General features: G+C 36.5%; 1 non-coding gene across 1 annotated transcript; it reads left to right on the top strand.

Annotated features, from left to right (window-relative positions):
• The first annotated feature begins 27,212 nt into the window (after positions 1-27,212).
• Positions 27,213-27,282, top strand: LOC113919094. The gene has a single exon (XR_003518825.1). It is a non-coding gene; the product is annotated as a small nucleolar RNA SNORD58 (small nucleolar RNA).
• Positions 27,283-72,089: the final 44,807 nt, after the last annotated feature.

Consider the following 72,089-nt stretch of genomic DNA (forward strand, 5'->3'; position numbering starts at 1 on the left):
TAGCAGGGCACCTTTTGTGCAGAGTACATCTTGCATCACTGTGTTTGTAAATACTGAATTGAATGTTATAAAAGAGGATGCACTTTACTTTTGGATATGCTATCACAGAAAAAGATTTAATAAAAATTGATTTCTAGAAATTTGGGGGATGGAAAGGATTACTGCTATTATCAAATATACTCAGAGGCAAGATATTTCAGTTAAAGAGAATATGTAATATCTGTGCATGATCCTAAGAAGAATAAACCATGGGGGAAGAAGGCACTTATTTTTTAATTAATTTTTAAATAAAAATTGTATATATTTGAGCTGTGCAAATGATGATTTGATATACATACACATAGTAAAATGATTACTATAGCCAAGCTATTTAACATATCATCTCCTCACATAGTTACCTTTCCTTTGTGTGTGATGAGAACACCTGAAATCTACTCTCTTAGCAAATTTTCAGTATTTGATAGAGGATTATTAACTATAGCACTTACGCTGTACGTTAGATATCTAGACTTACTCATCTTACATGACTACATCTTTGTACACTTTGGCCAACATTTCTCCATTTCCCCCACTTCCGCATCCGTGATAACCACCATTCTATTCTCTGTCTCTATATATTTGACTTTTTTACATTTCACATGTTAGTGAGATCGTGAAGTTTTTTTTTTTTCTTTCTGTTTCTGGCTTATATCAATAGGATAATGTCATTTAAAATACAGCTCCCAGGGATGTCTTTGATGATTCCAGGTAAAGGACATATGGATAAGTGTAAGAAGGAACACATAAAAAGGAGAGAGAAAAAAACCCATGATAGAGATGTTGAAATGTATAGAAAGGACAGTTGTGAACAAGTTTTAGGACAAACAACAATGTAAAGGGTATTTACCAGTATGGTTAAAGCTAGACAAAGGAGGAAGAAAAGGACATTCTCCCGTATTGTAATATTATGCCTCTATTAGTTTTGCACAGTCATCTATGTCCACTGATGGAATTAGGAAACATCTGTGGGAGAGAGGAAATAAGCATTAACCTGAATCTTATTTCTCCATTAAGAAGAATGGCCTTAAAACCAAACCTACCACGGCCAACTGCATTAATGAGAGACAGAATTTCAAGTTGAGTAGAGCCAGAGTTGTAACTTGATATAACTTGATATAATATATATATATTTATATATAATATAAATTTTAGGCTTAAATACTGATACTGATACTCACAACTTATGAGTTGTGAGCTCTTCAATAACTCATTGGAACCCTCTGTTCAGCAGCTTCTTCTTCTATAAAATGAATGGTATCAGTCCCATAATACTGTGAGGAAAAAATGAGCATTAGGGAGCAAATATCTGATAGGTAGTCCTTCTACACAGGCAACACTCAATCTCTTTAACTCTTACTATGATGATACCTGAAGTCTTAGAGAGCAAAATCTGTTTCTAGTTACTATAGCTCCATCCCCAACTCCTAACCCAATCATGTTGGGCTTAAATAAATGCTTGGTGAACAAACAAACAAAAATCAAAATAACACAAGACCATGGAGCTGTTTAGATGACTTCCAGATCCTGGGTTCTGACTAATCATATCCCAGGAAACAAAATCTACAGATATGATCACAGAACCAACTGTTAGTGATTATCGAAGAATTGTAACAAATATGACAAATCCCAGAAACATAGAATAAAGAAATATTCTAATTTTTAACATGAGAATAAAAGGATAGATTCCAGAAATTACAGACTAGCAATTTGGAGATTGATTCACTGCATAATCACAGAGTGAAGCATAGAATACAAGGCTGTGAACTCTTCAGGAAATTGTGTTCTCTAAAGGAAGCTAAACACTTGAAGCAAACAGAAGAAATATCATATAATTGAATTTTAGTTAAAAAAAAGTGATACTATCTCAAGATATCTTTATAAATATAAGAAACCCGAGGCAGGGTAATAGAAGTAATGGTGACTCACGGGTGTTTGAATGATAAAAAACAGACAGGATTCATCATTGTTCTTATCAGGAGGAAGTTCTCACATGCTTGCACACTACTGATGCTGCTTCTGATTCTCTGCCTTTTTAAAAAAGCTTTATTGACGATTAAAGCCATACAAAGATAGAAACCATGTACATGAGAGACCCAATTACCTTTCTTATCAGACCCAGCCCTATTGGTGTGGAATCCTCCATGTCATACATACAATTTCACTGTCTCTGGCCATGGTGTTATGAAACTCATAGATCAAGAGGCACCAATGAGACATTTAGGGTACTACCTAGTCCCTGGCTTTCCTGTTTTCAAAACTTTGTATCCTTTTTCAACTACAAGGCATAGCTGAGCTGCCAGTACAAAAAAGGTCCAGATGGGAGGGGTTTTATTCATAAGCTATGTCGTCAGTCTTACATAGTGGTCACATTCTGCAGACCCTAAGGCCAGATATAGCATGCAGATATATATGTGGTTTGCCTATTAGTGTTAATTTGCTTTGATCTCAATTGAAACCCATTTCTCCAATTGAGGGTAAATAAGCCTATGGGCAAGGTAAAAGAGCAACTTCCTGGATTATACAGTTTGGAGCTGAGGAAAAATTTCCTCCTTTAGAGAGGATATGTGTTGTTCAATTTGCCAGACAAATTCTCTTTACTAGTGCCATATTCTAAATCTCCAAACTCAGGTAAGAGCCAAAAGACAGACATTATGAGGAGACAAATCTCAATTTGTTACAAAGAAGTATTAACAACAGAGATCCAAAATATATAGGACTTAAGGTTCAATGGGATTTGATCCCACATGTTTACCTTGATCCTTTCAAGGCGTCATTGAAATAACCATATCTATGTAAAACTAAATATCAATGAATTCTGTTGTGAGGTACTAAGCTCCTTGTTAAGCAGTTTTTAAAGAAAGAATACCAAACCCTTGTCTGGATGAAACAAAATTGTTTCAGAATTGGATAAAAGATTGAATTAGATGACCTCTATTTCTTCAAAATAAAAATTATATCATATTTTCAATGAAAAAAATGATTTTATATTTCAATCTGTCTATAAATACTTGTATATGTTACATCCTTAGCAATAGGCATTAGTGCGGAATGTTAATTTTTCACAAAAATTGTCCGCTTTTCACCCTATGAATACTACATTTGGCCATGTGAATTACTTCAGCCAATGACCTTTGAGTATAATTAATGTGTGGCACTTTTGAGCAGAAGCTTTAAGAGCCAGCACAAGGCTTACCATGTCTTTTTACCTCTCCCATAAAAGTGGCAATGTCTGAATTAGAAGCCAGCATGGGTACTAGAGTGAAGATGACACACAATGGACTTGTAACACGAGCAAGAAATAAACCTTTGTTACTATAAACTATTGAGATTTGGGAGTTGTTTGTTACTGTCACATAACTTATCCTATCCCGATTGATACAAATGGGAAAAGTCAAAGGAATTGAGAAGGACAAGAACCTAAGATGCCAGTGTGGTGACTATGTTTTCTAGACAGGGAGAGTGAAGTCACTCTGCCAGAACTTGGGATGGAAACAATCCATGAGAGTAGCTGCTGAGGTCTTCGATGGAAGAGGGAGTGAGTGAGGTCAAGAGATGGCAGTGGTGGAAAATGGTTTAGGCAAATGCCCTCACCCTTTAAAGTCATTTGAGGAAGTTTATCCACTACTCTGGCTGATATCCCATTAACCAGAACTTAGTCACATGCCACCCAACTGTAAGGGATTCTGGGAAATATCCTTATTCAAGCCAACTATGACTTAGCTATAAATTGGAATTTCCATTACAATAAAAGAAAGTAGAATGAATAACCAGGGACAACCGGCAGCCTCTGGCCATGGATTCAAACCCAGACCAAAATACAAACAGGGTTTTGGAGAATGAAAGCCTTCCTTCCACTGCAAGCTGAGGAAAGCTACAAGGAAGATGATTTCCTCAAGGAAGAGCCAGTGCTCACTTAAGGACAGGCATTATCAGGATGGATCAGTGAGGTGATTAAGGATGAATAAGAGTCTAATCATCAAAGAACAGAAGTTTCTCAGCACACCTGATATTTTGGGAGTTGCCCAGAGAGAACAGTAGTGGGCTGAGAAAATGAAAGAGAAAATGCATGATCTAAGGGGCTTAACCTCTTTAATGATGGTTGGAGAAAATAAGGCCATGGTTGGATCAGCTTGCTGCAAGTGTGTCAAGATAAGAACTGACCTATACCTCAGCTCATCAGGACACAGCTGCATCTTGAAAAGACCCTTAGAATGTGAGATGTGAGAGTGCGTGCATATTTGACAACAGCTCTGCATGGAAAATCTACTAGCAGTACAGGAATGAGGAAGAGACTGCCCAGTTTATGACACAAAGGTAGAGAGCAATGTTTCAAGAAAAGTTGACATGATTGAGAGCCTCTAACAGATTCTGCAAAATCTAGTCCCTAACTCTCAAACTGACTTGTCCTACCTCCTGTTAACAGAAATGTCCTCTAACAGGAAAGCAAACAAATAACATTCAACGTGAATGCAGAACCTCTGATGGTGAGAAGTATAAGCAGATCCAGACACAATCATGCGGGTGCCCCAAGACTAACAACTTGCTGCCTCTTTTAACAATTGTGGTGTAAATTTCAAATATTTATATACAGAGGACACTGAGTATCTCATTTCAGAAAGACCAAAGGACAACTACTGGTGGCAGAGCTCAAACTCCTCTTTTATCTTGCTTCTTGCTCTTCTGTCACTAGGCTCTTTGAAGAGCTTGTACTTTCCACTGGAGAACTCTTAAAGTCCTACAATCAAAAAAAAAAAAAAAAAAAAAAAAAAAATCCATGCTCCTTAGAAGGCAATTTACTAGTCATCTATTATTGCTGGAACATACTCATTAAGGTCTAACTTGCCAAATGTAAGGACATATCAAAGAATCCTTTCTAACAGAATGCAATGGTCTTCCTAAGAGGAAGCCAGGAAAATACTCCCCCCACCCCATCCTACTGCATTTCCAGTGATATCTGAGCATCCCTATAGATTGGTGCTATGTAGAAAGATTTTTGGTTGATATCTGTATTTAGAGTTCAACTCAGGTCCTAGAAACACAAAGAAGAATAATACATAGCCCTTGTTCTCAGAAAAATTACCGGGATTCCAAAATAGACTTCGCAACTTTTTCCTTATAGAAATAAAAAGCAATACACAAATTTACTTCTTTTGTTTGTTTTGTAAATAATCTAAATTTGCCTGCTTTGGAAAAATGTTGTTCTTAATGCTAATGCTTTAAAATACCTACTTATAGACATCATGCTAAATTCTATGTGGACAGTTTTACTATTCAAGCCGACTATTTCTGACTACTTGCTCATCTGTCTTCGGGTTGAACATATTTTTCCTTCTCTAAATTTCAATCCAGCAGTGCTAGCTGCTTTTCTCCTCCAAGAGAAAGGATTCTATTTTTCTCTTCAGAATATCATTTTCAGATTTTTCTATCAGCTATTCTAATGTTTTACCTTCCCCTTAGGTCCTGATGGCATTTTGTCCCTTATGAACCTCTGTAGACTCAAGAGAAAAATTTTCCTGTTTGGAAAATAGAGCTTTCCAATGAGTAAAAATGATAGTAGCAACAATTTTCCAGAAAATACTGTACCTCTGAAAGGTAGCACTTGCAGAATTCATATCCAGCAAAATCTTGTTATATACTTAAAGGCAACTTTCCTAGAATGAATTCATTTATTTCTAAAAGTGTGTGTGAAACAAAAATAATGCCATCTCCAGTCTACTTGGCAAGAAAGAGAGAGAAAGTCTTGTTTACAGTTATAATGAGTTGGAACTAATTCTGTTTCTTTGTTTCTAGTTTGCCATGCCCAGTGTAATTGTTAGGGTATGTGTACCCTTCTAAATATACTGCTTTGAATAAGATCTGAGTGGGAAAGAGTCTCAGTTCACAGCCTATAGAATCTATTTGCATCTCCAAGGAAATAGTTGTTTACTACCCTGTTGTCATTTGTTCAGAGCACAACACAGAAGTGAATTGCCATCAATATTCATAGTCCTTGTAGCCTCCAGAGGCTCCCTGTGTGATTGTGCTCCATTTAGCTCTAAATCTGTATTCCCATATAGATTTAAACAAGCGAGCTAGGGAAATTTTGAAGTCTTTTGTTCTCAGTCACAATATTTAAATAGTCCACTGGGTATGCAAGTATTGCCGATTCCTTTATTGCTTTGTTATAGTCTACCACAAAAAGATCCACCTTAGGGAAACATAACCATTTTTTGTTTTTTGTTTTTTTCATTATAGATTCTGAAAAATCCTACCTCCACCCTAACTAGCTTAGTTATAAATCAATTTTGTTTCTTAAATTCACACAAGGTCAGGCACATAGAATTCTTTTCAATGCTAAGGTCATGTCCTGCACTTCTATTCCCACTCCAGTGATCTTACTCAACAGCTTAAATATGTACTTCCTTAGATTCTTCTTCTTATGAAACACTACCAAATATTTAGTACATCTGTAATTATTCAGTAAAAAATATATAATGAGCTGTGATGACCATAAGATTAGAGAGAAAATCTTCTAGGTTATACTTCAATTCGCCTAAAAATCAGCATTCTATATCTGTATTTATTTTGAAGCAAATATTCAGCAAACTCTCTGAATTGTGTATGTATATCCGACAGGTGAGATTTACTCTGTTCCTGCAATGGGAGGGAGACTTACTGAAATTTTCCTTTCTTTCCTTTCACTGTTCTTAAATATGCATACATACCTATAAGAACTTTTATTTAAATAGATATATTTAATTAAAATTCCAAATTCCTCTAAGTATTTATCTAACATCTTCTTACATAGAAAATGATATGATGTACCACAGGTACAACTATAGAAAGTGAATTTAAAATTAGTGGGATAATATAAAGACATAATTCTTGGTGATAAGGTAATAAAAACACAGCTCTAAATACCAATGGGAGGTCTAGAATATTGTTCTATAGGTTTTTTCAAAAAGAATTTGTGCCATTTGCTTAGAGTGGTTTAGAAAATACAAACCTAAAGGGAAAACAAATAAATGAGATAGACAGAAATAAGGAATAATCTATTTTAATATAATCTTTTCAATATGCATTTAAGGTTCTGGTGCCAGTTCAGATAAAAGCAAACATACTTCATCCTGTCTCTCCTACTGAATACAACTAAAAACTTAGACAGGTGCATTGAGCAGCTACCTAAAGACTCTGAAAAGTTAACTGGTAACAGATAGAATGATAAAGGAAACCAGAACTCAAAGTCAGACCAATATAAAGGCGAATTTCTTTTATCTTTCCCTCCAGAATCTCCCAGACTCAATGGAAAAGCAGTGCGAAGGCCAAAATTACACTCTGGTTGTAGGCTAAAAGAGTTCCACGAGAAGACCTTTATTTCTGGTCTGAAAAACAGGGAAGAGATCCCCAGGGTCAGAGAGTGGGAAAATTCACTTTTTCCCCCCATTTTCTCCATTCTAGTCCCAGGCAAACCTATGGGAGTGGTGGCAGGCTAAGCAGTGGCAGCTGAGCAGGCACTCCAACTTTGAGGGAAAAGAACCCTTTTCTCTAATGAGATAAACTGTGGTCCTGTGAATGTGAAGAAGGATCGATAATTCTTTTTTCTTTCTCAATTGTCCTGCTGCTGCCGGAACGCAAAGGCAGACACATTGGTGGGAGGTACACAACCAGGTGGGGAAATGAAAACCCTAGCTTTCTAGTAAGAAGAGAAGAATGGAAGCTTCTGGCAGCCAGAGAGTCGAGACTGCAAAGATGAAGAAATTCAAGAAAGTGATCCCATAAAATTGTGTATAACCTGAGCTACAGATGCATGAATGTGACCCTAACAGCACACCAAAGTCTCTGAAAATGAACTGTCATTGGTAGACCACCCTGAAGGTCTCACACTGGCCTCTGGATGGCATACAGATGGGCAGAGCCAGTTAACACTGCAAACTCCTTTAAAAATGAACCAACTTAGAACCATAACTCACAGAAGGTAGTTTCGAACTTTCGGCCTAAACCTAGTCAGGTCTATTAAATGATAAAACAGGTTTATTAACTGATAAAGCATACTATACCCCCCCACACACACACACAAAACACACAATTGACCTCTAAGAATTAAATAGGACCCAGAATTTCATGACACAATGTACCAAATGTCCAGGATACAATCCAAAATTAGTCAGGATATGAAAAACCAGGAAAAAATCAATAACCTAAAAAGAACAGAAAAGCAACAGATGTCAATTCTGAGATTATGCAGATATTGAATTACCTGACAAAGACTTTAAAGCAGCTATTATAATCAAGTGTCAAAAAGTACAAGTGAACATTTTTGAAAAGAATGGAAATAGATAATGAAATAAATGATATAAAAGGAACAAAATAAAAATTTTAAAATGAAAATGTACAATAAATAAAACAAACAAAAATTCCCTGGAAGGACTCAATAGTCAAATAGAGAAGACAGAGGAGAGAGTCAGTAAATTGAAGATAGTTCAATAGTAATTATCCAATCAGAACAAGAAGAAGAAAAGACTGACAAAATTAAACAGAGCTTTATGGATCTGTCAGACAGCATCAACAGGTCTAATATTTGTGTGGCCAAGGCTCCAGAGCAAAGGATAAAACAGTGTGCCAGAAAAAATTTTTGAAGAAATAATGACTGGAAACTTAACAAATTGGTTAAATACATAAGCATCCAGATTCAAGAAGCTCAGCTAATCCCAATTAGAATAAACACAAAGAAATCCATGCTTTGAATTATCATAGTTGAATTTCTGAAAATTTACAGATAAAAAAATCTTAAAAGCAAACAGAGAAATGAATGATGTATTATCTTCAGAAGATCACGGTCTCAATGATAATGGAATTGATTCCTCATCAGAAACCATTGGTACTGGAACAACATTTTTAAAGTGCTGAGAGGGAAGAACTGTCAAACCAGAATTCAATATACAGAAAAAATATCATTCTGGAATGAAAGTTAGATAAGCTTATTCTCATGTGAAGGAACCTAAGAGAATTTATTACCAGCAAAACTGTTCTAAAGGAAATGCTGAAGGAAATTCTTCAGACACAAGAGACATAATAATAGAGGGAAAGTGGTAATTCAGAAATGAAAGAACAACAGAAATGGTAAATATCTGTGTAATATAATAGGCAATTTTTCTTCCCTAAGTTCTTTAAAATATGTGATTGTTGAAAGCAAATATTATAACATTACTAGAAATAGAAGGGAAGTTCTTCAACATGATAAAGAGCTTGTATGAAAAACCCACAGCTAACATCATACTCAGTGGTGAAAAGACTGAAAACTCCCACCTTAAGATCAAGAACAAGATAAGGGGTCCTGGGATGGAACTCTACATCGGGAGTCTGTTTGTCCCTCTGTGTCTCCCTGACTGTGTGTCCTCTCTCTCTCTCAAATAAATAAATAAAAATCCTTAATTTTTTAAAAAAAAAAAGAATGCCTACTTTTACCACAGTTATTCAACATTGTACTGGAAGTTCTAGCCAGAGCAATTAGACAATAAGTAAAATTACTCCTATTCACAGATGAAATGATCCTATGTGTGGAAAATCCCAGAGGCTCCATAAAAAAGCTACCAGAAGTGATAAATGAATTCTTCAAAGTCCAGGACATAGAGTCAACACATAGAAATCAGTTGCATTCCTATACACAATCACTGAACAATTTGAAAAGTAAATTAAGAAAGCAATTCCATTCACAAAAATATCTAAAAGAATAAAATACCTAGGAGGAGGAAAAAATTTTGTACACCAAAAGCCACAAAATATTGCTGAAAGAAATTAAATAAATGGAAAAATATCCCAAGTTCATAGATAGGAACATTTAATATTGTTAAGATTTCAATACGACACAAAACAATCAACAGATTCAATGCACTTCCTATTAAAATTCCAACAGACGTTTTTGAAAAAATAGAAAAACTGACCCTAAAATTCACATGAAATGCAAGTGGTCCAAACTACAAAAGATACAGTATTCAAAAGAGGCTAGTACTGGCATACAGATAAACATGTAGACCAACGGAATAAAATCATGAGTCCAGAAATAAAACCAAACATCTATGGCTAATTGATTTTTGACAAGAACACTAGGCATTCAATAGGAAAAGAATGATCTCTTCAACAGGTAGTACTGAAACAACTGGATTTCTCCATGTAAAAGAATGATTTTGGACCCCTTCCCCACACTACATACAAAAATTAACTCAAAATGGACCAATGACCTAAATATAAAAACTAAAACCATAAAACTCTTAGAATAAATCGTGTTATTCTATCATCTATCTATCTACTTATCATTTATTCTAAAACTCTTAGAATAAATCTTCATGAACTTGGATTTGACAGGAATTCTTAGCTATATGACACTAAAAGCACAAGCAACAAAAGACAAAATAGATAAGTTGGATTTCATTAAAATTAAAAAGTCTTGTTCATCAAAGAGCATTATTAAGTGAAAATACAGCCTACAAACTGAAAGAAACTTTTTTATAAACCATATATCTGATAGGGATTTGATAGGTAGAATATATAAAGAACTCCTAACTCAACAATAAAAAAACCAAACAACCTAACCCAAAAATTGGCAAAAGACTTGAATAGACATTTCTCTTAAAAAAGATATACTAATGGCCAATGAGCACATGAAAAGATGCTCAACATCATTAGTCACTAGGGAAATGCAAATTAAAGCCACAAAGAGATATCACCTCATACCCACTGAATGTCTATATCAAAAATATAATAACAAGTGTTGGTGAAAGTGTGGAGAAATTCAAACCCTCATGCACTGTTGGTGGGAATGTAAAATTGTGCAGCATTTTTGAAAAACAGTTGACTCTTACTCAAAATGCTAAACATAGAGTTAGCATATGATACAATGATTATGCTCTCAGATATATATCCAAGAGAAATGAAAACACATGTTCCTACAAAAAGTTGCAAACAAATGTTCCTAGCAGCATTTCCTAGCAGTAAAAAAAAAAAAAAAGATAGCAACCAAAATGTTGAACCAACTGATGAACATATAAATAAAAGGTGATATATCCAAATAATGTATATTTGGAAATAAAAAGAAATGAAGTACTGACACATGCTACCGGCTGGTGACCCTTGAAGGTATTTTGCTAAGGAAAAGAATCAAATAACAAAATACACATATTGTGTGATTTGATTTCCTTGAAATATCCAGAATAATTAAATCTATAGAGGTGGCAAGTAAATTAATGGTTGCTTAGAAGTGGAGGTAGAAGGGGTAAGGGAGATAGGGATTGATTGCTTAGGATTGATGATACGAGGTTTCTTTCTTTTAGGAGGGGTAAAAATGTTCTAAAATCAGATTGTAGTGACTGCTGAGCAAGCTTGTGAATATATTTTAAAACATTGAATTGTACAATTTATTTTTTTTAATATTTTATTTATTTGTTTGACAGAGAGACACAGCTAGAGAGGGAACACAAGCAGGGGGAGTGGGAGAGGGAGAAGCAGGCTTCCCGCGGAGCAGGGAGCCCGATGCGGGGCTCGATCCCACGACCCTGGGATCATGACCTGAGCCGAAGGCAGACGCTTAACGACTGAGCCACCCAGGTGCCCCTGAATTGTATATTTTAAATGGGTGAATTTTCTATATTGATTTTATCTCAATGAAACTGTTTAAGTACATATCTGTTTTTAATATATAGACTAAAATATATAAACATAAATAGACTAAATAATTAAAATAATATATGATAGAATATAGATGTAGATATAGAATATATATGTGTGTGTGTATATATATATATATACATATACACTAAATAATTTCTATGTCTTCTGCAAACTTTAAAAACTATAAGCCCTTTATAAGTTATGCCCTTTACTTGGGACTTCTAATTCTAACAGAGCCTGTTTACTGTCAGAATCACCTCAAATTCTAAATTATAGAAGTCAAACTTGATGTGTTGTTAGTAGAAGATATCCCTGTTAATTTAAAAATTAACATAAATTGTTTAATATTCAAGTCACAAAGACAGAATGGGAAATGTACTTAACACAAAAATATTTTAAGTGATATGTTCATAAAGTCACTTTATGAAATCCAGGCAACAAATATTTTGCATTAGAACTGCTCATGTGAAAATTACTTATGATGCAAACTTTCAGGAAGGGGAAAAATATAAAAGAAATCTAGAGTAGAGAATGAAAGCCTAACATCATGATTCAGTCTTGCACAATACTATAGCTAGACACCCAACGTATATCAATGACTTTGGTTTTGGGGATGAATTTAATCTCATAAATGACACACAGCCTTTCTTTGATTCTGTAAACAACACTAGTACCATTTTCACAAAATGTTAGTGAATGAAAGAAATATTGACCATGCAGCGACAATGTTTATCATAAGAAAATGGTCACTTACCTACTAAAGATTAAGAAATCTGTAAAATTCATAGAGCTAGATCTTGAAAAAGAGGAGAATCAAGGATTCCTGATTACTTGTCTGATTTTCTTTCAACCAGTCTCATGCCACCTAATTTGTTAAGTCCACTGGGTGAAAAAGGAATGTAACTAAACCTTAGTATAACTTTAGAATTGACCCTGTCAGCTATTTTTTCATTGTGTGCAGCTGCTTAAATGTATTGTCTTCAGCAAAAAGCAGTGTAAGTAATTGCATGGCATAAAAGTAAATGTTAAATTATAATTAAATTATTCTGGAAGCCTATCACACTAAGTTTATGGCCATTTCATCATATTGTAGCAGCACACAGAACAACAATTAGAGAGAAAGAAATGTTCTAAATTGAGATCTCAACTTTCTGAGAACTCGTCTCCTTGAAGGCATCTCCTAACATTGTTTATGTCGTTACTTTTCATTTTAGTTTTTCAACTGTCAGCTCTTCTTTTATATATACATTTCTTGTGATCCTTTTTCCTTCAGCAGATAGCCAAACACTGGAAGTTTCCAAATTAAATGCCTCCTAGTTTGACTTCGTACAGAAAAGTCCTGATTTATTATTCAAGATTTACCTGGTGCTTTTCCTTCTCTCAGATTTTTGCAATCATTTATTAGCTTTTCCTGAGGACTGTCCTGTGAAGGTCATTTTTAGCACATTTATTTGACAGATGAGAACACAGACCTTAATTGAGAAAATTATTTTGACTGAGGTGGCAGAATAAGGTTAGCTCAGAGTCCAGAACAATGTCCAAGGTCATGTTAGCACACTTAGCTCTGCTTTCTTTTTTCATCACTCCTACTTTTAACAGAGAAGCATAACCTATTCATTTTGAAAACCCCTTTTCTCCTGACTGTTCTCAGAGCTCCAACTTTCCATAGGGGCCAACGCTTCTCATGCAGTATCTTTTACTTAGCCCAAATGAATCTTTGCAAGATACAAATACCCTTAAAATACACATCTTAACACAATTGTGACAGCCATATCATCTAGCAAATATTCGTGTGTGTGTGCGTGTGTGTGTGTGTGTGTACATGTGCCAAGTCAAGGGGGGCTGATTTATTTGAAATGTATTCACTCAACAAGAATTTAGGGGAGCTTACCATGTGGCAGATATCAGGTTCTGGGGTTTTTAAGGCAAGTAAGAACAAGTTCCTGCCTTTAAGAAGTTAAAAACCCACTGGGAAAACAGAAGAATATGACAATAAGAAGGCAATTATATAAAACACACACAACCACCACAAACATCACCGACAATGTGAGGTCTCAGTGACATTAAATATACAGGATATTTATTGGAGTTCAAAGAAGAGGATGGCCAAGAAATCAGTGACACATTTGAGAAGAAAGGGACATATCTGTGTAGCTTTGGACAGGCATATTTTGTGGGCAGAAACTGCAGGAGAGGAGCAACTCAGAGTCAACTTCTCCTCATGTAGCCCCTCTCTTCGTACTGTGCACTACCACTATGAAAAGGTGAGAGAATACAAAAGTATTAGGCATACACTGTGCCCACCTGAAATATCAAGATAACTGAGGAGATTCTGTCTTGTCTTTCTCTGTCACCCCAGACTGCAGGAAAAGCAAGTGAATTCATCCTCCATAACACCGAATGTCATGAATAAAATGATAAAAATAAGGGCTAGGAATATTGTACATATAAACTAGTTAGCACAATATCAGACACAGAGTAATTGCTTAATAAATGTTAGCTATTTTCAGCTGCTATTGATGTCTCAACTACTGTATAAATAGCTCTTTTCAAATGTACTTCCTGCTGCCATCTTGGTAGAATGAGTAGAAGGAAGAGAAAAGGAGGGAAACAATTAGAAAATGTTGGCATTGGTGTTTTAAGTGGAAAAAAATTTCATGAGATAGAATCCATTCTTGATATTACCCTATTTTTGTGCTATTCATTGTGCTAATTATACATGGTTTTATTGCTTCTTACACCAAGGAGATAGGTAGGTAGACTTAACTCCATTTTACAATTAAGAAAAATAATGATTGAATAAGTTTAAATAATTTTACAAGGTCATATAGCTAGTAAAAGGTGGCACCAGGAACTGAATCATTTCTCCAAACTCCGATCTTGCTAGTTTTATACATTCTCTTCTGAAACTCATAAAATAGCAAAACCATGGTTTAATTTAACAAATATTTTCTGAGTTCCCACTATGTGTCAGGATCTATATACAAGGTACTGTAAAAACAAAAGTGTCCCTTCACCTATGGTATCTGACCTTATTAGGCTAAAAATACAGAGGGAGAGGAACAGATAACGAGGTAATTGTAAAGCAGACACAGAGGAGCACAGGGAGGAGTATTTAACCCGTGGAAGGTTAGGGAAGATTCTCAGAAGGAGTGATATCTAAGCTGAGACATGAAGCCTGAGTATAAAATTAGCATGATGAAGCATAAGGAGGTGCGTGATGCAGATATAGAGAAGACCCTGTGTGAAGGCTCAGAGAGAAAACCAGGAATGTTGATTTTGAGAATAAGACTCTCCACCGTAGGATAGGGCTATGGAGTAGACAAGTGATGACGCTGAAGGGTCCAAGTCATGGAGTCACACTTGAGAGCCACAGCTGAAAATAATAGTCTTACCCTAACTTAGGATATGGGGCCTTATGACACATTTTAAGCAAGGGAATGAAGTAATCAGACACGTTTTAGAATGAAACTTTTTAGTAAAGCAATAAATTAGAAAAAAGAAAAGAAGAAAAGGAAATGACAGTCACATCTTGTCCTGAACTTAGCTTTTATAAAAACTATGAGGCTTGTGTAAATAATTAGTAGGTGAACAGCCCTGCAGTGAAATACAGTCAGGCCAGTGAAAACTTACGCCATCTTCAAAGCTAAACAGGCTTGGCCTGACAAGATGTTCTGGTGAAGTTAACTGTGGAAGGCCATCTGTTTAGTGATCGTTGAGGACGTTTTAAAGAAAAACATGCATTTAGCACTCAGTTGGAACTCTGTGACAGGTTGCTTGCCATGGCTTTCTACTTGTAAGAAAAAATTTACAACAGAGAAGGCAGTTCAGGTAGTTAAGAGATGTGGCCATTTGCTAAGCGTCCTGAAGCTGGTTCCATTCGAATAAAGAGGAAATGCCATTTTTTTTTCAATTTCAGACTTTTATTTCTGCCTGGTCCTCATATGACACCTTACCTTCAGCAGATAATTCTGCTTTTGGATTCACAGAGAAATAAAGGCAATTCCACCCTATGAATTCCCTCAATTTCTATCCCTACCACACACAAATGTTCCATTCTTCTCCCTCTCCCAATTTATCCTCTTTATTACACTTGAAGTTGATAATAATCCTGTTCTTGGCAGGTCTACTCTTTATTCTTAATTCTCCCTCCATTCCTTCCCTAATGAATTAGAACCTCACTAAACCAGTTTTCTCCCTCTTTCTCCTGTCTTCTGCCTCTCCTTTTTTGCTTGATCTCTCCCTAAAGCCTACTAATACACTCAAGTCTTTCTCATCTAACAAATTTGAGAAAAAAGTTTTCTTACATAAAGATAGAAATGTTGGCTAGATTACAATTTTACGTAATTCACAACTGTACCGGAATTGGGGTAAGAGAGGGAGAGTGATGAAGAGGAAGGGAGAAACTTGTTTTCTTGATCTCATACTTTCCTATTACTACTCTCTCTTTTTCATTCTCTCTTAAACATCTTGGCTGTGGTCCAAACTTGCTATTGACATCGCCCCATCTTCCACCATTTAATTTATCCCACTGAAATCCAGACTCTACCCATCATAGTTGCTTCTCTTGCAAAGATTATGGCAGATTGCCCATCTGATGGACCTTTTTGAATCTTAGATGGAAGAGAATCCCTAAAGTGGGCTGGAATTGGATATTTCTCTTTCCCCAAGTCAGTTAGGGCTCTAATAATACTCCAACAGGTTAGGCTCTGGTTAACTAGTTTCCCTCGAAAAAGCCTTATGCTTTGGTGTATTTTAGTATGGTTCTTTTCCCTTTCCTCCTTCCAGTAGCTCAACGCAATTTTTCTCCAGTATTTACTGTGAGAGCCTACTTGAGCTCCTGGAGGTAAATCTCACAAAACTGGGCAGGCTCCCCTATGATTGGGTGTCCCTGGATTTTTTTTTTTTTTTTTTAATTCTCTAAGTTGTCCAAACTGAGCATCTACCAATTTATCAATTAGTTCACGTTTTCCTACTCTGGTGAGAGTTCCCATGGTTTCTGCTTGTGAGTCTCTGCTCTGGTAGGCCGTGACTCCTTATTCAGCTGGTTGTCTGTTTCTCTAATCATGGAGGAGTGGTTTGCCCTGTGTCCTCACTTCTCTTATGGATCCAAGAAGAGTTGTTAATTTTTCAGTCTGTTCAGCTTTTTACTTGTTAGGACAGAGTGACAATTTCCAAGCTCCTTATATACAAACTGAAAGCCAGAAATCCTTAAGTTGATTTTTTAACCTGCTACTTCCCTAGATTCTTATCAGTCCTTTCAGTTTTTCACAATGGATTTTTTATTTAGAGGATTATCACCCACCAATAATGATACTTTCCTTTCATTTATTAAAATCCTTAACAGTTATCTTTTTTTTTGGCCTTGTAACACTGTCCAGGAGTTCTAGTAATATTAAATAAGTAGGAGTAAACATTGGTGTCTACTCTTATTCTTTGTCTTGATGGGAATATTAATAGTTTTCTCCATTAAAGGTTGTGTTTTTAATAATTTTTTCACATATATCTTCAGGCTAATGAGTTAACTTCAAAACCCAGTTTTCTGCTTACTTTTTTTAAAGATTTTATTTATTTATTTGTCAGAGAGAGAGAGCAAACAAAAGCAGGGGGAGCGGCAAGCAGAGGGAGAAGCAGGCTCCCCACTGAGCAAGGAGCCCAATGCGGGACTCGATCCTAGGACCATGACCTGAGCCGAAGGCAGACGCTTAACCAACTGAGCCACCCAGGTGTCCCTTCCGCTTATTTTTTAATAAAGAATTGTTGAACATTATGTAATGCTATTACATAATAGCATTACGTAATGCTATTTAATGCTTTTTTTTAAATTTGGTCCATTAATGTGATAAATTATATTGCCAGAATTTTCTGATTTTGAACCATCTTGACTCCATATCAAACCCTATTTGATTGTCATGTATACATATACATACTTTTTTTTAATTAATTACTTTTTTTTGAGAGAGAGAGAGAGAGACTGTGGAGAGAAGGGCAGAGGGAGAGGTAGAGAGAATCTCAAGCAGACTCCATGCTCAGTGCAGAGCGTGATTCGGGGCTTGATCTCATGACCCTGAGATCAGGACCTGAGCCAAAATCAAGAGTCAGCTGCTTAACTGACTCAGCCACTCAGGCACCCTTATTATATATTTTTAAATATGATTTAATTTGATTAGCTAATTTCTTCAGTATTCTGTAACTGTTCAAAAGTTAAATGAATTCATAATTTTATCTTATTCTCTTACCTAGTTTTGGAATCTAGATTAGAGTAACTTCACACAATTTGTTGGGTAGCTCTCCCACATTTATTATTTTCTGGGGCAACATAAAAGCTGGGATATCTATTCCTTTAAAGTTTGATAAAATGTACTTATTAAGCCCAAATGTGTCAGGACTTTTTGAAGGAGGAAGTTCTTTGAATATGGTTTCAGTCTCAGGCACTCCTACTCTTGGGTTCACCACTGGACATTTATTTAAATTTTCAGTTATTTTTCTTACCCTAATTTTGGCCTTTTACATTTTTGTCTATTTACATAGATAAGTAAATCCTCTTCAAATTATTAAGCTAATGAACATATAGTTATTGATGATAATTATCTCATTTGTGTCAATAGTTTCTTCCTGTATTTCCTTCTGCATTTTGCTTAATTGCATATTCTCTTTTAATTGATCATCTTTAACTAGAAGGTTTTCTAGCCTATTAATATTTTCAAAGAAAAGCTTGGTTTTGCTAACTATCCCGTTATCTCTTTTTTATTTTATTGATATCTACATAGATTTAGCTTTGTCTTGAGAGTTAAGTATGTTTCATTACTCATTTACTATCAGATATAGAGTAACATATAGGGATACAGGTATAAAATAAGTTACTATGTGGTATTAAAAAAATAAAAGATAGAATTAAAAACAACCTAAATATTCACCAACATAAATGAGTGAATAACTTGAGATATACTAGATAGTAGTGAAATGAGTGAATTTAAACTACAAACATATGTAGTGATGAATCTCATAAATAGAGTTGAACAGAAACCTTGATTTAAAAAAGATGTATAAAGTATGATCTCATTTACATAAGTTTAAAAACATGCAAAATCACTGAGTGAGAGCTTCCAGTCTGCAGGTAATCACCTCCCTCTCTCTTCTATGGTCACCACCACCACACCAGGTTCATACATTTACAACAAAAATTGAATAAATAGCTCTGGTTCCAGAATGAAATATAGACTCAATTTTCCCTTTTCACCTTCTCATTTCTAAATACAGTTAAATGCCTTGAAAAATACCCATCAGACAATGATAACAGGACTCTGAAAGCTGGAAAGAAGAAAGACTCACCAGGAACTTCAGGTCTTGAGGAATAAAAACATGTTGAGATTCTGGGTTTTCTTTTAATCAACCATATGCTGGAGGAAAGGATGCCAGAAAACCTATAACCAGGAATCCCCAACATGCGTACATACACAGAAATACTCACACACAGACACCACCCAGGAAGTCTGAGCTCTCTGACCAAAGGACCAGTGGAGAGCCCAGGACAGGCATGCAGTGAAGCCAAACCCCCACTTTACAACACAGGTCCCACCTACAGCTTCTCCACTGGCAGCAGTGGCAACAGTGAAGTCTCAGGCACTCCTACTCTTGGGTTCACCACTGGACATTGGTGGGTGGACAGAGCTGCCCTCAAGGCCAGGGTAAACATCTCCCAAATCTCCCAGTGATGTAAAGAGACCTAGGCTCAGGTGTCTCTCATGCACAGCAAAAGTTGGCCAAGTGACAACCAGCACCATTCACCCCAGAGATGCCACCAGCAGGGACTGAAGGGAACCCCCAGGAGTACCCAAAGAATGAAGCACACTGAAATAACATTTGCAAGGGCTCTGAAAACTAAACTGTCATGGGAACTAAAGCCAACCAAGGAGACCAGAACCTAGACATTAAACCTAAACTCACCAAATGGAAGGATTAGATAAGATCAGGGGTCTCCAAAAATCATAACAATAATGTCTATGGTACGGTTGAAAACCACTTGTCATGCCAAAAAAAAAAAAAAAAAAAAAACCCAAAACCAGAAAAGTCACAACTAGAATGAGAAAAGAAAATCAACTTGAGCCAATACTGAGATGAATTAGATGTTAGAAATATTTGACAAGGATTTTAGCTATCATAAAAACGCCTCAAGAATCAATTACAATTTTTAAAAGCAAAAACTAGAACATCTCAGCAAATAAATACAAGTGATAAAAAAACAAATGAAAATTACATAACTGAAAAATACAGTAAACAAAATGAAAAACTCTGAAGGGTCTCAGTAGTAAGATGGAGATCACAGATGATAAAATCTTTAAAGAAAGATCAACAGATCAATAGAATTTACTCAATCTGAAAAACAGAAAAAATAGACCAAAAAAAAAATGAGCAGAAACTCAGGGATCAGTGGAACACAACATCAGAAGATTTAATATTCATATCATCAGAGTCCCAAAAACAGAGGAGAAGGAAAGACTGAAAGAATATTTTAAAAAATATAATAGTGGTTGAAAACTTCCTAAATTTGGTGAAAAAATGCTGGTGGGAGTGTAAAATAATACAACTATTCTGAAAAATACTTTAGCAGTTCCTTTGAAAACTAAAATGGACATACTATACTACCTAATTATTGCACTCTTCGGCAATAACTTATCTGAGGGAAATGAAAATTATGTCTACACAAAAGTCTGTCCATAAGTTTGCACAGCAATGTTATTTGTAATAGCTTTGAAAACAACTAGAAACAACTCAGATGTTCTTTAGCAGGTGAATGGTAAAACCAACTCTGGTACATCCATAGTATGGACTACTACTCAGCAACAAAAAGGGAAAATATTGATACAGGCAACAACTTGGATGAACTTCAAAAAAGTTATGCTGAGTGAAAAGAGACAATTTTCAAAGGATACATACTGCATGATTCCACTTATGTAATATTCATAAAAATAACGCAAAACTGGAGAACAGACTAGTGGTTGCCAGCAGGGGGGGTTGGGGGCAGAACATGGGTATAGCTATAAAAAGCAAGCCTGAGTGAATTTTGTGGTGACAGCACAGTTGAGTGAGTATCTTGACTGTCATGTTGGTTATGCAAAATGTACACGTGATAAAATTGCACAGAGCTATACACACAAGCACAAATGAGTACCTGTATACATTATGAAGTTTAAATAAACTCAGTGAGTTGTACCAATGTCAATTTCTTGGTTTGGCTATTATAGCATACCCCAGGGTAAGCCTGGGGGAAGGGTGCATGGGATTTTCCTGCACATTTGTTTACAGTCTCCTGTAAATCTATGATTATTTCAAAAAATTTTAAAAATGTTTAAAATGAATGAATAGCATAGAAAAATTGTAGCCAAACATTGGAAATCAATCTTGGACAGCTTTGTGGGATGCCATTTACTCCGGGCTTCTAGAAGTAGGGACAAAATTGATAATTTCATGCTTTGGAAGGTGAGAAAGCTTCTAGTGAACTCTTTTCTATCAGGAAAAGTAGCAGAAGTTAACAACCTCTTGCTGAATATACAGGACCTGTCAGCGCATTATGTTATGAACCAATTAGTTAAACAAGATGACTGAATAGAGGAAATATATCAAAACTACATAAGGAGTGAAAATGGAATCCCCAACTATAACATTATAAAACAAGTGAGTCTCAGCACTATATGTCTTAGGTTAGTGATGAAGAGAAGGTATGAAATAGAAAATTTTAGCACTATCCATGGCAAAATAGATACTGTTTTTATAACTATGATATTAGAAGAAAAATTCCATGAACTTATCAATGATTATAAATAAACATAATTCATACCTTTTGTATAATCCATTGGTGATTTTCAAACTAGACTCTAGCTAAAATGTGCAGTTTCTCATAGTATCTGGTAAAAAGTAGTTCTATGAACGTACGTTTTAAGGCTGACATTATTTTCTGTAAAAAGGCCCTGAATGATGTAACTACTCTATATATTTATCACTGAGTTCCTGTCAGGATATTAAGGAAGTGCCTCTGGAAATAACTAGAGTGGAAATAAAATTTGTTTAGCTGCATGCATCAGAAGATATTGAATATTATCTTAATTTTTCCATATATCTCTTTGGCTCCTGTTACTTTATACAAATGAAGAAACATTGCTGCACCAATATAAATGAGTGTTTAATAATGATAGTAAAACATTTGGCTTCTTTATTAAAATAAAAAGTACAAAACAAAATAACATACTGTCTACAAATGTGTCCAAGAGTACTAAAAACATGAAGACATGCATGTAATGATGCTCACCAAATTCAGTATAGTGGGAAGGAATCTGATTTGGTGTGGCCAAGCAAAATACTTACATGAGAAATGTACTAATTCATTATTCCTTAACCTGGATAATAAATTTATGGTAATTATTTTATTATTTCTTTTTTGTATGTCACAAATATTTAATATAATAATAAATAGAATACAATTCCATATTCAAATTATTTTCCTTAGAGTTTGTGATCTCATTCTTGCTTCGAGTGTCACTAGAGAGAAGTCTGACTTTCAATTCAGTTTTTTTTTCCCTTATGAAAACTTTTGGTATTTTCTTGCTATTGTTGATGTTCTCAAATTTCACCATAATGTATCTACGGGTGAATTTATCTTTATTTATCCCATTTGACATCCTAAGAATCTTTCATCATGATTTATTTAACCTTGCTTTAGTTCTGAGAAACTGTGCATGATTATTCCTCAATAATTTCCTCTCCATCCAATTTTTTTCTTCTCCTTAGTCTCTTAATATTTAAATTTTTATATGTCTACTAAATTTCACATATCTTAACTTTTCTTTTATAATTTCTCCCTCTTTATCTTCCTAATTCTTTCTATGAGAATGTCTTGACCTGATCTTCTAGTTTATTCATTTTCAGTAGTAATCAGTCCAGTTTTTATCCCATCTATTATTTAATTCTAATTATTATCTTCTTATAGTCAATTTTTCCACTATGTGTGCTTTTTTTTATAATGGCTTGCTTTTTCTTTATTTTACCACATATTAGAGGATATTATTTTATTTTAAGTTTTTGATCTGCCTATTGCTTCTAGGCAGATCAAATTGCTCATTTTCTTTACTCTCCTGTATTTATTTAGTCTCCTTTATCTGTCCTTCAAATGTCTGGCTTCTTTTGGCAGTGAGTACGTCTTCCCCTGGGGGTGTCTGGTATCTTAGCTGGTAATGTGGATAGGGGAGAGCAGCATGTGCTGTTCCTTGTTTGGTTACATGGGAGGATTGCAGCCCAGGGCAGTGGCTTAGGATCCACATTCCGGACTTGATCCTCTCTCTTCTGTCCCATTTGTTGATCCTCAACAGGTAGCACTGCCCCTCAGGGAACCTTTGCTCCAGTTCTGCTCTCTCCCTAGAGCCTTTCTCCATTGGTTTGTTTATCTAGAGCTCAGAGGAGTGAGCAGAGGAGGAGAGGGGAGCAGGAATTGCTTAGAAGCTTGCATGGCAGCTCAGGCTGCATGGTCTTGAGCCTCTCTGACTTCCCTCTGCTGATCCCAGTGGTCCTGGGCAAGCCCCAGTGACTTTTTTGTCAGTAATGAGGGGGCAGGTGGGCAGGTGGACACACCACAAAGTCTGATCAGGTCTCCAACATTGACAAGCAAGATGACTTGGACTTGACTTTATTTGCATTTGGTTTGTTTTGAGGAAACTCATAAGCCAACAATGCAAAGAATTAATGCAATGGGAAAGGGAACATAGCTACCTAGGACGTCTCTAGTCCTTCATGGAGGGTGTCCAGAGTCTGGTCAGCTACACAGTGGAAGAGAGTGCCAGTCCAGCCAGAGCATCCCAAGGCCAGGATTCATTGCCTTTTGCCATTAGGCCACATCCCCTACAAGGGCCTACAAACATATGAGGTGATATCTTGCTGCACCTGGGCTGTCTTCCTGCTTCATAGGGCCTACAGCATTCATCTGCACTGCATGATCTTGTTCTCCAGTGGCAAGAACCTTAATTCCTTTCTTTTTTTCCTCATATTTGTTTCCTTTAGCAGTCACTCAAGTGCAGACACCCTGTTTATTTCGGTATTCCAATAGTTTACACATTGCAATAAATACTTATTTTGTTATTATTGCTTTTTTGCTTATGAGCAAATGGAAGGATGTAATGGGTTAACATGATAAGTGTTAAACAGTTGAAATCACAATTCACAAATGGGACATTTGTGAAGCAGTTCCCATCTGGGGGTGTCAATCTTGGCATGAATTCTACTTTAAGGTAAGAAAAGGAAGGTGCTCCCCCAAACCAAGGGGAGTATCCAAAGGTCACAAGCAACTTAGAAGCATGGAGGCCATCAGTTAGAAAAAATTTCAGCCAGTTGTCAGGAGCCTATACAAAAGTGAAAGAGAAAGATGAAATTAAGCTTGTTCAGGTCAGTTAATATAATTGTGGGGCCTCAGTAGATTGATTATAGGGGAAAAAAACTAACATAGCAAAACAAAACCTGTCCCAGGGACATCTGAGGTGACCTCTGACCTCTCTCTTAACAGTGTTGGGTCTGGGCTACCAATGAGTGGGCAGATTCCACCCCTGAGAAAGGTGAGAGCAGCATCTAAAACATCAAAGGAACTGTGAAGAAGAAAGCCTCCCTTAGCACTATCTTCCTAATATTTCCACTCCAAGCCTCCAGGGGTCTGGGATGGTGAAGCAGTCCCTCCAGTAGTGTCTGTGGGACAGGTTATGGTCATCTCTCTCTTAATTCCTAGGTAGATAAGAAATTATTTTCCATGAAGTGTTCAAAAGTTTTCCAATCTCTGAATTCCTGTCTCTCCGTTCAGATTTAATGAGGTCATTAACTAAAGATGCTTCATGTTTGAGAGTTGTTTTTAAGGAACACATAAAAAATAAATTAAATGACTGGTATATACAATCAAGTAAAGGGTCATTACCCTCCTTTGAACAACCAATATACAGAAATTAATGGGGATTTTTCAGTTTAAAAATATTTTCAAGGAGCAAGACTAAATTACTATGGGAAAAATGAAAAGTTAATTAGTTATTTTTGACTTGTGCCAGGCTTGATTGTTATGCAATCTTTTGAGGTCATCTTTAGAAATAGGGTACTCGTGTGTCCAAGGTGCAAAGCCCATCTGCTTGTTCTTGGGGTTCTAATTAACTTCCATGCTGGTTTGATTAGCACTGGCATTTGTTTTTCCTAGTGGAAAGCAGCCACTGTATGAAGGAGCTTAAGTGAGTCACCTTTTGTTAGCAGGTTTGACAATCACAAGGTTTTTTACCTATGTGGCATCACATTTTTTTGTCTGGACTTTGAAATACATGACTTTTCTTAGGTGTAAAGAGTTAGATAAAAATGCATATCTTTTATATTTCTTCTCAAAAAGTCAAGGGGCACTATTCCTATGAAGATAAATTTCTATGAAGATAGGCATGAGAAACAATATAAAATGGGTCATTTCATTTATAGTTAGTTAATTATATTAATATTACAATATTAAAATAACTAGCATATTTTATGCTTTCAATGTCCACCTGGACAGCATATAGAACATAGTGATTTCTGAGTTTCTGAACCTATCTCTAGGGTTCTTCTGTCTCCATCTCAGCCCCCTGTTCCAGTAGCCCTGCCCTGGATATTATTGTCTTCTAACTGCTCTACAGCAAAACCACCAAACACTCTACTTTATAACCACAGTGACCCTCTTCTCTTCCAGCTAATGAGGCATGATCAGTGCCTGTAGTGGTTCTTAGGATGAGATATATATAGATGACAGAAGAGCATTTAAAAGAACATTTCAGTAAAAAAGAGAATAAATGAGATTCTGAACCAAAGTGGTAGCTATGAGAAGGTGAAGTGTGACGGGAGTAAGAAATACTGTATAGGCAGAAGAGTAAATTCTGCCTTATTTTAAGAGCTCATTTGAAGAGCAAATGTAGAAATTGGAGGAAAAGAAGTGTATTAGTCTTCTTCTATTGCTACATAACAAATTACTCCAAACCTAGTGGCTTAAACACACATTTATTATCTCTAGTTTCTTTAGGTCAGAAGTTTGGGCATGGCTTCACTGGGTACTCTGCTCAAGATTCACAAAGCTGAAATCAAAATGGTAGTGGGGCTGCATTTCATCCGGAGGCTTGACTAGGGAAGGATTGACTTCCAAATTTCTTCAAGTTGTTGGCAGGATTCATTTCCTCGCTGCTATAGAATTCATGGCAGCTTATTTCTTCAAAGCTAGCATGGAATAGAGTGACTCCTATTTCCTCTTACAAAGGACTTACATTATTAAGACAGGTCTACTCAGGATAATCTCCGATCTGATTAACTCAAAGTTAAATGGTTAGTGACCTTAGTTACATCTAGGCAATTCTTTCATCTTTGCCATATTCTACTAGTTAGAAGTGAATCACAGTTCTGCCCGCACTAAAAAGGAGAGGATTACAAAAAAGTATGTATTTCAGGGAGTACAAATCACAGGAGCCACTTTAGAATCCTGCCTATCATAGAAAGAAATAAGCACAACTCTAAAGACTTGATCCTAGGGACTGGGAAAATGATGGCACTCATAAAATGGTACCCCCCCAAAATCAACATATAAAAGATTTTGGGAAAGCAGATAATTTCAGTTTTGTTCATACTTTTATTGAAATACCAAAAATATAGGAAGAGTTGCCCAGAGGAATTGAAAATATAAGATGGAACAAAAGATGGAAGTCCAAATTAGAAATATTGATTTATCCACAGATGTTACTAGTCATGAGATTGGGTTACCTTATTAAAGAACAGAATAAAGAAAAGAAAAACTTGGTAGAAGCCAGTAAAGTAAAGAGGAAAACAATTAGAAATCTAAAAGTAGAATAAATGTCATGCTGTATTTGAATAAAAATGGCTAGAAATATAGGAGAAAATGGAAGAAAGCCGATGACACATAGCATGCAGGCCAGTGAGTTTTAGACTTAAATGTACAGAAGGAGCCTGGGAAAGCATCTTAAAGATGCAGATTCAGATTCCCAGGCCCCACTCTTAGAGATCTCTGCAGTGAGAACTATTAGTCTATTTGTTGACAAGCACTCCAGGTGATTCCTAATCAACATTTTCAGAAACTTTGTTCCAAGGATTAGTGAAATAAGATCAGCATAAAAGGAAAAGGATACAGCTTTTCTTAGAGAGTGCATCAAAGCTGTAGTCTAAATACTCCCTGTAAGAGACATCAAAGGGGTTTTGAAAAATTCAGATTCTTGGACTCTACTTTAGACCTATTGACTCTGAATCTGCATTTTAATAAATTTCACAAGATATTTTTATGCCCTATAATTTTGAGGCCAAATTGTGGTAACTGAACTGGCACAGATCCTTGTTACTCATCTGGAAAGGGAGAGATAAGTACAGAAATTGAAAATAAATGTTTAGAAATGTTTATAACAATTCAATACTGCTGTGACATCCAAGTGCAGAATCAGTGATCTCATCTCATTAGCAGTATATACACCAAATCTGGGGTTATAAAACTCACATGTTTGCTGTGATGACCAACTTAGGACACCTTTGGATTAACCATGAAAAAAAACTCACATGTGGCACAGCATTATAGTGTGTGACATTTTAAGATGAGTTCATTAAACATAATCCAAAAACATATAAAAATATGAGAAAAATACTCATTTATATATTTACATCTTGTTATTTTAAAATAATTGTAATTTTTAATCAAGCTTGTTTTAAAATGTGTAGTCTACCATTATTAATTAGGAAAATAAAATTTGTATTTATTTTTAACCCTAATTTACAAAAGGTGAAATGAGTTTCACTAGACCTTTTTGCCAAGAAAGACATAGCTCTTCTATATGCGAGCCATAATAACAAACCAAATGATAATAGTGGAAGTATCTCCAAAAAAATGAAGATCAGTAGAATACATAATGGCTTTACCATAAATTATATACAATCCCTTATACATTGAATTTGATTTTTTAGTCAGAATTTATAGGGAAGTGCTAAAACCAAGGTATATTATTTGGAAACCAAGGTATACTATTATGATATTTTAGTCAGAATTGATGGGGAAGTGCTAAAACCAAGGTATGTTATTTTTTAGTCAGAATTGATGGGAAAGTGGGACGCTTGGGTGGCTCAGTTGGTTAAGCGACTGCCTTCGGCTCAGGTCATGATCCTGGAGTCCCAGGATCGAGTCCCGCATTGGACTCCATGCGCAGCGGGGAGTCTGCTTCTCCCTCTGACCCTCCCCCCCTCATGTGCTCTCTCTCTCTCTCTCATTCTCTCGCTCAAAATAAATAAATAAAATCTTTAAAAAAAAGAATTGATGGGAAAGTGCTAAAACCAAGGTATATTATTTTGGAAATATTATTTTGGATTAAAATTCTTTTAAAATATTAAAAGAAATATAACATAAAGAACATAAGTAACAAAATCAAAACAATTTTTTAAAAGAGTTTTGAATTCAAAAGCTGGTAAACATTGAATAATTCTCACTTAAACACTATACTTTGAAGATTTCTTGTAGAGTAGCAGTTTGGTTTATTATGAATGAAAATTTAAATATTAATTCTCAAGATATAAGTAAAAAATGATGTCAAAAATACTTGTTTGAAGAATACTTTGGTGTATCTGTGGCAAGGTGAGTAGCTCAAGTACCACTTTCCAGTGACAGCAGAGCTCAAAAATTAGGAACTGGCTAACGATAAGGACAGAAACATAGAGTCAGTAAAGCTAGTGACTCATTTTTACTTGCAATTTGTTGAATGCTCAGACATTGCTACTTTGGCATTTCTTTTAGTATAACTGCAATTCAAACATGAAGCTTCCTTCCTTCCTTCCTTCCTTCCTTCCTTCCTTCCTTCCTTCCTTCTTTCCTTCCTTCCCTCCTTCCTTCCTTCCTTTTTTGTCTCTTTGCCAACAAACACAACTAGCCCTGAAATGTATAAAAGTAGTCAGAAAATGTGGCTTGGAGTGCATGTTTTGTGTAGAAGTATTCTCTGACAGCACATTTCACAGGTGCAAGAACAGGGAAACATTCTGTGTTGTTGCCCAGATTTCAGAGCTTGAGTAAAAAGTATAAATCAACATGGAGCTTCCTTCATCAAGAGAGTCTCTTCCTATAAAAATGTTTTCAGTGGAACTAAACAGAAGTCGTGGTGTCATAATGAAAACTGTGGTTATGTAAAGGCTAACGCATTAACTTTGAGATTATTCCCTATTTCACAAAATTCCATATTTATATTTAAAAAATTGTTGCATAAATGAGGCATATTTGTTAAGGCAAAGGTTTAATTAAAAATGCTTAAACCAGGGGCACCTGGGTGACTCAGTCAGTTAAGCATCTGCTTTCTGCTCAGGTCATGATCCCAGGGTCTTGGGATCTAGCCGCGTATGGGGCTCCCTTCTCAGCGGGTAGCCTGCTTCTCCCTCTGCTTGCCCCCCCCACCTTGTGCTCTCTCTCACTCTCTCTCAAATAAATAAATAAAGTCTTTAAAAACAAAAACAAAAGAAAATGTTGAAACTAGGTAATAAACTCAGTCCATTTCCAGTTTGGCCTCAATTTTCTGAAGATGTGATTTTACAGCCAGGCTTGCTTACTTGACTGATACCTTTGGTATTTTTTAATTATCTTAATACTTCCATGCAAGGAAGGAATGGGACATATTTTTTGATAGCAGATAAATTAAACAAAATGAAATCTAAAAGCACAGAAGAACAGAATTTCTACAGCTTGTTATGATAAGTTCCATGCTTGAACAGTAAAAATTGCTGAAAGTGCAATTGTCTTGATAGTCCTTACCTTTAGAAAGTTACCACCAAATACCTCATGCATTTGATAGAATACTGTGAATTTACTCTTTCATCAAAAGAAGAATACCATAGAAATTTTCATACATGGGAACTTCATGGTTTTAGAATCTATTTCTTTTCATCTAATTTAAATTTAACTGCCACTTTATAGGATGGATTACTAAAAATCAGCTACTGATGAGGGTGCCTGGGTGGCTCAGTCATCAAGCATCTGCCTTCTGCTCAGTTCATGGTCCCAGGGTCCCAAGATCAAGCCCCACATCGGGCTCCCTGCTCAGAGGGAAGCCTGCTTCTCCCTCTCCCACTCCCCCTGCTTGTGTTCCCTCTCTCACTGTGTCTCTCTCTTTCAAATAAATAAAATCTTTAAAAAAAAAATCAGCTACTGATGAAAGATTGAACATAAATTTTGAAAACAGAGCATCACTTATTTTATTTTGGATTAAAGTTAAGAACAAATACCCTAAGCTTGCTGAAATTACATCTCTCTCACATTCCTGTCAACATTCCTTTGTGAGCCAAAGGTACTTCTAGGTACTATGAAAGGATAATATAAAAACATTTTAGGCATGAATTATCTTCTACAAGTACGTAGTTATCATACACTCTAGATTAGATGAATTAAGCAATAAGCAAGCTTATTTTTCACATCAAAGACAAATTTGCATTTATGTGTTATTCAGAATGAATATATAGGGGATAATACGGGGAGTTGTTATTTCACTTAAAACTTTTTGTTTCTGTTTAGTTATGATTGCATAATACTACACTGATATTAGTATTATGGCTATACTTTCAATGTATTATGTTTGATTTTTATAATTCTTGTCATTTTATCCTATTTTGTTTTGATTATATTTATTGGAATATAATTTTATGTTGAATCTTATATTAAAATTTTGCTTTGTATTTAGTAATATCTTGGCTTTTTATTTTTATTTTTAATTCATATTTATTTTTAATTCATATTTTAAACTCATTTTATTTTTATTTTTAATCCATATTTATTGTATTTTACTAAGGTATTAGTTGGGAAATAAAAACTGGTCTTTTACCTCACAGTTTGAAAAACACTGCTCTAGAGCATTAATAAAGATACACAGGAGAGGCTGAAATATGAAGAGAATAGAGAGAGTGAGAGACAGAGAGTCAAATGAAAACGAAAAACAGGCTCAGGAAAGAATAAAGGAACAGGAAAAGTTGGAAGGGATGAAGGGTAGAGTCACAAAGTGGGAGCATGGAGTTCATCATCTTCCACCTAGTAAATTCCAAGGAATTTCAACGTTCAAGGTGTTCTCACACTTAAGGGAGGCTATGGGGTCATGATGATGGAGGCCACTGGTGTTGAAGGTGAAACTAGTGTGTCTCACATCAGCAACATGGACAATAAAGCCTCTGAGAGAAACGATACTTCCAAGTCATGATAACAAAATGATAAAGAAAATGAAGAATATGAATATGTGGTCCCTAAAGCAAACAGATCATGTCAAGAATGGGGAAAGAAGAGGCACCTGGGTGGCTTAGTCATTAAGCGTCTGCCTTCGGCTCAGGTCATGATCCCAGGGTCCTGGGATTGAGCCCCGCATCCAGCTCCCTGCTCCACGGGAAGCCTGCTTCTCCCTCTCCCACTCCCCTGCTTGTGTTCCTGCTCTCACTAACTCTCTCTGTGTGTCAAATAAATGGATAAAATCTTAAAAACAAAATAATGGGGAAAGAAAAGTAACCATTTGATGTCATCCCCTTCAATGAAGGAGGGATTGTGAAATGATGGTGGTGGGATAATGATCTGGAGGAGCCTTCAAGAAATAAGGAGCAGGATGCCTCTCCTTGCACCTTGAGTATGAGAAGTAGAAAAAGAATTTACTTCCAGTGTAAGATCTGATAGAAATGGCACCTCCAAAAGAGAGGCGTGCTTCAGTTTCAGGGAACTGAAGCAGCACTTAGAAAAGACATGCAGGTTGAAGAACTCTGTGCTAGAAGTAACGTTTCTACCTCACATGAGAGAGAGGTAAGGAAAAGCCCAGGGTTTATGAAGTAGGTGTGTGGTGGGGGGAGGCTGGGCAAGTTGTATCAGCATTAATTTCATACACACTTAAGGATGATTACCTGAGATAATAGGTGAACTACATGGATGATAAAAATGCTGGAGTTCAGGAGAGGTAAGAAATCATGGGAAATGTTGTCAAAGGGAGAGGTGAGTGGAAAGAATTTTATTGGTAGAGAATTTTGTGCCACTAAATGGCCTATAATAGGCAGAATGATGCCCCCCACCAAAGATGTCTGCGTCCTCGTACCCGGAACCTATAAATATACTACCTTACCTGGCAAAAGTGACTGCTGCCTTGGTTAAATTAAGGATTCTGAGACAGAGATGAGGAACTCATCCTGGATCATCTAGGTGGGACCAATATAATCCCAAAGGTCCCTATAATAGGGAGGTAGGAGAATCAAAGTCAGAAAAGGAGTACTGCTGATGGAAAGAGAACAGAGTGTTGCCATTGCTGGCTTTGAAAATGGAGGAGGGAACCACGAACCAAGGAATGCAAGTGGCCTCTAGAAAATAGAAAAGGAAAGAAAAAAAAAGATTCTCCCTGAGAGCCTTCAGAGGAGGTAATCCTGCTGACAGATTTTAACCCAGTGAAACCCATTTCAGACTGCTCACCTCCTGGGCTGAAAGACAATAAATGTGTATTGTCTTAAGCCACCATATGGTAATTTGTTCCAGAGCGATAGAAAATGAATACACCACCATTATGTTTTAATTAAAATGTTTAATTATAATGATAAAACCATGATTACCTCTTGTACACACACACACACACACACACACACACGCACAGATACAAATACAACACACACATACAATCACAGATTTACAAAATCCTGCACCGGAACCAACATGTACAACAGTGCAAAATTAAACTATTTTACTTACTGGTTTTCTTTGAATTTTCAAGTTTTTTTTTTTTAAGATTTTATTTATTTATATTTATTTATTTATTTATTTATTTTAGAGAGAGAGCAAGTTGCGGGGAGGAGCAGAGACAGAGAGGGACCAGCAGACTCCCCACTAAGCATAGAGCCCAATGCAGGGCTTGATCTCAAGACCCGGAGATTATGACTTGAACAGAAACCAAGAGTCCGATGTTTAACCGACTGAGCTACCCAGGCACCCCAAATTTTCAAGTTTTATATAAAGTTGGTACATTAAAAATGTGCCTTCTATTTAATTAGTTAATCTAACTATAATGAAAACTAATATTGAGAGTATGGTTGCAAAACAAATATAGTCAATCTGCTGATCTTAAAGGAATTGCTAAGGTAAAAATGTAAGGTACTCAAGCTCATTATTTAAAGAGGATCTTCCAAAGGGGGTAATTACAATATAATAACAAAAAAAATTCATAAGGCTATGACTCTTAAAAGCCAAAGTGGATAAAAATCATTGTTGAAAACTTTCAAATCTCTTAGAAATTTATTGATTTCAAAAAATGAGCAGGAATGTCACTACAAAGAGAGAAACCCAAGAAAGAAGCTTCACCCAAACATCTGTTTTTACTAGCCTTCTTGTACAGCAATAAAACTCTCAGTTGTCCCAAGGCAAGACCTTAGGAAGTGCCCACCAACAGTTTAAACAGTCATTACGCATGTACTGTGTTCTCATCTCTGCCCTAAGGAAGTTCAACGGTAACCCAGTACTCTTATTTACATGCTTATTAAAGACACACAGGTAAAACATTTCTGAATGTGTTTTCAGAACACATTTTATTTTAGTGCTTTCAAATGTTCTGAGGATAATTGTTAGAGGGATGAAAAAAAATATAGGAGCTCAGTCTGAGAATAAAAATCTGTTTTGGCATTTTAATGTCTAAAGACTCGAGAACTGCCAAATGTTTGCTAATCAAGAAGCAGTAGAAATTCACAATCAGTCCCCAAAATATAAAACAATTCTATTCACTGTAAAAATATGTTTACTGCACTTACTTACCGGCTGTTTAGCACAAATGTTTTTTGTCCCAAAGTGGAAAAGCTGGCAATTCTTTAATTTCCAAAGTGCTCATAGAGTGCAGCTGTAGATACACAAGGCTTTTGTTAATAGCGTATCCAGGTACCATTTGCTTCCCTTTTGTCAGATATCGCCTTTATTTGAAGTCAACAGAAGCCCTTTCCCTTTTCCCTCTGGCATCATTTGTAGTTATTGTGTTCTCAGAGAAAGCACAAGGCATCAGGGCATGGACTGATTTTGCTCTGAACCCATTCAGATGCAGTGTTGACATTTTGGGGGTAACTTTATATTTTTTGCTTCCTAATGCACTACAGCCTTCAAAAATAGCCGAGAGTATTGCACTTGGGACTCATCAACATTAAAATATCTGCTACCCAGAGTAAAATTCTAACTAATAACTACAGTTTTTAACAACTCAAAGCACACATCTTAGACTTGAAGGAATTTCATTGTCCTTTTTAAAAGGCAATTTCTTTAGTTGAACCATAGTCTCATCTGCCTTATTGGATCCCAAATTTCCTTTTCAAGTATGAATCTTAAGAGATCAGTGGATTTAGTGCTTGCTGGTATAATCTTGGTCTCACAATAAAAGCACAGTCATCAGGAAAAGATTGCCTTCAGTGTATAGGAATAATGACTCCAGGAATCAGTAAAATAATTCTGTTGCCCATAAAAGTAAATCAGAATTACGGCTGTCTTAACGCCTCTTTTGGAACAAAGATGTTTGGTGTTCAAGAAAGAGGAAAAAATATAGTTTAGAGTAAATTTTTTGGAAGTCCCAATATTCAATAAATACCATATGGTACACAACTATTTTAGAAGGAGAAAAATGGTAAGGAAAGGGCTTTAATGGGTTAAATGTGCTCTTGGGCAGTGTAAGTGTCAACATATAAGTCACAGGAGCATTACCATGTTATCTCGGGTTCAGCCTGTCAGCAAAGTAGTCACTTGCTAAAGAGATCCTCAGGGTTCCTCCAAATGAGAGGACCTTTCTCAGAAACCCAACTTCTTCAGCTTGGCACCCCTTTCGGAAACTCACATGTTGCTACCACCTCTTAAAATACTTCAAAAAAAAACCAAAAAACAAAAAACCCCACCGAAATAATCACTATAGAAGTCTTATAGACTGTTACCTAGACTGAGTATCAGATTCATCCAAAAGAGTTCATATACCTGATTAGCAATATTCCTCTGAGTAAAATAGGAAGTTGAAAAAGATATTTGATGGAACAGGTATTTTGGGTACTTATTTCTGAGGCCACTTTAAATTTCACAATAACCCTCTAAGGGAAATAAAACTCCTATTAAAGCCTAACTAAGTTAAAAAGAACTCTAACAGGAAAACATAAAAACCACACAGCCACTGCTGACTCCAGGCATTAAGACCTATAAAAGAATATCTAAGAAGCAAAGATGGGGCTGGAACATTCAGAGATGTATGAATCTAAATTTCTGCTTCCACCGTGCATTTTCCAGCCCCTGCACTGGTGCAAGACTAAAGACTCTAGAACATTATGAAACATTGATCATTCAACAACATGCTGTGAATATAGTTTCCCATCACTTTTTTTCTTCTAGGCCTGGAAGCTTGATCATTATGGAAGATTATATATGGTAGATATATCAGGTCAGTGCCCACAGGTCAGGAAGGAAAAGTTTGTTTAAACTTTTTTAAGTTTAAAAAAGTTTAAACGAACTTCCAGTTATAAGATGATTAAATTCTGGGGATCTAGGGGCAGCTGGGTGGTTCAGTCGGTTGAGCGACCGACTCTTGATTTTGGCTCAGGCCATGATCTCAGGGTCATGAGATGGAGCCCCAGATGGGCTCTGAGCTTAGCGCAGAGTCTGCTTGGGATTCTCTCCCTCAGCCCCCCACCCCACCCCCACTCACACATGCTCGCTCACTCTCTCGCTCAAAAAGTAAAAATAAAAAACGTTCTGGGGATCTAATGTACAGTATGGTGATTATGGGTAGTAATGCTGTATCGTATTCTTGAAAGTTGCCAAGCGAGTAGGTCTTAAATGCTTTCAACACACACACACACACACACACACACACACACACACACACACACACAAATAGTAACTATGTGAGGTGGTGAAGGTATTAGCTAAGACTATGGTGGTAATCATTTTGCAATATATAAGTGTATCAAATCAGCATGTTGTGCACCTTAAACTTACACAATTTTGCATGTCAATTCTATCTCACGGGGAAAAATTAATGGAGTGTATGTTAACACGGTCCAAGACATCTGTACATGCAGAAAACCCATATATTCAACTGTCACTTAACATCCTGACCTGATTTTCCTTCAATTTTCCTTAAAGATAATCAACAAAACACATTTTCAAAAATCAATGGCATATTGAAAAACCAAATTTGAGCGGAACCTGCACTCAGCCTCCAGAGCGTATGTTTGTGTACAGGAAGGCAGAAGAAGGGGAGGGCGGCAGAACAGAGGGGCGGGATGTGAACTCCGGTTGCGGTTGCGGGCTAGACACCTGATGTGTCCCCCATTTAGCCTTCCAACTGATGGATCAAATGAGAAACTGTTTGGCTCTGTTTCAGAACTGATTGACATTTTAATTATTCTACAGCTGGAAGTGTTAATCACACCAGAGAACGAGGGAATAATTCCCAGCTGGTAAAATTTCACACAATACCTTGGCAGGCACCGACATGCAGATAGTTTAAATCATTTGTTGAGGAACAAAAAATCAATATTTAAAATCCCTTCACAAATTAAACCAGCAACAATAGGTCTATACTTAAAAATCTTCTTAAGTTTGGTCTGCACTTATTTTTGACTGTCAGAGAGCCGAGACATTTTATGAATCTAAGGAAATCACAAATTTAAATATAACTAATTTGAATAGTGTGAGATGATTAAAAGGAATTAAGATAATGAATTAGTGTTGTTTATAAAATATAAACTTTATTACTCTTCAAACTTTCATTATTTTTATTATTAGAAGCCTCTCTCTGAGAAAGTCCATGTTGCCTTTTACTTAAATGTCTCAAAAGACAGGTTTAATTCAGAGAAACATTTAAGTTAGTTCTTTACATACTTATCTGATCAGAAGAATCACCTAGAGTGTTATTACAAACTCTCTTAGAGCTTCTGACTTGATAGCTCTGGAATGAGCCCTGGAAATCTGAATTATCAAAAAGGACCCCGGGTGATACTTAAAATCAGACAACTTTGGAAAATACTGGAATGCATATTTGGATTTTTCAATTAAACTTTATTTAGTTCTATTTGCATACATAGAAAAATCTGGGGTTTTTTTCCCGAATAGTAAAAGATAGAGACAATTACCAAAATTAATTAAAATACAAAATTTCTGCCCATTTAAGTGATAAAAAATAAACTAGAAACTTTTCCCATCATATTCTAATAAAAATTCTAGTTTTGACATGTAATAAAACTTTTGACAGTCAAATGTTTTTCAGTTTTAACTCAGCTGTAAACCCTGAGAATGCGCTTCCCTTTTAACAAAAGGGGAAGTTTTCAACAGAAAACACATTCTAAGAGGAATACCATTAATTTAGGTATTAACATTTTGCCTTCAAAGCAAGTTTTTCTCTAGATTTTCCTTAATCTGTATGAAAGTGTCAAGCTTCAAAAATAATTATAAAGATGTTTTGAATCCATATGAAATTACAGCAACAAAGGTATGCCAGTGTCCCTGATTAATTAGGGAAGTCTTCAAGCAAAGGACGGAGCTGTCCAGCATTTAATTCTATATAGTGTTACTGTGCACGAGGTTTTGTTCTAAGTAAAAAAGCATCCTCAAGGTAGCTATTAATATTTTTATCATCATTACAATTCCCATTTTACAGATGTGGAGATGGAAATATAGTGAAAATAAAGAATTTACCCAAGATTACACCTTCATTAAGTTATTAATTAGCAGATCTGGAAACGGAACCTATGAAACCTGGCTAATAAAAAACAAAATACAACTGGATTTTTACCTCCATGCTATACTGCTCCTTCATTTTTTATCTTTATTCTAAATATATTACTAAAATACAACCATCATTAAATTGGTATCCTTCATAATACAATAGACTTTTTCCCCCCAATTTGGGAATAAAAATCTAGAAAAATTGCCAGCCCTCTGACAAGGCTGTGGAGGGAGCCCTGCTGTATCAGCCGCTGTCCATGATATTCAGCAAGCTGTTGCTGTAGTTGCTGTTTTCAGATCTAGGAAAGTAAGGAAAGAAAGGAAATAGAACTGACTTCCAGAACTAAGGGTTTAGGAAGATAGTCCCAGAAATTCTTTGAGTTGTAAAACAAATGAATCTGGCTGGGTTATTTTTCAGAGATCTCTTTAATAAATTGACAAAGCAGAGACTAACTAGATTGGTGGGGATCCCGGTACTTGAAAAGGATCATCTTCCCATTCCACACCCATTTTGTCTTTCCTCTTGCTTCAGCTTTTGTTATAACAAAGATAAAATGGCTTCTTGTTCTGTCATCTGACTTTCAGAGGAAAAAATGATTTAACAAAAGTAACTTCATTCTTTCTCTAAGACTTATGTTGCTTTATTTCAACAAAGAAATAAATCCAGCCTTACTTTTCAAGTAAGACTTACTTTTAGAATAAGAAAATAGTTCTCTATGGATGTTGTACATTCTGCTTTAAGAAAACTGAAGCAAATTGCCTCTGCTCTAGGTTGTGAAGCTCTTAGGCCCTTGGGTTGCTGATTTACAAGCTTGATATCAACATGCTGTATCTTTTTATGTCCCAGTTCATAATGTAGTTATGCAGGCCTCTTAAGCTATTAAGACATCATCATTGACGTTGCAATTTGTGTATATGTTTTATACACCATTAAATTCTCATCTTTCTAGCTCACAGCAATAGGCTTCTGGCCTGGGCTACAGCATAATCTCATAACATAATAAAAAATATAAAATCATCACAGAGAAAGTTGATGGTTGAAATCTTTACCCCCAATCAATTGATTTATTGGTGGTAATGGCTTTATAGTCAAGTAGAAATTTGTCCATGGTATAATTGAGATAATTTCTAAAAGCAGAAGTTTAGCATCCTTGTCAGTAAATCTTCCTGGGTTTTTGTTTGTTTGTTTGTGTTAAGCTGTGTAAGTGGCACATATAATAACAGTATGGACTGTTTCTCTATGAAATGATAAAGTTTTAGATTCCATAGGAAATGAATAAATTTGTAATAGATGCTACTTTTTAATTCCTGCAGTTTATAATTCAGGAAGGCAATTCTTCCTTTTCAATCTTATGATGTTATCATGAGGAAATGTATCAAGCAATTCCAGACACTAATGATTGTTTGGAATTTTCCCTGACCCAGTGATTAATCCCAACCCCTGACTCAGTGCCTCAGACACAGTGGGAGGCCAAGAAGGATCTGTTGGCTGAAAATAACCAATTCATTTAACTGAATTACCTGTTATCTAAAATAAAAAAAGCACTACCCAAAGTCCACAGGAGGAAAGAACAATTAAGAAATTAAGAGAGTCATTAATTGTCCTTGTATACTTCTATTTAAAAAGCTATTCATCTGTTTGATTAAGCATATATATGCACACACACACACACACACACACACACATATTTAAAAGTAATCTTGCAAAACATCTAGGGAGCCTGGATTCTTTATATGAAGTGAAAAAAGTTGCGTTTTCATAATAAGTTGAAATAACAAATCCCTTTTCACATATAAAAATATTAGTATTAATAATAGACACATAAAGACAACTTCATTTTAATCTCTTATAAGAGAATGTTTTTCCAATTTGGCTATAAAGTGACAAATGTTTGTCTGAAGACTTTGACCCTGTAGTTCCTTCTTCCAACTACAATAATCATTTTTAGTATGTTCTAACTATGAAAAATTTGTAAGATATTAGCTATAGTTTATGTATAAAATATGACATGTATCAATCATAAAAATCTAATAGGCCTGCAGAGATGGGTTTACCTAACCCTCATCTGCCTCATGATACTGACTCAATCTTCAGAGTAGTGGGCAGAGGAGAGAAGTGAAGGAAATTTTTCTTAGGAGCTGAAAACCATACTCTGTGGGTCTCAACTCCAATCTGTCTTGCTTCAGTGCATACATAGATTACAGTAAATAAAAAATGGGTTAAATAAATGATAAAGTCAACAAAACAGTAACATTTGGCAAAGAATAAATCAATAGCAAAGAATAAATATTTGGCTAAGAATAAATGCCAACCTCAGACAAATAGATTAGATTTGGGACAAAAAAGACTAAAGAAAAAATAATGTATGCTTTGCAGAATGGTTCTTCATGAAAAATGCTTTTCTCATTTCTTCTTCTTTTCTATTGCTCCTAATGCAGATTTAGTTTCAGACAAGAACCAGAGTTAAGGGAGAACATCAATTGGCTGCAAATAAAACACTTGTGATTCCTTCGTAGCCAGGTTCAATCCCTGAGCGCCTGGTAACTTGTACAATGTCAAAGACATAACAGCCAATTAATAAACATTTGCAAAATTAAAATGCAACCTGTATCACAGCAAGGAAGAGTCTATTGCCAAAAAAAAAAAAATTCAACCTTTTAGCAAGTTGATCAGAGAGGCAACACTACTGGCACTGGAGTATCATTTACCCATAAATCCTACGGAATTTATTTTAACACAAAAACACCAGTGTTTATGGCAGGGGAAAATGTGATTCACACATCTGATTTGTTTCTGCCTTGATAATCAGGGCTATTTTATGAAGGTCACAAAGGCCAAAGAGGATTTATAAAATAGCTGCTTATAAACTAATTAAAGCCTTGTTTTTATTATAAACTGGTAGAATCTTTTTCTTAGCATGAACAATTTTACTATACACACCACATTTTTTCTGAAAGGGATCTGAACTCTTAACTTTACACTTGTTTGGCTTTTTTCTGTTAGCTGGTATACAAAGAGTAAATATAACACAGAGTGCAGGCACCCACAGACATGAGCCTGACAATACATGGCATATGGATCTCAGACACAGTCATGATTCAAAGATAGTACCATTCCTTTTTGAACTCTTGATCATCCAAGCTGCTGCCATTTGTATAGGTATGGCAAACTTCATCTCATAAGGCACCAGTTAATGTACTCTTAAAATATTGTGTTACATGGGAATAATGACATACACAGCAATCGTTGCAAATTGAATCAACTCCTAACTTTAGGGAAAATATCAGGAGTCATATGACTGAAATGCCCTTATGTACAGGTCTACAGCTTATAGTTTTCATCTTGGACCACGTGGAAATGAAGTATAAGTTACAAGCAAAGTAGATACGAGTGCTTCATGTTCTGGAGAGAGAGTAACACACCTTTTGGAATTCATGTTGGTAATAAAAGAACTAAGGAATTCCGCAATTGGCATCTGACGAAAGTGAGGAGGGAGAAAGAGTTACCAGGGGTATGTTTTATTTCTGAGGGAGAGTTTTGAGGAGAGTGAGTAGCATGTGCTCACATTTCTCAAGGGCTGGTTGTGTTTTTGATTGTTTGAACATGAATAGGAATGGCTGGTTAGCATCAAACTAGTAAGCCCCCATGGATCGGGAGAAACTGCTGAGATGCTGTTCTGCACCCTAGTTCCACAAGAGCAGTATAAGTGGAGGAAGTGATCTCTTAACAAGACAGGCATTGAATTTTCTAGAAATGAAACAAAAGGTCAGAGTAAAACCAGAGGAAAATAGATGCACTGGTGAGTCTCTCTGAGAGCTCAGTTACAAATATTTAAACTCTCCCGTATTGATGTTAGAACGGGTCCCAGATGCTAGAGCAGAACTGACCCCATAGTTGGAATGGGTGTAAGGAAAGGGTGCTTGAGATAGAGGAGAGTCCAGACTACTATTAGCTTCATCCTCAACTCCTTTCTTTCCTTCCTGTTTGAATTTTGGACCAGTTCCTAGCACTTCATTGAGATCATGTCTTAATTCTAAAGCTAATAGCACTTTTAAAATACGTAGGGCAACCTGGTATAATAAGTATAAAAAAAATGGATCCCCAAGACTTCATCTATATGCCCTAATTTTAGGGGAAAAAAAACTTGATAGATGACTAAGGCAATGCTAATATTGGGATGCTTCTATTTCTGAGGAATTTACCAGAATTCTAGCACCCTTAGAAAATGAGAAATAAAAGAATAGATCTTTTGATAAATATTTCTTGAGGATATTTGTGTGCTGGGCACTGAAATAGAGTAGTGAGATGAAGAGGCATGCTTCCTGACCTTAGGAAGCTCACAACTCAACTCAGCAGGGAAGATAAACAAAGAGGAAGTTGCAACTACTATGAGAGGGAAAAACAAAGTTCTATGGAAGCACACATCCAGGCACCTTGTCTGCAGAAAGAGTCCTGATGAACCAACCAGATGAAAGAGGCACAAGGATAGTGGAGAGACAGCGAAGAGTATTTTAGGTAGAAAGGACATGATGTATAGAGGTCTAGAAGCAAGAGACTGACTGATACCCTGGAAGAGCTGAAAATTTAGCCTACCTGAAATTCAGAGCACCAAACACACTGGGTGAGTATGGGAGGCTCTAGAATCAGGTGGGATCAAGTCACATTCTAATATAGAAGCTGTGATGGGGTCTAGGCATCTTCATTTTCTAAAGCCGATTCTAACAGTTAAGATTTGAGAGTCTATTTTTAACAAGCTCTTTTTGAGCCACAAAATTCAGTTCTTTCAGTTAACTGCCTTTACCCTCACTACGTGGCTTTCTGGACCTTGGGTGAGTAGATCCAAGGAGAGGCGGGAATGAGATCCTAGACGGTCTTTTAGCCACTGTGGTCCCTAAAGTTTCCATGACAAGACATCTTGGGTCATACATCCTCCAATTCCACCCACATCATTTTAATAAGAATCCTCAAGCCGGTAATGATGCTGATACTTACAAGACTACTTCTGAGAAGCACTGGTTTACCCATTTGAAATAGGATACAGATATTTTATGCCTTTAAAAGAATGTTTATTTTTTAGAAATTTTAATTGTTTTTCATATATTTCCATTTGAAGTTTTAAAATGCTGGTTGAAAGAAGGAAATACAGGATATTGAAATGTTAAAATTTTCTTTCTCTATCCTAAAAACATTTTCTCTCTCTGAAATAAAATTAATAATTTTTTGGCTTTTCAATCTAAAGGTTTGCTTTAGGAACATCATTAAAATATTTAGCAAACATTTTCAGTAATACATTTAAAAACATATCTGTTATTACTCTTTTCCAAATTTCTTTCCATGATAGTGAAAACATTTAATCCACGCAGGGGATTAATTTCATGCAAAGTTTTATGTCTTAAAGCCGAATTCATTTTTTCACTGGCATTGAGCACAACAACATCTGCAAGCCATTAAAAGGAAATTCCTTTGGAAAGCACTATAGTTTGATTCTACTGAATGATCTTCACTTGGAATAAAGTCATTCATATGTTTCATGATGTTCAAAGGCAGTTATGACCTAAATTAATAAGAATAAATTTTATTTTAGTCAATATATTCTGAACCAGGTTTCACAAACTATTTTTCTAAAACTTGCTGTGTTCTTAAAAGTCTTTGGATATTAATTTTATATTAAAATTATCATTATTTTAAAAAGACATTCTAATATAGTAAGGGAATTCTTTGAAAAAAAATTACCCTTCACCTCACCAGTTAGAAAATAATTCTGTATAATAATAACATCCAATCATTTTCCACAATAAAATATATTGTATATAGCTATTCAAAGACTTAAGAAGGAGCATAGGAAACAAATCCTGTTTTCCCATACATTTCAAAATTAATTTCAGAGCTGTGTAGATTATGAAAATATATACATATATTTACATACATATAAACATGCCCCCAAGATATGTTAAAAGTTACATATACAGAAGTCTAATATTCATGTGGCCTACGTAAAATTAACACTCTAAAAATAAAACACTAAATTTTAAAAACATGGTCAATGTTTTTGAATCTTTTTTCCTTAACAAAATATAGTACTAAAGCAAATGAATTGTTTGAGTGAATCCTTCTTTTTTTTAAACTCATATTAAAATCCTTATATCCCTAGAATCTTGCTTATACATGAATTTTTGTCCCTCTCTCTTTGTATTCCAACTGGAAATGAGCATGAAAAGAATAAAAAGATTTAAGAAGAAAATGCAGGGAGCCTGGATGGCTCAGTCGGTCATGTGTCCAACTTTTGATTTTGCCTCGGGTCATGATCTCAGGGTCCTGAGGTGGAGCCCCTCATCAGGCTCTGAGCTCAGTGGGGCGTCTGCTTCTCTCCTTTTACCTCTCCCTCTCCCTCTGCCCCTCCATGCATGTCTCTTTCTCTCTCAAATAAATAAATAAATCTTTTTAAAAAGAAGAAGAAAATGAATTATCTCCCTTTCCTACAACCACAGAAATATATATATCATTTCAATAAATCATTCCATAGTTTTATAGGAAACTGCTCAGCTTTAGGAAGCATTAATAAATGATCCAAGCCAAAAACTTGCTTACTTGCACAATACTCAGACATTCTGCAGTCTTTGACTTGTACCCATTTCACTGCCTGCTCAGGAAATAATACACATTTCAATTTAGGACTAGGAAATAATAGGTCAAATTAAGGGAAGGGGGAAATGTTCCATATTCTGTCAGAATTTGATATTTTAGACAAACATGGACACTCAACCCCCAGAAACATATATTAATTTATTTAAATATAACTGGAGTCCTTTTTAAACCATATAGGGGAGTCTTGACAGGTGCAGATGTGGGGAGGAAGACTGTTGCTCCAATTCTGAATAGCAATAGAGAAAAAAAAAATATATATATATACACATAACATAATATATAATGTATATAAAATCCCCCATTATAAAGAAGTAAAAATCCTTATAACCCTTCTACCATGGATCAACATCAACTAATTTTTTTAAAAGAAGTGTTTAATTTTTACCTAAATCTTCCAGAGAGAAGAGTTATGGACACCCTCTTTCCAAGGAGAAAGAAACAAAATCATTTTTGTGATAAGTGAGAAGTGTTTTATTTTACCTAACTAAGGATTTTAGTTTTTCATAACAATACCACCATCTGCTGGAATTTAAGAATATTATTGTTGAAAGCTTTGGAAGCCCTGGGTTGCATTTTTACAACAATTGGCCTAAAATGATTTTTATTCTGTATTTTTAAACAGCACTAAGTGACTATTTCCAAAGTAGAGGAGTTTACTTGTAACTGCTATCTCCCTACCCAAGTCACACAAACTGAGAGAAAAAAAAAAGAATAACTTCTACTTTCCCCTCTCTATATTCATTTTAGGACCCCCCCATTTATTAATAAACAGAATAACCCATTTGCTCAATAAATAGCCATCAACTATTAACTACATGCTAAGAAATATGCTATACATTAAGGACATACAGTTAAATAAGATACCGGTCTTGAGGTCTTAGTCTACTGGGAGACCCAGACTTACCAATAAACAAGGGTATGACAACATAAGAAATGCTATCATAGAGATAAAGTCTGGCTGTTGAGGCTGGAGCCAGGAGCCTTTTTCCTCCAACAGACTGGGACAGCACCTGGATGCAGATGCCAGCGGCAGGGAGTTCTGATGAAAGATGCATATTTTGAGTCTCGAAATCTGAGTTGGAATTTTTCAGACAGACAAGGACAAATACATTTTGGAGAGCTTGACAAGTACAACTTAGGAACAAATCTTTCACACTGCAGTCACTTGCATGTATTCACACCTTCACTTACTTATTCTTCCTTTCATTCAACTGATGATTTTAAACATCTTTAGAGGCAAGGCTAGGAAAGAGACCAAGAGGCATCTTGATGATACGTATCATCCAGGCTTTCAAGGAACAGGAGAAACACATTCCTAAATAGTCACACAAAAAAAGTGTGATAATTTCATCTAACTCTATTCAAAGGGGAAAAGGCCGAAATATCTACGATGGCAGGGAATGCTCCAAATAATTTAGCAACTGTTTAAATTAATTGAACAAAGAGGCCATTAATTAAAGGTCCATCTAATGCTGTGGTGCATATGTAAGCAAACCAAAATCGAGGCCTGTAAATGGTTCAAGGTTATACAACTGAAACTTAAGAGGGACAACTAAGCACAAATAGCCAGTGAGGCTTTAAGCTCTAGCTAATCAAATATTGTATTTTCTTTGCTTCTGTACTTTCTGTGTGTAAATCTTTCCCCTGGCTCCCATTGGTAGAGTGCTCCTAACACGTCCAGTTTGGCACTGCCAGATTCAAATCAATTTTTTATTCAAATAAACTCTCTTAAAATGTTTTTGATATGCTTCAGTTTATCTCTTAACAACATAAAGATTTTGAAAAATAAGTTTGCATTCACTATTTAAATAAGGCAGGATGGTAAAGGTGATAAGCTTGACATCTTCAGTCAAATGGACAGGGACTGAATCAATTTCCACACTAGTCACTAGTTCTATAACCACAGAGGGTTCATTAATCTCTCAGAGTCTTAGTTTCCTATGCTGTCAAATGGGATAATAAGAGTACCTGCCTCACAGGGTAATTGCGAGGTTAAATGAATTAATAAATGTAAAGTGCTTAGAACAGTGCCTGGCTCAGCTGGCCCTTAAAAATGTTGCCTATTTTTTTTCCTTTCCTCCTCTTCATCTTCTAACTTTATTTAGCTAGTCAAAGCACTGACGATTCAGAAGTGATGCATCAGCGAAAACACAGAGGGGTGAATTAACTAACCATCATGCTAGCCTGATGAGGGAACTCCAAGTGATCAAGTAACCCATCAAGACATGGTCCACTCCTGTCAGTCAGTCAGCAAATACTAAATGTTTATTTTGTATCAAGTGCAGCCTCCTGTGTTATAACATGTTCTGGGGTCTGTGACTGAGAAATGAACAGAATACAGAAAGAACCAAACAAATGAGTGGCTAATTTTGCCTGGTTAGAAGTTTGCAGAGAAAGGCCTCATGGAAAAGTTCACATTTGAGCCCTCTTAATAATAGAGGTGCTGGGAGTTCAACCAGTTTTCTATACTGGGAATTGAAAGGGATCCTAGGCATCTTAGCTCAAAGTGTGAAATGTAGCTTTGGTGCATGGATCTTAAAGAACCTTTGCATTAATGTGGAGAAAAAACTACCCCTTGGCTTGGTACATGAAGAACAGTGTATGAAGTCAATATCAGATTATCTAAAGAGACAACCTCTGGAAGCCTAGAAGCCACTTTATGGGGTAATGAAATGGAATACCCTGCCTATAGACAACTTTCCCCTGTTTTGAGAAGTGAAGACTGGCATTAGATGGATTTTTATACACCAAGGGTTGAATTCCGTCTTCTGAAATGAAACAGCTACATATAGAAATTTTAGTAAAAGGCATAATACTGCTAGCATATCAAGTGACCCTCACCAACCTTAGGGTCCTTTCCCAGGCAGGTTACATAAAGTATTCGGGAATGCTGAGTCACATTGTAAATTTTATTTCTAAATATATCTACTAATGTGTCCTCACAATAAATGTATTTAATCCTATCTAAAAAAATTATCATAAAAGCCTAAATTTGCCATCACATGTATTGTGAATACTGTCCTTTTATGAAAATCTTATTCTAGCCAGCAGTCGTGTTCCTGAAAAACAGTAGGGAAAGCTAAATGTGGATTCTGATTTGTATCACACACATAAAACAGTAACTCTTCATGATAAATTTACATAATCCAGGGACCAAAAGGTAAGAAAGAACACATTCTAGGAAAGATTACTCAAGCCATGCTTTGAAAGAAGAGTTCAAAACAATTGAGACAAAAACTAAAAGGCATTTCAAATGGAAGAATGGGGTGGTTTTTTTCCAAGTTTTCATTTAAGCACGGGGCTGCCCTTCAAGCCTTGAAGGAGCTTACATATCTCCTTCCATCTCACCAGCAATTCTTGACCCTTTTTTCTTTTCTGACCCTCTGCTGAGTTGGAATTTTCTGTCAGTTGGCAACTTAAGTGTGGAGTTGCCATTGTCAGGGTTATAAGCAAGGAAGTGGGAAGGTGGCAGCCTCATTGTAATGTTGGCTGACTTGACCTCTGGGAAAATGGAAGGCTTGAATCATCCCTGGCTTTGAAATCACCCCACTCAACTTTATCATTCCAACAACAGCAGTTAAAGGAAGTTTGTCATTATCCACTCTTTTTCTCCGCTGTGGTGCAGCAAATATTAGAAGGATCAGAGACAAAATTCAGACCAGTAATAAATTAACTAGGCTTTCACTACAAAGAAAAATAAGACAATAAATAGGAAATAAATGACTGAAAGGGTTTTCTCAAGCATTAGAAATCCAAGAAGGCAGAATGCACAAAAGAAGAACATAAAGAAGAGAGATACAAAGAATAAATGCGAGGCACCATGGAGGGGCTTGTGAAACAGAGTCTTAAAAAAAATACAAAGACGACCAAAGAAAGAATTAGCGTCATGAAGGACTCTGGGAAAAGAAAAAAAAAGAACCCAATCAAAAAGGAAAGGAAAAGTATAAAATTCAAAGAGAGAAAGGGAACGTTAAAAGATACCGAGCTTTCACGTGAGGCCACTGTACCAGAAAGCCCTGTCTTTCTGCCAAGACTTTGAAAGCATTAAAAAAAAAAAAAAAAAAGCTCAAAATGTGTTGTCATTAAGCATCAGACTAAAGTTCCAGAAGCCTTTCAGGTACACATGCTTTTAAATATCATGATAAATTATGCATCTGTGACACAGATTGGGATGGCTTGGCCTTCAACTAATCAATAATTTAAAAACTATGAACATGAACCTAATCCAAATGGGAGTTTCAAGGTTGGATGCTGAAAGGATTCATATCATTAGCAAAAAAGGTGTGACCAGACAACTAGCGCCCTTCCCTCAGAGAGAAAAAGGAGCAGCTTTATCATATGCTTGTATATAGAACATTGAGATATTTCACCTGAACATTTCATGCTAAATGGTCAGATGAATTATTCATGATTTCCAAAACTTTCCTTTTTTTAATTGTAAATTTTCCATCAAGGCTCTAGAACCATCAGCTACCTGACATCTCATAGATGATTTCCATTTCTTGAACAATGACAGGGTGAATGTTGGGCCAGCTCCGTTAAGAAAGGAGCAAGAGTTTTTAATCCTAGCAACATCCAAGATATGACCAGACATTTTTTTTCTAATATGTGGATGTATCAATGTAAAGGAAACATGGTGACATTAGTAGTTATTTTGCAGTTTCTATTTCTACTCAAAATATTTTTCTACAGACTTAAACAGAGTTAAGCTGTTGCCAAGTGAAATACAAGGCAATTGCTACATTTATGTGAGACGTTGTATAGACTTTAAATATGACATTTGAAATTGCTTCTAATTGAAGAGCTGCAAGTTGTAGTTTAAATAATAAAGCTTTTCCATGCACAAACTCCTTTCTTGGAAAGCTAGCAAAGTGAAGACACTTATTTTCCCTCCAAATTAACCTATGCTATCTTCTGGGATAACAGCCTTCAAAACATAATTTTAGGCTCAGTTTTTTACAAATGGAGTGGGAATCCTGTCTTTAAGGATTTTTTTTTTTATTGACTCTGAAATCGAGGCATACCCAGTAGCGTTATTTCAAAACCATAGGCATAGACTAATAAGGACATTGTAGATTGGCCTAACAACATATTTGTTAAATATGTGGATTAAACCAGTCTTGCTTCCCTTACTTTCCCAAACATAAATCTCTCAGCTTAACTGCTTGAGTGCAGGTATGGTGATTTTCTCTGTGTCTCAATTTGCAGCAGTTAAAATTCCATTTAACTAGGGCATTTTAGCTGCTTGATATTATACTGCTGCAATTGCATTACAGAAATTATGTACTAAGGATGCAGTGATTAAAATTGATATTTGACTTAATTACAGGGTACAGTACATGGATATTTGAATGTAACTTAATGGAAAACAAGATGCTTTATTTGAAGCGATTTTCAAAGCTTTTATCCTTGCAGAAAATTCCCTTGTTAGTAGCTGTTGGGTCAAGTCTCAAGCTACTGACTCTCTTCAGAAGGAATACAGAAGAATGTACAAGAATATAAAGCTAATGATGTAGTTATCCAGCTAAATATACTAAATGTTTAATATATTCCCTTCTAAACAGCATCTTTCTCAATGAATCATCTTAATTCTATTACACTTAAGTGAAGTAAACAGTCAGCTGACACATATTCATGGCACTATATATCAAATAGCAAATATAGTATGTGAAATATGAAACTAAAAAGAAAAAAGTGGAAAGGCCACAACGACAAGAAAGAAAAGTATATTCTCATAACTTATATGAAATTCAATTGACAAGTATATCTACAAGTCATCCTTACTTCAGTGAGAAAGGGTCTGGTTCTAGGGGTACAATTATTATCTTCTTAATCATGTTTCTTTTTCTTTTCTTGCAAAACCACATTTCAAAGTAGTGTTTTATATTTAAAATATAATACATTATTTAAAGTTCTGGTTAATGGCTTCAAATGTATGCTTCTAAAACATTTACTGTTTTAAACAAGTAAGTCACTATTAATAATTTGGTTTACAGTTTCAAATTCTGCCGGTTATCCTAATTTTTGCAACAGAGCAATAATAAAAACATTTTAAATAAATTCAAATGTGTATTTATCCACATATATCCAAAGCATTTGATTTAAATTGATGATATAACTCTCACAAATTTGAAAGAATTGAAATTGGCTTTAATATGGGGAAAAACATAAAAACAGAAATAGGAAGAAGCAACTTTGCATTCAATAGGGGTTCTGGTTCAAATGAGACTTCACTCTGGAAGCATATTCGACTTCACTTTTTTATGAATCAACTTAGCCAGCAGCCTCAACTATAAAAACACATTCGAGAAAGCATCTGAAGAACCTAAACAGATGTTACAAAGTTGAGTGACTACCTGCTGATCACATATGTACTTTTATACAGAGTTCTAATAAGCATAATCACCCAGTCCCTCAGACTCAGTATATTAGAAAGGGTAAAAAGAGTAGAAAAAGAGAAGATAAGGGGTATGGTCATGGATTCAGCCTCAAGAAAAGGACTTGACATTGAGATAGGAAACAGAAACTGAAAAGAATAATTAAAAACTTTTTCCCACTTCCCAACTCTGTGACTTTGGTCAATAAACTTAATCTCTCTGGGCCTCAGTATCCTCATTTTACCCCATACATACTTTATATCACCTTATAGGACTGCTGAAGGTTAAATGGACTAACATATGTAAAGCACTTGGAACAGTGCCCAGAGCATATTGAGTCCTCACTATGGTATTAGTTATAGAATGCCTGAGTCTCAGAATTAGAGGCAAGTATCTCTGTTTGTTCCAGTAATCCAAAGGTCATCCATTAACCTCAGGAAAGGAGTGCTGATCTTCCCACTGCTTCATGTGATCACTTGATTCCATTGTGGCTTTTGGAAACTGCAAAATTCTTGTGAAAGAAAGAATGTGTAATATTGTGATTTATAGTAAGAAATATATATTTCTGGCACAGACCTCCTGAAACTCTTGGAATTTCCAAAGTGTTGAGAGCAATAAAAGTGTCTTTTGTTATGTTAATGAAGTCATTTGGGGACCTAACCTAAGGATGGGGATCTGCCAGAAGAGCGCACCTTATGATTAGAGTCCCACCCCCTACCTGACCTCCAGGGAGAGGAAGGAGTTAGAGGTGGAGTCAGTTGCCAAAGGCCAGTGATTTTATAATCATGACTAACGGAGCCTCCACAAAACTCCAAACGCACAGGGTTTGGAGAACTTTCTGGTTGGTGAACATGTGGAGATTTGGGGAGAGTGGCACCCCTGGAGAGGGCATGAAACTCCATGACCTCTCCATATACCTAGCGCTCTACGTCCCTTCTACCTGGCTCTTCCTGACTTACATACCCTTTCATAATAAACTGGTAATCTAGTGAGTAAAATGTTTCCCTTCGTTCTGTGAGCCACTCTAGCAAATTAATTGAACCTGGGGAGGAGGCTGCGGGAACCTCTGATTTATAGCCCCATTGGTCAGAAGCACAGGTGACAACCTGGAGTGTATGTGTGTATGGAGGGGGCTAGTCTTATAGGACTGAGCCCTTAATTTGTGAACTCTGATGCTAGCTCTAGGTAGATTGTGTCAGAATTGAGTTATACTGTAGGATGCCCTGCTAGTGTCTGAGAATTGCTTGATGGTGTGAGAAAAATACCCACATTGGAAATTGGTCCCAGAACCTTGAGACTGCCAATCTGATTTCTGATTGTGTTTGCACTGATGAGGTAAATAAAGCTCAAAGCTAAGAGGGGCAATTCATGCTATTTTGTGTTTCCCAGAAGCAAGCTCTGAGTTGAGGATTCCAGTGGAAGATTTATTTATTTATTAGGGAGATGAGCTAAGGAAAGGCCAGTAGGGTTACGGGAAGTTGAAATAAAGGAAGGGTGAACAGCTAATGAAAGGAGTGTTATTAAACCATTTTACCATTTTATCTAACTAGACTTTAATTCACTAGGACTTCAGCCTGACAAGCAGAGCAGGTTCTGAGAGACAGTCCTCAGCAGTCAGAAGCCACAGGGCTGCAATAACAAGGCCTTGAGGGGATATGAGAGGAGCAGTCAACTCCTTGTTCAGACCTATCTATGCCCCCTGTCAGGTTCACTCCATCCTGGGAAAGTATTTTCAAAATGGTAATCAGGTACAATTTTGAAGAGAAAAAAAAAAAAAAAAGACTTCTGATTGTGGATAAGTTCTAGTGCCAGCTGCTGTAGTTAGCCTTGAGACCACAACTGATATTCATCATAGTCCTCCTTTGTTACCCATTCTGGTTTCCTTTCACTTTCAACCAATACTTCTGCCAATCTAAACTCCTTGTCCATTGGGATAATTCAGACAGAGGGGTCTGAGCTGCAGGTATCCTAGTACAGCTTCTAGTGGCTATAATCGCTCATTTACAGTTATCAGGGATCATGCAGGCACTAAAATGGGACCGAGTGCATCTCTAGACATACTCCTCCATGTTCACGTTATGCAATATGTAGCCACAGTACTTCCCGGTATGCATACACCAGTTATTATATGATTATAATAGAAAAGTAACTTACTCTTTGCCTACTTATCTACCGGCAATGATAACTCTAAAATGACTGAGCAGCTGGGGCACGTGGGTGGCTCAATCGATTAAAAGTCTGCCTTCCGCTCAGGTCAAACCCCACATCAGGCTCCCTGCTCAGCGGGGAGTCTGCTTCTCCCTCTCCCTCTGCCCCCTCCCCCCATTTGTGTGCTCTCTCTCTTTCTCTAATAAATAAATAAAATCTTAAAAAAATAAAATAAAATGGGTGAGCAGTGGTTATAGCTTTAGGTTTAGAAGAACCCTAAAGCCTTACTCAAATGGGCAATCCCCTGAAACTTTATTGGGTTTTTCTCCCATGTTCTGACACAGATCCAGATTACTTATAATTTCCTAGTCAGCAGGTCTGGTTAATATGTTGTCATCAATATATTGTACCAGTATAATATTATATAGGATGTTCAGATGATCAAGATCCGTTCAGACTATACTGTGATAGAGAGCAGGACAATTAACACAGAGCTGAGGCAAGATCAGGAATATGCAATGCTGTTCTTTAAATGTGAATGTGATGAGAGACGATGGACTCTGAAAAACAAACTGAGGGTTCTGGAGGGGAGGGGGGTGGGGGGATGGGTTAGCCTGGTGATGGGTATTGAGGAGGGCACGTTCTGCATGGAGCACTGGGTGTTATGAACAAACAATGAATCATGGAACACTGCACCAAAAACTAATGATGTAATATATGGTGATTAACATAACAATAAAAAAATTAAAAAAAAAATTTAGATATTTCTCTTTCCACAGTGAACAGCTGCTCTGGTAAATGTCCATAAATATCTTTATAGAATAACTGAGGAGCCTTGGTGTATCTTTACATGGGGTACTGACCTTCCCTTTCCTTGGCCCTGGGCTCAGATCTGAAAATTGTGCAATGGATTATAATTTTTCTGTTACAGCATTTTACTCATGCACTACATTAGTTATCTATTGCTATGTAACAAATTACCCACAAAATGGTGGTTTAAAAGAACAAATATTTGTTATCTCACAGTTACTGTGGGTCAGGAATATAAGAGTAGCTTGTTTCTGAATCTCTGGCCCATGTCTTATCTGCAACATCATGATGGGTAGTTCTGGGTAGCTCAGCGTGTTTCATGATGTTACAGATAAGACATGGGCCAGAGATTCAGATATCTGGGAGCTCAAATGGGTTCAAAGGATTCATTTCCAAGCTCACTCACATGGTTGCTGGCAGCCCTCAGTTTCTCATTTGCTGCTTACAGCATCACTTTGCAGTGTATCAACCTTGAGTATGGCATGGTGTTGAAGCAAGAGAAAGCTGTTATCCTCTAGAAGGAGAAGTTTCTGTGGCTGCTAGACCCCTTATTGCCAAGCTACAGAGGCTATCTCAAGCTCATCTACTAATGACCCCATCTCAGGCCATGGGGTACCAGTTCTACTTAATGTTCTCTGATTTTACATAGGCTATTAGTGGGGCTGCGAAGTCAACCTTTCTTTGTCATTCCACCACTGTGACAATCACTAATATTCAGCATAGTCTACTCTTCAGCTGTGGGAGATACCAGACCCTCAGTTAATTGGCTGATCTGAGCTTGTCATTTTCTTCCTCCAAGACACTGATGGCATTTAACAATTAATTCACTCCATAGTCCTTAATCACATTGTCCCATGTCACTCAACCGCTAAGGATACTACACAAGCCAATGTATTTCCCTTCTCCTGTACCCCAACCTAATGTAAGGGGTTTATTTTGGAATTGACTCTAGGAAACACTAGCAAGTACAGGCAGACTAAGACAGGGAGGGCAACAAATAAAGCGTCTGTTACAAAGTCACTTACCTCTAAGGGAGTTACTAGAATCCTGGAAGACTCTTAGATCCAACCTGGAGCAAGGAGCTCTGAGTTATCTCAGGGCAAAAGCAAACAAACAAACAAAAACAGAATATTTATAGAATTCCCACCAGTAATCAGTTAAAAGTTTTTTCTGGGAGTCATTAATTCCCAGAAATTCTTCCTTATTTGCATATGAATAGAGGAGTCTCCAGAAGCCAGTGAAAACCAGCAGGCAGTTAGAAGTCAGAATGAAATATACTATAATGGTAAGATGCTGGGGAGATGAGGGCAGGATTTCAACAGCATGTGCTACTCATTTTGTATTTAATAAGAAAACACTTTGCATCCTCCAGAAGTATGCATTCCAGATAGGCTAAAAAATGTTTAAAGATGTAGATGTGGATGTAATAAGATATTAATCTGTTTATCCCCAGTCAGATGTGTTTTGCTTTATTTTTTAAATATAAGTATTTTAAATCTCTGTACTACTGAATGAAGAAGGTTTATAAATCAACCATGTTAAAGGAAACACGAAATTACCTTTATATTACCACAGTGGAAAATGATGTTACAAAGTCATTGTCACAAAGAGGGAACAGAAAATTAGTAGGAATATATGTTTTAACATGATTAACAAAACTGGGAAATACACATTCTTTTCAATACACATGAAACATTCACTAAAAAGAAACAATTTTCTGGACTATGAAGTCTCAGCAAATTTCAAAAGATTGAAATCACATGCAGTATATTCTCTGGCTACAGTAGAACTGAGGTAGAAATAAACAAGAAAAAGAGAACTAAAATATTCTCAAAATGTTTGAAAATTAAACAACACACATATAACCTTGGGTCAAAAAAGAAATGGTAGTGAGGACTAGAAAATACTTTAAAATAAATAATGAGAACACAAAAAATCAAAATATATGGAAAGCAGCCAAAGCAGTACTTCAAGGGAAATAGATAGCCTTAAAAAATGCACGCATGCATTTTGAAAAAGATCATCAAACTATACATTTAAGATCCTTGAATTTTAATATATATTTATTAAACTCCTATTTTAAAAGTTTAGAAAACTGGAAATCATCTGATTTAACAAATTCTAAACTACAAGCGAGTGTTAATATTCAACTCTATCTACCTGTTAAGAAAGGTTTATCTAACTAAAATTATTTTGACACACTTTCAAGCAAAGTGCCATTACAAACTGGAAAATTTCAGGTGGCCAATGTAGGAGAGTTTAGAAGCCTTTCAAATGGAACTTCGACCAATCCATCCAGTAGGAGGTTATATAAAAATTGCATTTTAGGGACACATTTGGGTGAAACAGAGCTTAGAAAGTAGGATGCCGTTGAATGATAAAAGAAAGAGAAGACTAAAAAAAATACATCCCAATACATTATCATAGGTTCAGACTTAAACATGGTAAGTAGAAACCTAGGGAGCTCCTTACTGGTGCCAACAGCACTCTATCTAGGATCACTCTTGGAAAAGATACCCTCCAATTGTCAGTTGCCTTCAAATTTATAATCACAAATGGATTTCTCTATTATTCTGTAATTCTTAACCTGCCTCCTTCCACCACTGGTTATTCTGATAGGTTCTCATGATTTTGAAGCTCATCTTAATATTAACTTTAAATACTGTTAATATTTGTAATTGTGGTGCCACACCTATGGTTAACTCACAAAACTATTTGTTTCCAAAAACAGTATATATTTCCTTAGTCCATTCCAGAGTCAAATTTAATTTGGTTCGAATGAATCTTATTGTTCCTTCTTCAAATACATTGCCACTTAATATTAACATTATTATTTAATCTAAAATTGAGTTTACCTGCCCTTGCTTCCAAAAGGCTAAGGAGAAATGTGTTCCACTTACATACAATTTGAAAGTGATCCTATATTTACTACAATGTACTTACAAAGATACTTCTCCTTCCTCCATAAACAACTATTTCTTGTTCTTCCTGTTTCTCCATCAAAGAGTTTAAAGACAACTTATCAAATAAGATGGCACTTGCCAGCTTAAACAGGACATATTGGAATACGAAAAACGATGTGTAGCTTTCAAGAAGTACAGATACAATTAGGTCACCATGTTCACTCAGAATGATATTTAGTGTCATTTGGAACATATAAAAGAACAATTTCTTAACTTTGAACTGAATTGCCACTTACACCTGTAAGGAAAATCTAATATCTGAAACTTATCCCAGAACATTTTGTGAACACAAAAGCAAAAATCTACTTTATAAAATACAACCAGAACTTAAAAGACTAATCAGTAGTAAGTTGACATATTCTCAAATAATGTTGCTCTTAAGTTTCTAGTATACTCTGAATCAACTGGATGGTTTGTATACATTAACCATTTTTGCATTTCTGACAAATGCATACTAACTGGTGACAGAAAAAAAAATAGTTTGATATCCATAAGGGAAAAACAGCATCAAAATATAGAAACATCAAAATATAGAAAATAAATATTGTCTCTTCAATATACTCAGTGGTTCATCATTTTAAGACCATATTATACCCAATACAACATCAAAAAATTTGGAAAATTTCTATGCCATTTTAACATAGTTTTGATTTGGATTTTTCTTTCTAAAATAAAGTTTAATAGATTTGTTCTGTTATATAAGCAGTACAGTCTCATTATAGACAATTTAAAAAATATAGAAAAGTTAAAAACTAATCATATATACTTTGTCTAGAGTCAATTATTATTATGTTAATTTTTATTGATATTCCTTCCTATTTATTATTTTTGGGGACCATTGTTATACCCTCTTGTTGGATTGTTTCCTTTATCATTATGTGGTGTCCTTCTTTTCCTCTTGTTATAGTTTTTGTTTTAAAGTTTAATTTATCAAATATGAGCATTACTACCCCAACTTTCTTTTTGCTTCCATTTGCATAGTAAATGTTTTCCACCCCTTCACTTCCATGCTGCATCTTTAGGTCTGTAGTAAGTCTCTTCTAGGCAGTATATAGATGGGTCTTGCTTTTTTATCCATTCTGTCACCCTATGTCTTTTGATTGGAATATTTAGTCAATTTACATTTAAAGTAATTATTAATAGGTATGTACTTTTTGCCATTTTACTTGTTTTGTGGTTCTTTCCTTCCTTCTTCTCTTGCTTTCTTCCACTGTAATTTGATGGTTTTCTTTTGTAATATGCTTAGATTCCATTCTCTTAATTTTTTATGTATTTATTACATAAAAAGGTTTTTCCTTTCTGGTTATCATTAGGTTTGTCTATAACCCCTTATGCATAGAGTAGTCTATATCAAGTTGATGGTCGCTTAAATTTGAACCCATTCTAAAGTCTTATCTTCTTTTAATTTAGGTCTTTTGTGGTGGTTTTGTCCTATTCTTTCATTTCAGACCTATTCTTTTGTTTCCTCATTTTGTCTAACCCTCCATGTTAGTTTTTATGTATTAGTAAAGTCAGCTATGTCTCCTGACCTTGAAAGTAGTGGTCTTATGAAAAGAGGTCCTGTGGTGTCCTATAGTACAATACCTGCTGTTCACTAGAAACTGGCACATCAGAGGTGTCTCCTAAGTGGGTTGTGTGTGCCCTACTGCTGGAGCTGAGCCACATTTGCCTTCAGTTTCAGTCAGCTGCAATGGCCCACTTTGCCTTTTGTGGGCACACTGGCCAGGGTTTGGTCCCTGTGCTCCTAAGGGGCCAGTCTGGGACCACTGTGGGCCATCAGAACAGATGCCTGCCCTCAGCCCACCTGCCAGGGCTGCAGTTGCACCAAATTGCAGGACTTTCAACCTGTGTTATTCTCTGGGAGGTTTCTGTTGATGAGTGCGGCCAGCAGTCAGACCCAATGCCTGACCCCAGTCTGTCTGCTGGGGCTTCAGGAGCACAGATTCACAGGGTACTCCTTCTGTATGGCCAGCTATAAGGTCTGGCTTATGGGACTATGGGCACACTGGTGTGTGTGGTTATATTCCCCTCTTCCAGGATAGGAGTCATTTTGGAGAGTGCAAGTCTCTCTGCCAGGGCTGTTTGCAGGATGTATCAGGAAAGGAACCACTTTGGAAAGACACCTACCAAGTGGGGCAAGTTGGATGGGCCAGATCCACAGGAGAATGTGGGGGCTGGGCACACAGTGCTAGCAAGATAGAAGGAGAATATTCACACTGGTTCCTGCCAAGTGTCCAACTATCTAGGCTGGGGGGAATTGGGGGAGATGTTGCCTGTCAGCAATTTATTCTTGGAGAATTCTCCTAAAGATCCCTGACCCTCCAGCATATGTCCTGAGATAAGTCAATAAATTTGAGATTAGTAAATAAATCTCCTTCATGTATACCCCAGATGTCTTTCAAACTGCTGCTTCTATGCTATATCTCAGCTAGATTAATTGTTACGCTGGGGCTCTTTAAGGACAGGGCTTAACTTTCCTATTACCCTCTGGCTCTCCCAGAGCTAAGCTCACTGATTTTTAAAGTACCCAGAGTTTCGCCCACTTACCTGGTGAAGTTAAGCCCCATTGGTTTTCAAAGACAAATGTTATGGGGACTCGTCTTCCCAGTGCAGGTCCCCTGTGCCTGGGGTCTGATTCTCTAGCTTTCCATGCTTGTGATGTTCTTCCTGCTTGTGGTTGGTCTCACAGGGGGTTTGGTTCCCAAATCCAGTTTCACGGGCCATTATAGTCACATTAGCTGTGGAAAGTCTGTTCAGGTCATCTTCTGAGTTAGTTGCATGGATGTGGCTGTTATCTTGATGTGTCCTTAGGACAAGATGAGCGTAGAATCTTCCTACTCAGCCATCTTCCCAGCAGTGCCCCTGTAGCACTTTAACGTGTAACTTCTACGCAGGCTGCCTGTCAACAAAGCGGCAGCGCCTCATCCTTTTCTCCTCCTTGGCTGCTACATCACTAAAAAAGTCATGTGCTTGGTCTCCCCAGTGCATGCCAGACAAGTCAGGGTAGAAATATTCTAAGTCTCTTATTTTCTGTTATTAAATTGACCTGATAAATTTTGTATTGTTTATGTCACTTCCAGCAACAAATGAGAGTACCAGTGTTGATCATCCTCTCCCCCAAATTATTTTTATTAACTGTTAAATTGCTATTGAAATCAGTTAGATGTCAGTGTCTTGTCTTGTTCTTGTGTTTCACTAATAGACGATGGCTTCTTTAGAAAATTGTTTTAAAACATTTGGGTTTATATTTAATATTTGCTAATTTGGTAATAAAACATAGTTAGATATCAGGGCTATTGCTCACTTGGCCTGAGAAACTACTTCATATTTAAGCAAAGCTTTGATAAAGAGCCCAGTCATTTGATAATAGACTGCTTCTGTAAGGCACGATTTCAATGCCCTTTCTAGAATTTGCTCAAAAGTTCACTGACTGCCCTTAGTGAAACATCCCAAAGAGCCCAGATTCTTAAGCTCCTGTTGCATTTCAGTTGTTTGATTAAACTCATGAAAAAATTTAAACAGTTTAAATGAAAACTTTTATGGGCTATGCTTCCAACTGCAAAAACCAACAGAAATCATATCAGAAACAACTATTCTACTCCAGCAGTGTTGAAACTGAAACACCATTATTTATACGTTTATTTATAATATTTTTTATTCATTTGGGTTATACCTACTTATTATTTAAAAAAACAACAACCATTTTTCAACACATAATTCAAAGCAATGTAAAGTTACTATTGTCCCTAACTGGCATCCTGTAGGGAAGATAACTATCTTATTCTGTGGCAAAACAACACATTATGCAGTTAGCACAACTCCCATCTCAAAAGTACTCTTTGAAATATTACACATAAAATCTCTTTGTCTCCATGCACATGAACCTGCCTTCATTTGTTTAGTTGCCAAAATAAAATGCTCCTCAGATGATAGCATGCTTCCAAGTGGGACAGAAATGGTTAACTCTTCCTTTTATAATTGAAATTTGCCATCCTTAAGTGCCTAAATGTAACCATGAAAGAAAAGGAATTTCCTCTGCTTATATACAGAATATTTTATTGTAATAATTAGTCATCTTAATTGAAGTGAATTTACATGTGCAGTGTGGATGGCCAGCAAGCAACTTAATCCTATTAATCCTAAATAGCAATTGAGAGTCGATGACAAGAAGGCACGATTTCTTTAGCGTGACCGAGTAGAGAACATGTTGTTCACATAACATCCTCTGTCACTTGCCCTTCTTGCAAGGATTACAGCTCTTTCTTGCCTCATTAAAACTCAGGGAACATGCTGATGTAATTTTCAGTCACTCACTGGAGCTTACCATTTTTGATTGAATCAGAATACTTGGACTTAAAATTTTTATGACTTATTTTCTGCATTTCCAGGCTTATTTTTCTTAGTTATTTGTGCATTTTCCTATCTAATCCACTTTTAAAAAAACAGTTTGGCTTTGAGCTTAAAATAAGTATTAACTTTCATTACCGAACTTATGGATGGAGGAAAAGGAAAGATGAGGAGAAAAGGAGGAGGGATGTGAAAACAAATATTGTTTTATTCTTGAACTTTTTTCATATGTTTCCTAACAGGGTGGATACCTTGGGGAAAGTGGTCCATTTTTTTATCCATGGTCTCTTTGTGTTCATTTGCTGTATTTCCATTAATAGTACTCTATTTATTATTACTATTGTTACCAAATATTGAGTAAATAAAAACAAATACGTATAAAATATTTTTTATTTTATTATGTTATGTTAATCACCATACATGACATCATTAGTTTTTGATGTAGTGTTCCATGTTTCATTGTTTGCGTATAACACCCAGTGCTCCATTCAGTATGTGCCCTCTTTAATACCCATCACCAGGCTAACCCATCCCCCCACCCCCCTCCCCTCTAGAACCCTCAGTTTGTTTCTCAGAGTCCATAGTTTCTCGTGGTTCATCTCCCCCTCTGATTCCCCCCCTTCATTTTTCCCTTCCTACTATCTTCTTTATTTTTTTTTAACATATAATGTATTATTTGTTTCAGAGGTACAGGTCTGTGATTCAACAGTCTTACACAACTCACAGCGTTCACCATAGCACATACCCTCCCCAATGTCTATCACCCAGCCACCCCATCCCGCCTACCCCCCACCACTCTAGCAACCCTCAGTTTGTTTCTTGAGATTAAGAATTCCTCATATCAGTGAGATCATATGACACATGTCTTTCTCTGACTGCTTATTTCACTCAGCATAATACCCTCCAGTTCCATCCATGTTGTTGCAAATGCCAAGATCTCATTCCTTTTGATGACTGCATAATATTCCATTGTATATATACACCACATCTTCTTTAACCATTCATCTGTTGATGGACATCTTGGCTCTTTCCACAGTTTGGCTATTGTGGACATTGCTGCTATAAACATCGGGGTGCAAGTATCCCTCCAGATCCATACATTTGTATCTTTGGGTTAAATACCTAGTAATGCAATTGCTGGGTCATCTGGTAGCTCTATTTTTTTTTATTTTTTATTGTTATGTTAATCACCATACATTACATCATTAGTCTTTGATATAGTGTTCCATGATTTATTGTTTGTGCATAACACCCAGTGCTCCACGCAGAACGTGCCCTCTTTAATACCCATCACCAGGTTAACCCATCCCCCACGCCCCTCCCCTCTAGCACCCTCAGTTTGTTTTTCAGAGTCCATCATCTCTCATGGTTCGTCTCCCCCTCCGATTTACCCCCCTTCATTCTTCCCCTCCTGCTATCTTCTTCTTTTTTTTCTTAACATATATTGCATTATTTGTTTCGGAGGTACAAATCTGTGATTCAACAGTCTTGCACAATTCACAGAGCTCACCATAGCACATACCCTCCCCAATGTCTATCACCAAGCCACCCCATCCCTCCCACCTCACCCCTACTCCAGCAACCCTCAGTTTGTTTCCTGAGATTAAGAATTCCTCATATCAGTGAGGTTATATGATATATGTCTTTCTCTGATTGACTTATTTCACTCAGCATAACACCCTCCAGTTCCATCCACGTAGTTGTAAATGGCAAGATCTCATTCCTTTTTAAGGCTGCATAATATTCCATTGTGTCTATATACCACTTCTTCTTTATCCATTCATCTGTCGATGGACATCTTGGCTCCTTCCACAGTTTGGCTATTGTGGACATTGCTGCTATAAACATTGGAGTGCATGTACCCCTTCGGGTCCCTACGTTTGTATCTTTGGGGTAAATACCCAGTAGTGCAATTGCTGGATCGTATGGTAGCTCTATTTTCAACTTATTGAGGAACCTCCATACTGTTTTCCAGAGTGGCTGCACCAGCTTGCATTCCCACCAACAGTGTAGGAGGGTTCCCCCTTCTCCACATCCCCGCCAACGTCTGTCGTTTCCGGACTTGTTAATTTTAGCCATTCTGACTGGTGTGAGGTGGTATCTCATTGAGGTTTTGATTTGGATTTCCCTGAGGCCAAGTGATGTTGAGCACTTTTTCATGTGTCTGTTGGCCATTTGAATGTCTTCTTTAGAAAAATGTCTGTTCATGTCTTCTGCCCATTTCTTCATCGGATTACTTGTTCTTCGGGTGTTGAGTTTGATAAGTTCTTTATAGATTTTGGATACTAGCCCTTGATCTGATATGTCATTTGCAAATATCTTCTCCCATTCTGTCGGTTGTCCTTTGCTTTTGTTGACTGTTTCCTTTTCTGTGCAAAAGCTTTTTATCTTGATGAAGTCCCAATAATTCATTTTTGCCCTTGCTTCCCTTGCCTTTGGCGATGTTTCTAAGAAGTTCCTACGGCTGAGGTCAAAGAGGTTGCTGCCTGTGTTCTCCTCTAGGATTTTGATGGACTCCTGTCTCACATTTAGGTCTTTCAACCATTTGGAGTCTATATTGTGTGTGGTGTAAGGAAATGGTCCAGTTTCATTCTTCTGCATGTGGCTGCCCAATTTTCCCAATACCATTTGTTGAAGGGACTGTCTTTTCCATTGGACATTCTTTCCTGCTTTGTCAGAGATTAGTTGACCATAGAGTTGAGGGTCCATTTCTGGGCTCTCTATTCTGTTCCATTGATCTTTGTGTCTATTTTTGTGCCAGTACCACACTGTCTTGATGATGACAGCTTTGTAATAAAGCTGGAAGTCCGGAATTGTGATGCCGCCAGCTTTGCCTTTCTTTTTCGACATTCCTCTGGCTGTTCGGGGTCTTTTCTGGTTCCACACAAATTTTAGGATTATTTGTTCCATTTCCTCAAAAAAAGTGGATGGTATTTTGATAGGGATTGCTTTGAATGTGTGGATCGCTCTAGGTAGCATTGACATCTTCACAATATTTGTTCTTCCAATCCATGAGCATGGAACTCTTTTCCATTTCTTTGTGTCTTCCTCAATTTCTTTCATGAGTATTTTATAGTTTTCTGAGTACAGATTCTTTGCCTCTTTGGTTAGATCTATTCCTAGGTATCTTATGGTTTTGGGTGGAATTGTAAATGGGATCGAATCCTTAATTTCTCTCTCTTCTGTCTTGTTGTTGGTGTATAGGAATGCCACTGATTTCTGTGCATTGATTTTATATCCTGCCACTTTACTGAATTCCTGTATGAGTTCTAGCAGTTTTTGGGTGGAGTCTTTTGTTTTTTCCACATAAAGTATCATATCATCTGCAAAGAGTGAGAGTTTGACTTCTTCTTTGCTGATTCAGATGCCTTTTATCTCTTTTTGTTGTCTGATTGCTGTGGCTAGGACTTCTAATACTATGTTGAATAGCAGTGGTGATAGTAGACATCCCTGCCATGTCCCTGACCTCAGGGGGAAAGCTCTCAGTTTTTCCCAATGAGAATGATATTCGCTGTGGGTTTTTCATAGATGGTTTTTCTGATGCTGAGGTATATACCCTCTATCCCTATACTCTGAAGAGTTTTGATCAAGAAAGGATGCTGTACTTCGTCAAATGCTTTTTCTGCATCTATTGAGAGGATCATATGATTCTTGTTCTTTCTTTTGTTAATGTATTGTATCACATTGATTGATTTGTGGATGTTGAACCAAACTTGCAGCCCAGGGATAAATCCCACTTGGTCGTAGTGAATAATCCTTTTAATGTACTGTTGGATCCTATTGGCTAGTATTTTGGTGAGAATGTTTGCATCCATGTTCATCAAGGATATTGGTCTGTAATTCTCCTTTTTGGTGGGGTCTTTGTCTGGTTTGGGGATCAAGGTAATGGTGGCCTCATAAAACGAATTTGGAAGTTTTCCTTCCGTTTCTATTTTTTGGGATAGTGTCAGAAGAATAGGTATTAATTCTTTAAATGTCTGATAGAATTCCCCTGGGAAGCCATCTGGCCCTGAGCTTTTGTTTGTTGCAAGATTTTTGATGACTCCTTCAATTTCCTTAGTGGTTATAGGTCTGTTCAGGTTTTCTATTTCTTCCTGGTTCAGTTTGGTAGTTTATACATCTTTAGGAATGCATCGATTTCTTCCAAATTATCTAATTTGCTGGCATAGAGTTGCTCATAATATGTTCTTATAATTGTTTGTATTTCTTCAGTGTTGGTTGTGGTCCCTCCTCTTTCATTCATGATTTTATTTATTTGGGTCATTTCTCTCTTCTTTTTGATAAATCTGGCCAGGGGTTAATCAATCTTGTTAATCTTTCAAAGAACTAGCTCCTAGTTTCGTTGATCTGTTCTCCTGTTCTTTTGGTTTTTATTTCATTGATATCTGCTCTGATCTTTATTATTTCTCTTTTCCTGCTGGGTTTAGGCTTTATTTGCTGTTCTTTCTCCAGCTCCTTTAGATGTAGGGTTAGGTTGTGTATTTGAGACCTTTCTTGTTTCTTGAGAAAGGCTTGTATTGCTACATACTTTCCTCTTAGGACTGCCTTTGCTGCATCCCAAAGATTTTGAACAGTTGTGTTTTCATTTTCATTGGTTTCCATACATTTTTTTAATTCTTCTTTAATTTCCTGGTTGACCCAATCATTCTTTGGTAGGATGCTCTTTAGCCTCCATGTATTTTGAGTTCTTTCTGACTTTCCTCTTGTGATTGAGTTCTAGTTTCAAAGCATTGTGGTCTGAAAATATGCAGGGAATAATCCCCATCTTTTGGTACCAGTTGAGACCTGATTTGTGACCTAGGATGTGATCTATTCTGGAGAATGTTCCATGGGCACTAGAGAAGAATGTGTATTCCGTTGCTTTGGGATGGAATGTTCTGAATATATCTGTGAAGTCCATTTGGTCCAGTGTGTCATTTAAAGTCCTTATTTCCTTGTTGATCTTTTGCTTAGATGATCTGTCCATTTCAGGGAGGGGGGTGTTAAAGTCCCCCACTATTGTTGTATTGTTGTCAATGTGTTTCTTTGCTTTTGTTATTAATTGCCTTATATAATTGGCTGCTCTCATGTTAGGGGCATAGATATTTACTATTGTTAGATCTTCTTGTTGGATAGACCCTTTAAGTAGGATACAGTGTCCTTCCTCATCTCTTATTATAGTCTTTGGTTTAAAATCTAATTTGTCTGATATAAGGATTGCCACCCCAGCTTTCTTTTGGTGTTCATTAGCATGGTAAATCGTTTTCCACCCCCTCACTTTCAATCTGGGGGTGTCTTTGGATCTAAAAATGAGTCTCTTGCAGACAGCAGATCAATGGGTCTTGTTTTTTTATCCAATCTGATACCCCGTGTCTTTTGATTGGGGCATTTAGCCCATTTACATTCAGGGTAACTATTGAAAGATATGAATTTAGTGCCATTGTATTGCTTGTAAGGTTACTGTTACTGTATATTGTCTGTGTTCCTTTCTGGTCTATGTTACTTTTAGTCTCTCTCTTTGCTTAGAGGACCCCTTTCAATATTTCTTGTAGGGCTGGTTTCATGTCTGCAAATTCCTTTAGCTTTTGTTTGTCCCGGAAGCTTTTTATCTCTCCTTCTATTTTCAATGACAGCCTAGTTGGATATAGTATTCTTGGCTGCATATTTTTCTCATTTAGTGCTCTGAGTATATCATGCCAGTGCAGGTCTCTATGGATAGGTCTGTCGCCAATCTAATGTTTCTACCATTGTAGGTTATAGATCTCTTATCCCGAGCTGCTTTCAGGATTTTCTCTTTGACTCTGAGACTCGTAAGTTTTACTATTAGATGTCGTGGTGTTGCCCTCTTTTAATTGATTTTGAGGGGGGTTCTCTGTGCCTCCTGGATTTTGATGCCTGTTTCCTTCCCCAAATTAGGGAAGTTCTCTGCTATAATTTGTTCCAATATACCTTCTGCCCCTCCCTCTCTCTTTCTTCTTCTTCTGGGATCCCAATTATTCTAATATTGTTTTGTTTTATGGTATCACTTATCTCTCGAATTCTGCCCTCATGATCCAGTAGTTGTTTATCTCTCTTTTTCTCAGCTTCTTTATTTTCCATCATTTGTTCTTCTATATCACTAATTCTCTCTTCTGCCGCATTTATCCTAGCAGTTAGAGCCTCCATTTTTTATTTCACCTCATGAATAGCCTTTTTGATTTCGACTTGGTTAGATTTTAGTTCTTTTATTTCTCCAGAAAGGGTTTCTCTAATATCTTCCATGCTTTTTCCAAGCCCCGCTAGTATCTTTAAAATTGTCATTCTAAACTCTAGTTCCGACATCTTACTAATGTCTGTATTGACTAGGTCCCTGGCAGTCAGTACTGCCTCTTGTTCTTTTTTTTCAGGTGATTTTTTCCATCTTTTCATTTTGTCCAGAGGAGAATAGATGAATGAGAGAACAAAATGCTAACAGGGTAACAATGATCCCAGAAAAATATACACTAAACAAATCAGAAGAGACCTGAAACCGGGGGAAAAGAAAAGGAAAGGAAGAAAAAAGAAAAAAAAAAAGAAAAAGAAAAAGATAAAGATAAACAAACAAACAAAAAAACAGAATATGATCAGGCTGGTGCATAGGTCAGTGCCACACACTAGATTTTGGGTGTATTTTGGTCTGTTAGAAGAAAGTGCCTCCCAAAATTTTAAAGAAAGAAAAACTTATATATGTACAAAAATAAGGGTAAGTGTGATGAAGGGATGGAATATGACTGTAAAGATGAAAATTATAAAAGATTTTATAAAAGGAATTGTTAAGAAGTTGGTTGAAAAAAGAAAGAAGAGGTTTAAAAAAAAAAAAAACAGGAGAGAATGTGATCAGGCAGGAGACTGAACAAAGCTATACCCTAGAGATTTGGGGTACATTTTGGTCCGTTAGAAGAAACTGTATCCCAAAATTTTAAAGAGAGAAAAACTATATATATATATATATTTGGTGTATATATATATATACACCAAAAATAAGGTTAACTCCTATGAAGGGATAGAATATGACTCTAAAAATGAAAAATAAAAAAGATTTTTTTAAAAAAGGGATTGATAAGATGTTGGTTGAAAAAGGGCAAAAGAAAAATTAAAAAAAAAAGAAAATTAAAAAAATTAACTTTGAAAGACTAAAGAATCATGGGGAAAAAGCCATTAATTCTATGTGCAGTATTCCCCTAGCGCTGGAGTTCTGCCGTTCTCATTGGTCGTAAACTTGGTCTTGGCTGGCTGTTCTTGCTGACCTTCTGGGGGAGGGGCCTGTTGCCGTGGTTCCCAGATGTCTTTGCTGGAGGCGGAATTGCCCCACCCTTACCAGGACTGGGCTAAGTAATCTGCTCGGGTTTGCTCTCAGGAGCTTTTGTTCCCTGCAAGCTTTCTGTACAGCTTTGGAGGACAAGAGTGAAAGTGGCGGCCTCCCAATCTCCGGCCCGGAGGAACCGAGAACTCGGGGCCCCCCTCCTCAGTGCACCCCCAGAGAAAAGCAGTCAGTCACTCCCGTCTCCCCGGTCTCCAGCCGCATTCCGTGCTCTCCCGGCCTGTGACCGAGCGTTTCTATCTCTGGCACCCGACCCCATGTGGAGTCTCCAAACCCAGCAGATCCCTGCGGTGCACTCCCACACTGCTCCTCCTGGGGGAGGAAGGGGAGTCTCCCCAGATCTGCCGCTTGTTGGGTCCCTGCTGGAGGAGGAGTGGCCCGACTGTGCCGCAGATCACAGCTTAGTGGCAACCCTGAGCTGAGAGCCTTTGCTCCGTCTCTGCAGCCGGCTTCCCTGCTCTGATACCTGATACCTCAAATACTAATCTCCTCCAGAAACACCCTCACGAATAATGTTTTACCAACTATCTGGGCATCTCTTAAGCCCAGTTAGGTTGATATACAAAATTAACCATCAGAGGGCCCAAGATTGTGCATTTCTAGGAAGTCCCAAGGTGACATGGATGCTACATGTCCAAGAAGGAACTTTGAGAACATCTGCTCTAGAGTATATAGCTAGGAGGAGCATTGCTGAGTCATAGGGAAACATCAATTTCAAATGTATTATATACTGCAATGTTGCATTCCAACATGTTTATATCAATATAAACTTTTACCAGCAGTTTGTATAAATGTTTTGATTTCTCCATCTTTGTCAATACCTGTTAGTGTGTAATTTCTTCCAAAAAGGGGAGTGTGATATTATCTCCTTGTATTTTAATTTGAATTTTCCTGATTACACAATAGAGTTGAGTATATTTTCATGTTTATTAGTCATACATTCTTCCTTTTAGTTCCTATTCTGTATTTTCTATTGGGTTGTTGTTTTTTTTTTATAGAAGTTCTTCTATGGTCTCTTCGTGAAGACTTTTACATAGCTATTTTTAAAACCATCTAATTTTATCTTACAAGATTTAGGAGAAAAGTTGTTTTTAGTTTTTATCCTTCTCGACTCATGACTGAACATATGGCTTCTTTTTGCTGCTTAATACAGACTTGATGATAATAATAGTTATTTATTAAAAATCTGCCCCCACCAAATAACATATTATCTGATGATGTTTCATTCACTCCATCACCACCTCCAAGTCAAAGCCAAAGCTTTGTCTCTTGCAACCCATTGTTAACCTCTTCCTCACCTCCACCCGACCACTCCCTTCTCTTGCTTCTACTCCAGACTCTCTAAAAGCTATCCCCAGTCAAAAGCAAGACTTACCTTTGCAAAGCACAAATCAAATCATCTCCTTCTCCATGTAAATTCCTCAATGATTTCCTATTATAACACTTAGAATAAAATCTGCATTCCCTACCATGACAACAAGGCCTAGATCTTACTACATTCTCAGTTCTGCCACTCTCCTCCTAAATCACCAAAGTGTAGCCATTCTTGCCTTGTTCCTGTTTCTCAAACACTCCAAATCTGTTCCTCCTTCTCAAAGACATTTCCTAAGAAAGGCCACCCAGACTATCCTACCTAAAGTAGCTCCGTCTCCTACTCTTCAAACTCATATATTCTCTATTCCCAATCTTGATTTGTCTTCACAGAATTTATCTATGTGACATTATTTTTGATATTATAACTTTTAATCATCTACCTTTGGCCTCTACTAAAATGTCGTCACCACTGGCTAATAAGATTGTTTTGTTCATCTCAATATTCATCTCAGTATCTCAGTGCCTAGAGGAGTTCCTAGCAAAAATTATGCTCTCTACAAATATTTATTAAATAAATGAAGACATTAGTTTCCCATAATCCTCACAGTCTTTTTAGCTATGTAATCCTTGAAGGTAGACACTGGATATCATTCATCTTAACAAACCCACAATCTTAATACATGATCTACAGCACATTGTAACCACTAAATAAAAGTGTCTTAAATAAATTAATAATGTACATAAGTAGGATTATTATCATTCCAGATATGAGTAAACTGGGAATCAGAGTGCTTGGTTATGCTTGGTTAAAGAGTCAGGAACCTGTCAGTCTCCAAAGCTATTGCACCGTGTCATGTTCTTTCAACCTGACATCACACCAATGGAACACTGCAATTAGGATGAGTAGATGGATTAGGATGGTTCACATCAATAACATAGCCTGCAAAACCTGTGATATCAAAGAGCATTAAAGATGAATCAGAATTCTCAGTTCCCTCAATTTTTGAAAGGTCTTTTACCCCTCTTCTTCAACTTGGAAATTCCTTGAGGTAAAAGGGTAGTTTCTCATTTATTCAAATAGCCATGTGCTCGGGTAATATTTGGAAAGAGTGGTATGTTGATTAATGCTTACATTTTTTTAAGACATACTTCTTGTTTGTAATGGTAATTTGAGTGCCGATGTTTAACTCCTTCCTTTTCCAAGTATCCACTGAAATGCCAAACACAAAATTATCTAGAAGTCTATATAAATCCTAGAAACAAGCAAAATGGAGCCATATACATGCCAACAATTTCAGGGACTTTCTGTTAAAAATATTTCAGGCAAGTCCTGATTAAGGTAGTTGTTAATTCATCTGTGGTTGAGAATATGTGAATAAATAGGATATTTAATATAGTCATAAAAGGAATCAAGGTGAAGAAGAAGGAATAATCAAAAAAGAAAAAAATCCCTAAACCAAAGACAGAATTGAAGCCTCAAATCAAAAAAGTTCTTCAAGAGACAGGCGAAAGTTTTCCTTTGTTTTTAATTTCAATACCATATTTAAAAATAAAATCTTGGGACACCTGGGTGGCTCAGTCATTAAGCATCTGCCTTCGGCTCAGGTCATGATCCCGGGGTCCTGGGATCGAGCCCCGCATCGGGCTCACTGCTCAGTGGGGAGCCTGCTTCTCCCTCTCCCTCTGCCTGCCGCTCCCCCTGCTTATGCTCTCTCTCTCTCTATCTGTCAAATAAATAAATAAAATATTTTAAAAAATAAAATCTACACACTTCCAAGGAGAAAAAGCAGGCCTTAAAAGCAAAGAATCTATTTGTCATTGGAATTCTCTTCCTTACATTAAAGACAAAATGCTAGGAAAGAATAGAGCAATGTCTTAAGAATGTGCCACCTACCTAAGGGATGACTTGTAAGTGAGAAAAGGAAAAAAAAAAAAAAGAACTGTAATAAGAGTGCTTGAGAATGGCAAAGAAGTGGTATGAAAAGTTGTGGTGAGTAATAAAACTAAATGAAACTTCACATAGGTTTAAGATACCTCTTAGAATAGTAACAAAACAAAATTTTCCCCAAAAAAATTCTATAAAGAAAAGAAAGTTTATAAAATACAAATTTAAATCTAGAGATCATCCGAAAAAATCTTGGAGATGATGAGAGAAGAGATGAGGAAAACTTTCAAATATATCATCTTATCCAAAGGAAAGTTATGCCAGTGCTGGGCCAACTTTCCCTCAGATCCATTGTTTGCCCTAAACTCTGGTCTGCTTTATATTGAAGGGAAAGATTCCTTTAAATTGTGTTTCCAGCTGGGGTTAGCATGTGAGAGACATCAAAAGGAGACTGGAGGGAGTGATTAAAGCTTCATCCCCACCTCTCTCTGTCTTGAGTGGCATCTTCCACAGCTGTTGCTTTCCCTTCAGGGCCAAGGCTCCACAGATAGGTCCATCATGGTTCTAGCTTCAGCCAGGCGACCTGGATAAAGATAAAAATACACTATCTTTAGATGAAAAAGAAGACAGATTAAGCCATCTCCCAAAATATAATTATCTAGATGAATATGTTATGACTCAAAATTAAATATTACATCTGAAATACAAAAAATATATAAATATAAGTATATATTTATAAATATACATTATATATAAATATTATATATCATTTATATAAATATAAATAAAAATATATAAATACAAACAATCATTATTAGACACAAGAAAATCAATATTACCATAATTTATAGCTAGCAACTT

Source organism: Zalophus californianus, chromosome 1 (genome assembly GCF_009762305.2).
Source record: "Zalophus californianus isolate mZalCal1 chromosome 1, mZalCal1.pri.v2, whole genome shotgun sequence".
In the NCBI taxonomy this organism is placed as follows: domain Eukaryota; kingdom Metazoa; phylum Chordata; class Mammalia; order Carnivora; family Otariidae; genus Zalophus; species Zalophus californianus.